Source organism: Stegostoma tigrinum, chromosome 3, assembly GCF_030684315.1.
Source record: "Stegostoma tigrinum isolate sSteTig4 chromosome 3, sSteTig4.hap1, whole genome shotgun sequence".
NCBI lineage: Eukaryota > Metazoa > Chordata > Chondrichthyes > Orectolobiformes > Stegostomatidae > Stegostoma > Stegostoma tigrinum.
Genome location: NC_081356.1, coordinates 26,680,264 through 26,752,352, shown reverse-complemented (window position 1 = coordinate 26,752,352; position 72,089 = coordinate 26,680,264). Strand labels below are relative to the sequence as shown.

General features: G+C 41.1%; 1 protein-coding gene across 4 annotated transcripts; it reads left to right on the top strand.

Annotated features, from left to right (window-relative positions):
• Positions 1 to 27,351: 27,351 nt before the first annotated feature.
• On the top strand, positions 27,352 to 56,725 carry fktn (fukutin). Of its 4 annotated transcripts, XM_048528185.2 has the most exons (10): positions 27,352 to 27,457; positions 33,195 to 33,328; positions 36,529 to 36,588; positions 39,105 to 39,299; positions 42,851 to 43,128; positions 44,957 to 45,089; positions 47,200 to 47,329; positions 48,833 to 48,966; positions 49,794 to 49,918; positions 53,090 to 56,725. In XM_048528185.2, the coding sequence occupies exons 2-10, from the start codon at positions 33,224 to 33,226 to the stop codon at positions 53,301 to 53,303; spliced, it is 1,374 nt and encodes a 457-aa protein (XP_048384142.1). In that variant the 5' UTR covers positions 27,352 to 27,457; positions 33,195 to 33,223; the 3' UTR covers positions 53,304 to 56,725. The 4 variants fall into 4 exon arrangements, with proteins under 4 accessions (XP_048384142.1, XP_048384143.1, XP_048384144.1 ...); XM_048528186.2 differs by lacking the exon at positions 36,529 to 36,588; XM_048528187.2 differs by lacking the exon at positions 27,352 to 27,457 and having other exon boundaries at positions 33,281 to 33,328; positions 39,109 to 39,299.
• The last annotated feature ends 15,364 nt before the right edge of the window (positions 56,726 to 72,089 follow it).

The window sequence follows — 72,089 nt, the reverse complement described above, 5'->3', positions numbered from 1 at the left end:
CAATATTAGAAGAACTTGCATCAATCTAAAGAGTATTTAATAATGACTTTTGAGATCTTTGTAATCAAAAACAAGCTAAATGTTCATCACAAACTAAACCGTTTGAAGATCTGAGCTGGGCCATTTACTTTCAATTATCTCCCTATTTTCCAAAATTTCCTGCTGAGTAACTAGTGATTACAGAGTTTTGATCACCACCAAATGAATTGGAGACTTGGTTGAGAACGTTTTTGCACAAATTATCTGATATCTATCACATTATTACTTTCAGGATTTTGCTATATGCAAATAAATTGCTGTGTTTCCTATTGCATAGCACATAAAGTACTTTAAATTTCTTTGGTAGTACGACACTTTGTGTTATACAAATAGAAGTTTCCAAAGACGGGAAATTAAATACTTTCCTACTCATTGCATCAGTATGCAATCATTTCTATGTTGTTGTGATCTACTTAGTGCATCCAAGTCTTTTGTACTTGAATCTTTCTACCTCCATGCCTGCATGGGAATTGAGGCTACAGTGTTCAATCATTTTGTGCAACTTTTTATTACGGGAGAGGAGAGATTTCCAGATAGGCATTCAACCAAGTGGTGTAAACAGCAATAGGGGAGGTAATCCCCAACATTTGATTTGTCACAATCTAAATATTAGGGCATCTGTTTAGCTGTTCCAGTAAGCAGATTAAGTAACACTCACAAATGTAATCTGTAGTATTTTTTTAAAATGACTGCAGGATGAACAAAGAAATTACAGATGGATTTGAACTGTATATTCAAAACTCTTGTAACATGAACACCATGTCACCCAGGCTAAGTTGTAATGTACTGCAAAATTTTTCTCCTGACTTAATAGTTTGTAGTAGAGTCCAGGATAATAAGAACATTACATTAATGCTCTGATTATGAATCAAACACGAATGAAATCAATCCATTTCATTCAACATGCCACTTCACGTGTGGGTGACGCACTGTAGAATAACTCATGGACAGGAAGCCAGGGACAATATCCTGCAAGAACACCTGTTGGGTGTATTTTGGACTTTTGCTCAAAGCAGGCTTACAATTCATTTGTATTGTGTGGTTTGGAACACTGATTAAACTTACTTTATTCAGAAAAGTAAACCACCCACCATGAGACTGAAAAATGTGCAGTGCTGACTTAACTCCTTAATTGAAAGTTGCCCATTTTCTCCCAATTCATCATTATCTCTAGCTCCACCATGAATGTCATTCTGAATATTACAGGTACCCTTAGAATCATATTAAAGTTAGAGGCAGAGAAAATGTAAGAAATGATGTGCACTTTGATTCTGAGGAATGGCATCCTCAAGCCAGTGAGAAGATTTATTTAGGTGACGTTTGTTATTATTTAGGTGAAGAGTCGTTGTCCAATATTTTTGTGAGTTAGCAATCATCTTGATAATATGTATGAACTATTATGACAACAGCAAAGAAAACAAACAAGAGATTTGTATTTCTTTAGTGCCTTTCAAAGCCTCAGGTCATCTCAAAAAATCTTGGCAGCCAATATGTACTCTGGAGCAGAAGCACTATTGTATTGTGGGAAACATGGAAGCCATGTTGTAGGCAAATACAATCCCAACAGTATGGAAACCGACCCATTCGGCCCATCAAGTCCACATCATCCCTCCAAAGAGCATCCCACCCAGACCCATACCCCATAACTTGGCATTTCCCATGGCCAATTCACCTAACCTGCACATCTTTGGACGGTGGGAGGAAACCAGAGCACCCAGAGGAAACCCATGCAGACACGGGGAGAACATGCAAGCTCCTAACAGACAGTCCCCCAAGGATGGAATCAAACCTGGGTCCCAGGTGCTGTGAGACAGCAGGGCTAACCACTGCGATACCATGCTGCCACATGTAAACGATGGAAATTAAAGATGGAACATAAATGCTGGCCTTGTCAGCCCTGTTCAGATTCCAACAAAAAAAACAATAAAAATGTAGGAAGCAGGAGCCAGAAGGAAATTGAAAACTAGACCACAGATAAGGCACAGAAAGGGACCATCTGGCCCATTGTGCCTGCAATAGCTCTTCAGATGAGCATCATTACCAAGTGCAAATCTACTGCTTCTTTCCCCATACCCTTGCACACCAATTCTATCCAAATAATCAATACTCTCTTGAATGTCTCATTTGAGCCTGCCTTCACTACTTTTTCAGCAATGCATTCCATACCCTAACTACTCAAGTGAAAACTTTTTTTTCTCATAACACTCTTGTCTGGTTTGTACATCAGCCAAAGTTTATGGCCTCTTGTTCAGTTTACAAGCAGGAACAATTTCTCCTCAACTACTCTGTTCAACCAAATCTCAATTTTAAAAAAAACCTCTTTCAAATTTTCTCTTAGCTGCCTTCTCTCCAATGAGAACAGTCCCAACGTTTTCAATCCATCTTTATAACTGTACTTTCTCATTCCTGGAACGATTCTGGTAAATAGGTCTGTATTTTTTCCAATATATTCATTTTTTTTACTATGTGACACCCACAACTGTACACAATACTGCAACTGAGGTAATAAATGTCTTATACAATTTCACGTCACCTCTCTATGCTTTTACTCTATGTCCCTATTAATAAAGCCAAGTACACTGTGCTTTATTAACTTCTCTCTCTGCAGGTTCTTCCATTTTTGATATTTTATTAAATTTGCTCATGGGACCCAAGTGTCACTGGCTGACCAGCATTTATTGCCCGTCCCTAGTTACCCTTAAGTAGGTTATGGTGAGCTACCTCCTTGAACCAATGTCAGTCCATGTGCTGTAGATAAACCCATAATACCATGAGGGAGGGAATTCCAGAATTTTGACCTCGTGACAGTGAAGGAATGGCAATATTTTTCCAATCCACTTAAAATGAGGACCAACATTTCATTAGCCATCCTGATTACCTGCTGCACCGGTGTGCTAGCTTTCTGTGTTTCATGCACAAGAATGCCCAGGTCCTTTTGTGCTGCAGCTTTGTGCAGTTTGTTCCCATTTAATCATAATGTTCATTTGTTCTCCGTTCCAAAATGAACTTCACATTTTTCATTTCAGGAATTATATCTCAAGTGTAGAGAAACGATCTGCTCTTAGAAGTTAGTCCATTGTTCGGTTACTGTTTTTCCTGCCAACTTCTTCTTGCATTTAACTCTGCCCAAGCCTGCTCTTGCCCCATTAAAATTAACTCTCTGCCAGTCTACTTTTCTTGCTCAGGATTGTTGTATGTCATTCGCCACTACCATACTGTGTCTCACGATACAATGATCACTGTCTCTTAATTGGTTCCCCCACTAACACTGGATCTACTTGGCGTGCCTCATTCCCAAGGACAAGTGCAGCAATGCATCCTTTCTCGCTGGACTGGATACTTTCCTTAACATAATCCAGAAACACTTGCCCCTTGCTACCCTTTACGCTATAAGTATCCCATTGTATATTTGGGTAAATCAAAGCACTCTCATAACTACTTTATAATGTTGGCTTTTTAAAAATAATTTCCCAGCAAGTTTGCTCCTTTATGTTCTTTCCACTAGTTGGTGATCAATAGACCGCACTGACCAATGTCACTGTACCTTTTTTTCATTCCTTAGCTCTCGTCAAATTGAATCTGTCCTTGAACATGGACATCCTTTTTCTCCAGCACTACAATGTCCTCCTTGAACAATATTGCCACACTATTCTTTTCCTATCTCTCCTGAACAACTTATATGTACATTTAACATTAATTTAATATTTAGTACCCAGTCCTGCCCTTCTTTGAGCCAGGTTTTTGTTATTGCCACATCATCATATTTCCACATGGCAAAATATATTTGTAAAATTCCCCAAACTTACTTATCATTCTCTGTGCAATTACATGCATGCACATTAACTCTGATTCAGACTTGATTTTTTTCTCCCCCACTCAGATGTTACTTATCAATCTGCTATTGTCTATGCAACTGCCAAATATAACCCCAAGTATTTTGCAAACTCTGCAATTGTCTCTTGATTCTCACAACACTGCCTAGTTAATTTAAAGCCCTCCCAATAATACTACCAAATTATCTGCCAAAAGTGTCTCTCCAAAAAGAGATATTTGGCAGTAGTTCTGACTCAACTGGTTTGGCTGTGGACTCTGGAGTTCGTTAGATGATTAGAGTTTTGTGTGGAAGATGTATGTAGTGATGGCTCATAATCTGTTACCTGCAGCTACAGTCTATTTCTTTGGAAAATAAATAAAAGGGAATTTTTGCTAAGCACAGAAACCTGGGTTGAAGGTCCAGATTTCTCATTTACTACTGTAGGACATGCCCAGAGCCCGGGCCGACCCTTGATGTGTTAAGAAGTTTGTGCCAACAAAGTAGGGTAATACCACCAGGCCTTCCACCTTCCCTCAAAGTTAGGGGATCAAGTTCAAATTTGGGTTCCAGGATTTAGGTAAATAATTATAAACCATCAGCATATAATTCCACCAGTTAAAACCCACACAGACAAGAAAAACACACGGGTGTTACAAACAAAGGGTAAACTGGGAAAGATGTTCCGTGAGAGGTAGTAGGAAATGCTGATGCTGGAGTCTGAGGTAACAAGGTGTAGAGCTGGATGAACACAGCAGGCCAGGCAGCATCAGAGGAGCAGGAAGGCTGAAGTTTTGGGTCTGGGCCCTTCTTCAGAAATGGGGGAGGGGAAGAGGACTCTGAAATAAATAGAAAGAGGGGGAGGCAATGATGGAAGGTGAACAGAGGAGCAGATAGGTGGAGAGAAGATGGACAGGTCAAGGGGGTGGGGATGGAGCCAGTAAAGGTGAGTGTAGGTAGGGAGTTGGGATGGGGTTTGGTCAGTTTGGCGGAAGGGGCAAGTAGGTGGGAGGGAAGATGGACAGGCCAAGAAGGCAGGAATGAGGCTAGTAGGTAGGAAGTGGTGGGTGGGGTTTGGTCAGTGAGGTGGGAGAAAAGACAGACAGATCAAGGAGGTGTGGACGAGCTGGGCAGGTCTTGGGATGAGGTCGGGGTTGGGGAGATTTTGAAGCTTGTGAAGTCCATATTGAGACCATTGGGCTGCAGGGTTCCCAAGTGAGATATGAGGTGCTCCAGCATTCGAGTGGCATCATTGTGGCAATGCAGGAGGCCCAGGAATGGACATGTCATCCAAGGAGTGGGAGGGGGAGTTGAAATGGTTTGTGACTGGAAGGAGTAGTTGTTTAGTGCGAACTGAGCGTAGGTGTTCTGCAAAGTGGTACCCAAGCCTCTGCTTGGTTTCCCCGACGTAGAGGAGGCCACAATGGGAACAGCGGATACAGTATATCATATTAACAGATGTGCAGGTGAACATCTGCTTGATGTGGAAGGTCTTCCCAGGGCCTGGGGTCAGGGTGAGGGAGGGGGTGAGGGAGGAGGTGAAGGGATAGGTGCAGCACTCGCTTCGGTTGCAGGGAAAAGTGCCTGGGGTGGTGGGGCTGGAGGAGAGTGTGGAGTGGACAAGGGAGTGATGGAAAGAGTGGTCCCTCTGGAATGCAGATAAGGATGGGGAGAGAAAAATATCCTTGGTAGTGGGGTCAGATTGCAGACGGCGGAAATGTTGGAGGATGATGCGTTGGATTCAGAGGTTGGTGGGGTGGTATGTGAGGATAAGGGGGATTCTGTTATGGTTGCTATTGCAGGTAGGGGATGTAAGGGATGAGTTGCGGGAAATGCGGGAGACATGATCGAGAGCATTTTCGATCACTGTGGAGGGGAAGTTGCAGTCCTTGAGAAAAGGACATCTGGGATTTCTGGGAGGGGAATGCCTCATCTGGGGAGCAGATGTGGCGGAGGCGAAGGGATTGGGAATAGGGGATGGCCTTTTTGCAGGAAGGTGGGTGACAGGAGGTGTATTCTAGGTAGCTGTGAGAGTCGGTAGGCTTGAAATAGATATCAGTTTCCATGTGTGCCAGAGATGGAAACAGAGAGGTCCAGAAAGGAGAGAGAGGTATCGGAGATGGTCCAAGTGAACTTAAGGTTGGGGTGGAAGGTGTTAGTAAAATGAATGAACTGTTCAAGCTCCTCGTGGGAGAATGAGGTGGCGCTGATACAGTCATCAATGTAATGGAGGAAGAGGTGGGGAATGGGGCCAGTGTAGCTTTGAAAGAGCGATTGTTCCACGTATCCTACAAAGAGGCAGGCATAGCTTGGGCCCATCCAGGTACCCATGGCCACTGCTTTCGTCTGTAGGAAGTGGGGGGAATTGAAGGAGAAATTGTTAAGGGTAAGGACGATTTTGGCTAAGTGGATAAGAGTGTCAGTGGAGGCGGTCTGGTCAGGCCGGCGGGACAGGAAGAAGTGGAGGGCTTTTAGGTCATTTGCATGGGGGATGCAAGTGTATAGGGACTGGACATCCAAGGTGAAGATAAGGTGTTGAGGCCCAGGGAATCGGAAGATTTGGAGGAGGTGGATGGCATGGGTGGTGTCACGGATGTAGGTGGGGGGGTTCCTGGACCAGGGGAGGGAAAATGGAGTTGAGATAAATGGAGATAAGTTCGGTGGGGAAGGAGCAGGCAGAGACAATGGGTCAACCAGGGCAGTTGGGCTTGTGGATTTTGGGAAGGAGATAGAAAGGGGCGGTGCGGGGTTGGGGAATAATGAGGTTGGAGGCTGTGGGTGGGAGGTTACCTAAGGTGATACCGTTGTGGATAATCCGGGAGATGGTTCAGTGATTCCTGCTCACAGGATCTACTGAGATATTTCTTTAGATGATCACAATGCAGCTTGTCAGTGCTTCTTCTCTTGATGTTTTCACTGATAATGCAGGAAGCATACAGAGTTTCACACTTATAAAAGGTTTCTGACTTGTAAGTCACAACCTACAGCAACTGCTGAAAGAAATGAAAACTGGTTTTGTTCAGGTTTTTAGTACAGAGAACAGGGAGATCTTCTGTTCTGAAGAACAGACTCAAAACTAGACTGAAAATGTTAACTCCAGAGATCACATGAAACCAGGTTATGGTCCAATGGGTTTATTTGAAATCATGAGCTTTCCCTCATTCAGGATGAGGGCATCACTGAGCATGCAGCATTTATTGCTCATCCCTAATTGCCTAGAGGGCAGTTCAGAGTCAACCACATTGCCGGAATCACATGTAGGCCAGACTAGATACGGATGGCAGTTTCCTTCCCTAAAGGACATTAGTAAACCAGATGGGTTTTTCACCCAGCAATCGACAATGAATTCATGTTCAACATTAGATTCTTAATTGCAGATACTTATTGAATTCAAATTACACCATCTGTGGAGGCGGGATTTGAACTCAGGTCCTCAGATAGTTGTCTGGGTCTCTGGACTAACAATCCAGTGATAATTCCACTAGGCCATTGACTCCCTGTCACCTGTTGAAGGAGCAGCAGTACAAAAGCTTGTGATTGCAAATAAACCTGTTGGACTATAACCTAACCGGTTCTTCCTCTCACCCATCCCTTCCTCCCACCCCAAGCCGCACCCCCAGCTACCTACTAACCTCATCCCACCTCCTTGACCTGTCCGTCTCCCCTGGACTGACCTATCCCCTCCCTACCTCCCCACCTACACTCTCTCCACCTATCTTCTTTACTCTCCATCTTCGGTCCGCCTCCCCCTCTCTCCCTATTTATTCCAGTTCCCTCTCCCCATCCCCCTCTCTGATGAAGGGTCTAGGCCCGAAACGTCAGCTTTTGTGCTCCTGAGATGCTGCTTGGCCTGCTGTGTTCATCCAGCCTCACATTTTATTATCTTGGAATCTCCAGCATCTGCAGTTCCCATTATCTCTGGGACTACAACCTAGTGTCGTGTTACTTCTGACCTTGTCCAACACTGGCATCTCCACATCATAACTCCAGAGACGATGCAGAGCTACTGAGTTTCTTAACATTCTCAATGTTTCTTTGTTTTAGGGGGATCTCCTGAGCTGGAGGAGATTTGACAGCTTTTCCCTATCCAGTTCACAGTCCCATGTTGTTCAGCTACCTGAGAATTAATTACATACTTATTGGCAGGCAAAAAGCCTTTGTAATCAATAGTTAGCAGATTGATAGTCACAGACCAATCAACTACTAGTTGTCAATTAAAGCTCCATTTACACATAGCCCTTTGGCTTCAGCTCATTTGCAATTTACACTTCAACTACTGCTGTAATGAGGAGCTGTGTAAACGGTGCTTATAATGAGTGGCAACTTACTTGCTTTCAAAATATGAAGCAATTTTCCAGTAACATTAGTTTTAAAACTGTTCTTTTCTCATTCTATGCATTCTATGCAAACCTTCCCCCACGCATACTCATAGAACCTGATCATCATAACATTCTATTCCCTTTACCTTATATGCTCATCTAAACTTACCTTAAATGTATCTAAATTATTTGCCCCTCCTGGCCTCCACTGTAGTAGTGAGTTCCACATTCTTGCCGCTCACTGAGTAAAAATGTTTCTTCAGAATTCCCTATTGAATTTATTGATAACTATCTTATTGACGGTCTCTATTTTTGCTCTTCTCCACAGTAAAAGACATGATGGGTCAGTGGTCAGCACTGCTGCCTCACAAAGCCAGAGGCCAAAGTTTGATTCCAGCTTCTGTGTGGAGATTGTACATTCTCCCCGTGTCTGTGGGGGTTTCCTCCCAAAGTACAAAGATATACAGGCTTAGTGGATTAGCCATGCGAAATGCAGGGTTATAGGGTTAGGGAGGTGGTTCTGGGTGGAATTCCATTTGGAGGGCCAGTGTGGACCAGATGGGTTGAATGGCCTGCTTCCACACTGTGTGGATTCTATGTAATTACTGTAGATTGTCATAAAGATTCATTTGGTTCACTAATGCCCTTTATTGAAGGGAATCGCTCGTCATGACCCACTCTGGCTGACACATGACTCCAGAACAGCAGCAACAGAGTTTAGCTTTTGCTGTGTTTTGGACAAATGTGCGATAACTATTGGCCTAAACAGTAATGTCCGCATTCCACAAACAAAAAACAAAAATCAAGAAGTCAAATAGTTATTCACTCAAAAAGGTCAACGGGGGTAATACAGCTACAATCAGAGGAAAGCCTAAAGTGTTCTGAGGAGAATTATATAATCCAGAACTAACCTTTTGGCAAAAGGAATTTATATCAATCTCAGTATGGGCATCTAAGCAATTTCGAGCTTGATACTGAGTCTATATCATTGGGTAGTGAACAATGATGGACAACAGACCTGTCTATAGCCTAAAACATTGCAACTACTGTTCCAGGAGGTATACCACTTAAGATTAAAGGTATGCTACAAGCAATTCTCCAAAACAAGAAATATCAAATAGTCAACTTCTTCATACTCCACAATCAAGAATTTCCCCTTATGTACGATTACAGGTCTTAACCTCAATCTTCTCCAAACAACAGAAGAAGTTAAACTAGTCAAACGCAAGAAACAACTAGTCCAGGAACAAGGGGTCAAAGAACATCTGATTAAAGAACAGCTAGTCATAGAAAATGTGCCCAAAGAATATAAGAAAAAAGATTTCATGGGGCTGCCTAGATTCATGGAAGAATCAAAGAAGACAGCCATCAAGCAATAATCAGGATTTAACAAAGCACGACAGGAGCAGAACAGAGGCCAAGAATTTCTTGCCTTTCTCTAGCTATTATGTTGAAGCTTGGCCAGATCAAAGGTCCAGAGAGTTGCCTATAGAAAAAAATTTTGAACAAGGGCAGCAATACGCAATTGGGAGGATGGAAACTGGTTTTGGGGGAGGGGAGAAGCATCTGCCCCTGTAATGATGTCATACAGACTTATTGGGAGAACAGCTTACGACTTCTGAGAAGCAGCATCAATTATCCAGGTCCTCCTTATAATTTCTGTAACAAGATCTGTCAGATCAGTGTAATTTGTACCGATTGGCAATATGCAATAAATTACTTTTTGTTTCACACAAGAGTGTTAGACTAACAAGTGGTTTTCCTCAATCAAACCAGACCATTGCACCTTGGTGTTCACTATCCTAAAGAGGATGGTGACAGCAAACCTACCCCATGGTGAGCAATAGTGCAGAATGCCTCATACAATACATTGATCAAGAATGGAATTATTTGTAATTGATGGCTGAAACTGTTTCATTGAATGAGTGTGTAGGGTAATCACTGACAAGCAAAGTAAATGGTACCCTATCTACGAAAAAATTTCTAACGGAGGAAATATTTGGAAAGAGGAAGTTACATGTATGTGCATAAAAGGGGAACTAGTGATGTACTGTAATTAGATTTCTAGAAGAATTTGAGACTGGCCACATCAAATTATTTGCAGAAAAGAAAATCTCACAGTGTAGTGAGTAATATGTTGGCATTGGTGGAAGATTGCTTCTTGTCAACTAGCCAGGGTATTGGCATAAGTGTGTCATTTTCTGGTTGCCAAGATACAATGAATAAGGAGCCACAAGAATCAGTGATGCACCTCAACTTTTTACAATTCATATAATGGCTCGGATGATTGGACCAAAGGTTTGATTGCTAAATTTGCTAATGACACAAGGATAGGCAGGAAAGTAAGTTTTGAAAACAACATAAGGAGACTACAAAATGACAATATATGGGTCAAGTGAGTGAGCAAAGATGCAGAATAATGTGGAAAATGTGAAAATGTTTAATTTGACAGGAGGAATAAAAAATTATCTAAATTTATCTCACTTACATCATTATGGGTCTATGTAGCACTTGGACTGCAGCAGTTCAAGAAGGTAGCTCACCAACATCTTCTCAAGGCATCTAGAGATGGGCAATAAATGGCCCAGCCAGGAACATCCACATCCCATGAACGAATAAAGTAGTCTAATTGGTGAAGGATTGCAGAACCCTGAGATGCAGAGAGAGCTGTGTGCCCTAATGTAATATTCACAAATGATTAATGTACAGATACAGCAAGTATTTAAAAAAACTAATAGAACCCTACAATTTATTGAGAGCAGAATTGTATATGAAAGCAAGGTGGCTATGCATCGGTTAGAAAGGGTATTAGTTAGACCACATTTGGAGTACTGGGTACAGTATTGAAGCCCTCACTTACAAAAGGATGTATATTCATTGGAAGCTGTTCAGAGAAGGTTACAAGATTCATATCTGGAATGGGTGGGCTGTCTTATGAGAAAATGTTGTACAGGTGAGCTTTGTATCCACTGGAGTTTGAAAGAATAAAAAGTGACATTTTTGAAATATGACTTCCTGAGGGGCTTGACAACATGCCTGTGGGAGAATCTAGAGTGAGGGGTCAAAATCTGAAAATAAGGCTTTGTCCATTTAAAGCAGAGATCAGGAAAAGGTTTTTTTTTTCCTCATATAGGTTTGTGAATCTTTGGAAATCTCTTCCTCAAGAGGCAATATAAGGAGGTTCTATGAAAAGTTTTATGCCTGAGGTGATAAATTCTTTATAAGCAAGGGGTTTTTTTTGTCTCCGGGATAACCAGGGAAGTGGATTGGGTGATGCCAAGGTTGGAAATTAAAAGTCAGAAGAAGAAATACAAGTCCAAAATTTCTAATACCTGTAACTGCTAGAATCATAATTTCAACAATGAGAATATGATGAGGTGGATCAGTATATGGGACAGCATATTTGCAGTTTCAAACAGAACAGAAAATTCAGGGAAACTGTGAACATGGTAGCAGCCTAACATAGAAAAATTGATTGCAACAGTGAGAAATTGAATATGTACCAAGATAAACTATCAGGCAGCAATTTCTTTCATCATTTTCAGGCAAATATAGGACCTTGCATTGAAGTTCAGAATTATTTTTCTCAGCCTTTTGTCCGAGAGCAGCCTCATTAAGTATGGAATGAAGCAACTGTTCTATGAGGAATGAGTTTATTGGGGCTAAACTCTGAGTTTTGACAAATAAGAGGTCATATCATTGAAATATATAAAATTATTAAGGACCCTGACATGGTGGATGCTTGGAAAATGCTTCCCCAAATACAGGGTCAGAGTGCTAGGATACAGGGTCAGACATTAAGAACCGTGATGAACAAAATTTCTTGACTCAAGCAGTTAAAGTCTTTGTAAACATCTATCCAAGAGATCTGCGAATGGTCAGATATTTAATGTATTTAAGACAATAGTCGGTAGATTTTTGGGTACCGAGCAAATTAAGGGATTTGAGATAATACAAGAAAGTGAAGTTGAGGTAGAAGATAAGTCAGTGTTTTTGAATGAACGTGCAGAGCTCAATGTCCCTCCAGACCTCTTATGTTTTGTTATTCCTTGTTGAAATTCTCAACTCACCAATGCAGCAGTGTGAACGACAGGGACCAACCCATTAGAAAATGGCCCAACAAATTGAATTTGGCTGGTGAAAGAAGAGCCATGTCCCACCAGTAAGAAGCTATACACATCAAAGTAGGGTAGGGATGGGGTATGGGTGAATTTCAGAACGGAGTGCAACTCCCATATTTGTATCAAACTTGAAATGCTTTTCACATCACTTCCCAACATATTTTTTTGAGAATTTACAATGGGGACAGACTGTAAACTATGTTTCCATCATACTTAACCTGGAGAAATTTAATATTGGCAGAGATCAAACCTGAAGAAGAGTTCTCTAGCTGAGGAGCATCTGGAGGCCTTCTTTTCATAAGGACAAAAACGGTCTACAATGCCATGTCTCATCCATCAAGGGTTCGGCCGACAACTATCTGAATTCTATGGTATTTAACAGCGTTAAATTATTTTGCTTCTGGCATAATTCTCCAACAAGACTAATGTATGGAAAATCATGTTTTATACAGATGCAAATTAACTATTTAAAAGCAATGTTTAACCCAACATAAACTTACAAATTTTCATTGTGCTATACAACCTCTCATTAAAAGCTTTAAATTCCTCCATTCTTAAGTACATTTTCATGAATATTTTGCATTTATGTGTACACACATTATACATACATTCACCTTCCTGATGGCTAATTGCATCCTTGAGGAGTAGGATTCAGAATCTCTCCTCTTAATTTGCCGTTGAAAAATTAAAATGTTAGTCAACTTTCCTGCCAATATTTCACAGCTGTGATGGCAAATGAGAGGAGAAAATTGATTATAGGCCCATCATCTTTGACACAGCTTGTGATAACAACAAGTCCCTGGGCGGAGGGTAAAAGTCACATTTCCAAGGTAAAGAAAAATACAAAGAATATTTTTGCTGTGTCACAGTGTTAAAAAAGAGATAATTGGAAAAGAATGACTTACTTGTTACGACATGCAAAGCATAAACACTGGGGAGCCAAGGTACATGAAAGACTCAAAACAAGCTTTCCATGATCTTGTCTTTCCTCAATAGTCTACAGAAAAGACACTCTGCCAGAACCACACAGTCACGTAGACCGGAAGGTTCCATTTGATTCTCCATCTGTATCTAAAGAACGAAAGAACTAAATTTGAAGCTGCAACCACGGGCCACATTGTTTTGAAATTACAACGCATAAAATCTTGAATGAAGGCAAAATACTGCAGATGGTGCAAATCTGAAACAAACATAGGGAATACCAAAGTAACTCAAAAAGTCTGGCAGTATCTGTGGAAAGAGAAACAGAGTTAACATTTAAAGTCCATTAAAACAAAGTGTGGGGTTGGATGAGCACAGCAGGCCAAGCTTTGCTCCTGAGATGCTGCTTGGCCTGCTGTGTACATCCAGCCCCACACTTTGTTATCTTGGATTCTCCAGCATCTGCAGTTCCCATTATCTCTGATCATAAAGTCCATTATAACCCTTCTTCGCCAAAGAATAAAATTTTACTGGGGATTTTGGTTACTGTTGCTTGAAGGCTGATGCAGAGAAATGTGTACAACCTTTGGATATTAACTGGATTGGGCTTTGCTGAAATGCTGTTTCTGGTCAAATGGCATTTTTCTATTCACCCTCTAAGCTCAGAGCCTATTCCTAATTGGACAAAGAACTAAGCAAATACTGACAGGAGTTGACACATGCAGAATTGGCAGAGAACATTATGTTTTTATCAGATCTTGTGCCATCAACATTTCCTAGCTTAAGTCACGTGTCTTGAAAGGCCATTATGAAGATGTTCCAAATAAATTGTCATCTATATGACTAAAACCCAGCAAAGGAAAATGAGAAGCCCCACATAGTTCAGTTCTATTGTGTGAGCAACAAAGCCCTGTGTGATACGTATAAACACACATATAATTCTAACATTCTTTGCCTTTTCAAATTCAAGTTGGAGCTTTCAGCACTCTTCATGTGTGCTAAATTATCCATCTTTCAGTCTGCATTACCAATGATAATTGAGGATGATAAATGAAGTAGGTCAGAAGTGTTCAATTTACAGATGGCAATTGAAGGAATAATCTATTAGACATGTGGTAAATGCATTTTAATTCACCATTCTATTCTTCAGAAATGAATGACTCACAAAAACCTCACAAGATCTGAAGTTTAGGCAGTTATGACAAATAGAGTACAAATTAGCAAATGTGTTTTTACTTGTCTTTACCACACAACTGTTGGGTGCAATCGCCATGCTGAAAAATCAGATTTGATTTATTTCCCTTTATAAAAGATTTGCAACCAAAAATATTATGCACAGTAACTGCATTTTTCAGTGGGCAGACTGGTGCAAAACACACAATCTGAGAAGATCTTAGCACTTGAAGTATTGTACACAAACGTACAAATAAACCGAACACAGCACCATATAATTTGACCACTATATTCTCTAACTGCAGTTGAGTGTTTTGACCAATATTTATTCTTCAACCAATATCATGAGAACAGTTTATCGGGTGATAACTGCATTGTTGTTTGAGGGAACTTGCTGTGTGGAAATTTGCTGCCTCATTCCATACAACAATGACTGCAAAATTGTTTAATTGTCTGTAAACTATGTTGCACATCCAATGGTTGTGAATAGCACTATATAAATGAAGGCCTAATTTAACATTCTATGGATTTATTGATTGTTCAGACTCATCGGCTAAATCTTGTAACAAGAAGAGAAAATGCTGTAAACACTGTGCATGGGAGGCAGAATTATGGACACTTTTTTTTAAACACTTTAGGTGAATGGCCTTTCACCTGAACTGGAAAAGTTAAGAATGTTGCTGGAGTTAGAGAGTTTGAGCTATAGGAAGAGGTTGAACACGCTGGGGCTACTTTTCCTGGAGCCTTTGAGGCTGAAGGATGACCTTATAGAGGTTCATAAAATCATGAGGGGCACAAATAAGATAAATAGACAAGGTCTTTTTCTCTTGGTGGGGCAAGTCCAAAACTAGATGGCATAGTTTTAAGGAGACAGGGGAAAGATTTAAAAGGGACCTAATGGGCAACTTTTTCATGCAGAGGGTGGAGCGCATATGGAAGTGGTGGAGGCTGGTACAATTGCAACATTAAAAAGGCTGTAAAGTGCTTTGAGACGCTTGGTGGTACAAAAGCAAACCTGCATTTTTCTTCTCTTGAACAAGAAGTTCATGCAATAGAATGTGTGTGCACCTGAATTTCGAAGAAGCATTTTTTTTTGGAAATGAATCTCTTCATGAGGAGTCAGAGATAATGGGAACTGCAGATGCTGGAGAATTCCAGATAATAAAATGTGAGGCTGGATGAACACAGCAGGCCAAGCAGCATCTCAGGAGCACAAAAGCTGACGTTTCGGGCCTAGACCCTTCATCAGAGAGGGGGATGGGGAGAGGGAACTGGAATAAATAGGGAGAGAGGGGGAGGCGGACCGAAGATGGAGAGTAAAGAAGATAGGTGGAGAGAGTATAGGTGGGGAGGTAGGGAGGGGATAGGTAAGTCCAGGGAAGACGGACAGGTCAAGGAGGTGGGATGAGGTTAGTAGGTAGATGGGGGTGCGGCTTGGGGTGGGAGGAAGGGATGGGTGAGAGGAAGAACCGGTTAGGGAGGCAGAGACAGGTTGGACTGGTTTTGGGATGCAGTGGGTGGGGGGGAAGAGCTGGGCTGGTTGTGTGGTGCAGTGGGGGGAGGGGATGAACTGGGCTGGTTTAGGCAGTATACCACTGTACCCGGTGCGGCTTCCTCTACATTGGGGAAACCAAGCGGAGGCTTGGGGACCGCTTTGCAGAACACCTCCGCTCGGTTCGCAACAAACAACTGCACCTCCCAGTCGCAAACCATTTCCACTCCCCCTCCCATTCTCTAGATGACATGTCCATCATGGGCCTCCTGCACTGCCACAATGATGCCACCCGAAGGTTGCAGGAACAGCAACTCATATTCCGCCTGGGAACCCTGCAGCCATATGGTATCAATATGGACTTCACCAGTTTCAAAATCTCCCCTTCCCCCACCGCATCCCTAAACCAGCCCAGTTCATCCCCTCCCCCCACTGCACCACACAACCAGCCCAGCTCTTCCCCCCCACCCACTGCATCCCAAAACCAGTCCAACCTGTCTCTGCCTCCCTAACCGGTTCTTCCTCTCACCCATCCCTTCCTCCCACCCCAAGCCGCACCCCCATCTACCTACTAACCTCATCCCACCTCCTTGACCTGTCCTTCTTCCCTGGACTGACCTATCCCCTCCCTACCTCCCCACCTATACTCTCTCCACCTATCTTCTTTACTCTCCATCTTCGGTCCGCCTCCCCCTCTCTCCCTATTTATTCCAGTTCCCTCCCCCCATCCCCCTCTCTGATGAAGGGTCTAGGCCCGAAACGTCAGCTTTTGTGCTCCTGAGATGCTGCTTGGCCTGCTGTGTTCATCCAGCCTCACATTTTATTATCTCTTCATGAGGAGCGTTGCGTTGTAAGATCTGTCCTGCGTGTGTTCAATAATTCAATATTAGGTCGTCTCTAATGTAATCCAATGTGCCCCCGTGTGGTGATGTTTAGTATATACAGGGAAGTCGAAAGTAGAACATATGCCTAGCCAGTATTCATTTTTGTCATGCCATATTAACAAGTAATATGTAGTCTCTGCTGATTTTGTACAACATCTATTTACATTTGGGAACAATAGTTATATCTAAGAGATACCTTTTCCTGTGTTACTTGCAGTAAGGAAAGACCAAGGAAGAATTTAAAACCCTTCAGGCTGCATCATAGCAGTATTGACCCTAAAAGAGTGCTGAACCTCTGTTTCATCAACCACTTCACTACCAAAGTGCAAATATAGGTACTGCAATATTTTCCTGAACTTTTCAGGGGAACAATGTGCAAAGATACAAAATTCTGGAAATTTCAGAAAGTTACACAACATCAGTAAAAAGAAAATGAGAGGGGTGAATTTTACAGGGCAATGTATCTGCTTCTATGGCCCTGAGCTAAAAGTCAGTTGGCACCTTGCCAATGTAAATCTCGCTGACCAGTAAGCCAGATTTATTTGGCGGGGGGGGGGGGGGAACTTCTGACCCTCAGGAACAGGACATCCAGCCCTACTACAGTTGCCACTCCATCTGATTGATCAGTAGCTCTACAGTCTTAACTCTGCTCAGAGAGAGTAGTGACCACTTCTGAGACTACAAGCAGTTCCAAGGAGGAAGTAAAGATGACTCTGGAACGGCAGATAAATCCAAACAGTTTGGGTTCAGAGATCCCAGGCAGGAGAGGGGTATTGAATCTGAGAAGCAACTTAAACATTCACTCCTTCCACGACTAACACAGCGTGAACCATCTAAAAGATACAATGCAAAAATTCATCAAGGCTCCTACGACAGCACCTGGCAAAGTTGATGCATAGGAATACCTCCATCACCACCAGGTTGTCCTCTGACTCACACACCACCTGACTCAAAACCATAATGCCTTATCTTCATGGTCACTTGGTCAAAATCCTGGATCTCCCTTTCTGACAGCATTGTGTCTGTCCCTAGAATGCTAAGGACTGCAGCAATTTACAAAGATGGCAGCAAAAGAACTGTGGATGCTGTAAATCAGAAACGACAACAGAAATTGCTGGAAAAGCTCAGCAAAGTCTGGCAACATCTGTGGAGAGAAAGCAGAGTTAACATTTTGAGTCGAATGACCCTTCTGCAGAACCTCAGTACAGAACCTCTGTTATCTCAAGGGCAATTAGGAATGGGCAATTATTGCGAGCTGAGCCAGCTACACCCACATCAGAGGCATAGGGTCATAGAACTGTACAGCACGGAAACAGGCCCTCAGTCCAACTTGTCCATTCAGACCAGATATCCCAAATTAATCTAGTCCCATTTTTCCAGCATTTTGCCTATACGTCTCTAAACCTTTCCTAATCACATACCCATCCAGATGCCTTTTAAACATTGTAATTGTAACTGCATCCACCACTTACTCTGGCAGTTCATTCCACACAAGTACCACCCTCTGCTTGAAAAAGTTTCCCTTTAGATATCTGTTAAATCTTTCCCCTCTCACCTTAAGTCTATGCCCTTTAGTTTTGGAAAAGACCTTTACGATTCACCCTGTCCTTGCTCCTCATAGCCTTATAAACATCCATAATGTCACCCCTCAACTTCCAACATTCCAGGAAAAATAGCCCAGCCTCTCCCTTTAGGTCAAACCCCCAACCCTGACAACATTGTTTCATCTCTTTTCTGAGTACCCCAAAGTTTAACAACATCTTTCCTAAAGCAGGGAGACCAGAATTGAATGCAATTTTCCAAAAGTGGTCTATCCAATGTCCTGTATAGCCCCAACATGACCTCTCAGCTCCTATACGCAATGCACTGACCAGTTATGGCAAGCATATCAAATGGCCTCTTCATTACCCTGTCTGTGGGTGTAAATTTAACATATGATGCAGAATAATCCAGATTCTAAAATCTCACCAGATGTTACTATACATACGTTTGGCTCTAGCAAAACATTGCTATATGGCAGTGATATTTTTTATTTTGTTGGCAGTCAAAAATTGAAGCCAAATGGACATTGTGACAAAGAAATTAAATATATTCCCATTGAAAAGTCTGTTTATGAACTACATTTTCAATCAGTGTTTGGCTGATTTTTGTCATAAATTAATAATGCTTGTGATTGACAGGCTATCCCCTCACAATAATTGCTTTTCTATATATTCAGCAATTCTACTACTTGGTAATATTTAGTAGCGACCGAAATAGTCAATCAAAATTTCTTCATCTCAGTGAAATTGTGTTCAAAAAAGAGAAAATCACAGTTGGTGGTTTTGATGGGATGACAATTATCTGACTGGCTTTCTGGTATTTGGTCACAAAGCTATTATGATTTGAGATAAAAATAGAAAATGGTGGAGAAGCTCAGCACGTCTGGCAGGTAGAGAAACAGAGTTAATGTTTCAAGTTCATTTTGACTCTTTTTCGGAAATGAAGTAAAAACCTTGAAATTTGTTTCTCTCTCCACAGATGCTGCCAGAGTTGCTATTTCCTTCCAGCGCTTTTTATTTCTTTTTTTTCAGGTTTCAAGCATCTGTATGATTTTACTTTTATTATAATTTTGAGGTGCATGATATTACTTCACTGACCAGCTTGAGATAGTCAATTTGTAACATACTTTTAATATTTAATTTTGTACAAATTTAAGATCTACTGTATCCCAAAGCATTATTTAATAAGGTGTTCTAATGTAGATTGTTTTAATAAATGGTCAGCGTTTGGAATGAATTCTCAGGACATATGAAGCAATGAAGTTGTGAGCCATGTGGTTGTTACAAAAATTCACTTTTTGTATGATATCATAAGGACTAAAATAGCTCTAAATGTCAGAATCCAACAACAGGGAAGGCTGTTAGAATTGGATGCAGTAGAAACACAGAAAATAGGAATAGAATGGGGCGGCACGTTGGCTAACGCTGCTGCATTACAGCACAGAGACCTGGGATCGATTCCACCGTCAGATGACTGTCTGTGTGGAGTTTGCACATTCTCTCCATGTCTGCATGGGTTTCCTCTGGTGCTCTGGTTTCCTCACATAGTCCAAAGATGTGCAGGCTGTGTAGATTGGCCATGCTAAATTGCCCGTAGTGTCCAGGGATATGTAGGTTAGGTGGGTTATAGAAGGATGGATTTGGATGGGATTCTCTGAGGGTCGGTGTGGACTTGTTGGGCTGAATGACATGTTTCCACACTGTAGGGATTCTACGATTCAATCATTAATTACATGGGTGACTAATTGATCACTGGGATTGTCAGCATCTCCACAGATACTTTTGCAGGTTACAATGACATCATTTTACGACAGTCCTGTTTACCTCTATTGTTTGAAACAGAAAAAAAATTGGCTGGAAGGAAAGGCTGGAAAACAGGAAAATCAAAGTGCGTAGCCATGGCTCAGATAAAAGCACTTTTGTCTGAGTAAGAACATCATGAGGTCAAGTCCAATCCCAGTCAACTGAGTACATCATTGTAGGCTGACACTCCAATGCAGTGCTGAGGGAATGCTGTACTGTTGGAGGTTTGTCTTTTGGAAATACGTAAAGCCAAGAGCTTATTTGTCCTCCAAGGTGAATGTAAAAACATCCAATAATTTTAACTTGAAGAAGAGCAAGGGATTTCTCCCTTGAGTCTTGGCATTGGTTATCTCTCAGTCAAGACCACTCAAAAAGTGATTAGCACTTTATTCTTTAGAAAATGACTGCCATATTATTACAATTCAATGGCAACAATTGTTCCAAAAAGTTTCCGAGGTTCTTGGAGGATATCCTGAGGTTGCCACACAAATGTAAATCTTTCCTTATGCAGTAATTGGAATGAGTACCAGATGGATCTCATTGCCTATGTGAATCTTGATTGGGGTTGTTAACTTATGCCAATCAGGGAGCCCTGCCTGGCAGATAAAAACAGGAGATTCAGCAGGTGTCCTCATTCTGAAGACTGGCTTTGTGCTGGCTAGTCAGAGGTTGTGCACTCTGTGCATGTAAACAAAGGGTATCTTGGTGTTGGGATTTTGATCTCTGTGTGGATATCCCATGTTATATAATAATAGAAGGCCTATGAAATTCACCACAGCCTAATCCACTTGTTCATAATGATCTGCAGGAGCTATGTACATCTGTCAAACACTGCTGCAAAAAGAATTATGCTATGAACAGTCTTAAAAAATTCTGCATTTATCTTGGGTGAAGAATTGTGTATTTCCATTGGTTGTTATGTGTTCCATAATTTCTCTATGCAACAAAGAATTTCTGTGATAGTGAAGTAAATTTCATTGGTAATTTCTTGGAATTATCCTTTCTGCCTGCTTGCATGAACATGTCCTTCCCACATCGTCACTACTTTGTTGACAAATGCACAATCATCGATGTTTTGGGAACAGCTACGTGTATACCCAAACATATTACTTTTTTAGGGATAATGGGAACTGCAGATGCTGGAGAGTCCAAGGTAACAAAGTGTGGAGCTGGATGAACACAGCAGGCCCAGCAGCATCCTAGGAGCACAAAAGCTGACGTTTTGGGCCTAGACCCTTCATCAGAAAAGTTTTAGCATTTTTTTCGCTGATTACTGGCAATATCTAGGGCTTCCAAAGTCTTTCAACGTTGAATAACCGATTTATGGTTTTGTGAACGTGATTGGTTTGCCTGTTTGGTGCTTCCCACTCTAGCAAAGAGTATGTGAATAATTCAGTGTTCTTTCCACTTGCATGATAGGAGCACGAGGGGTGTCTGTTGAATCATTGCAGGAAGCTTTTGAGACTGAAAATGATCTTCGCAGCTTGGTCTTAAAGGAACTCAGCTGAATGCTGCAAAACTTTATAGCCACAAGACTATCAGAGAGCCATAGATATTAAAGTGTGGAGCCGGATGAACACAGCAGGCCAAACAGCATCTTAGGAGCACAGAAGCTGATGTTTCAGGCCTAAACCCTTCATTAGGAATAGGGCAGGGGGAGAGGGTTCTGAAATAAATAGGGAGAGAGAAAGAGGTTTATCAAAGATGGATAGAGGAGAAGATAGGTGGAAAGGAAACACACAAATTAAAGAGGCAGGGATGGAGCCAGTAGAGGTGGGTGTAGGTGGGGAGGTAGGGAGGGGATAGGTCAGTCCAGGGAGGACGGACAGGTCAAGGGGGCAGGATGAGGTTAGTCAGAAGGAAATGGTGGTGAGGCTTGAGGTGGGAGGAGAGGATAGGTAAGAGGAAGAACAGGTTAGGGAGGCGAGGACGAGCTGGGCTGGTTTCGGGATGCAGTGGGGGGAGGGGAGATTTTGAAGCTTGTGAAATCCACAATGATACCAGGGTTCCCAAGTGGAATGTGAGTTGCTGTTCCTGCAACCTTTGGGTCGCATCGTTGTGGCACCGCAGGAGACTCAGGATGGACATGTCATCTAAGGAATGGGAGGGGGAGTTGAAATGGTTCATGACTGGGAGGTGCAGTTGTTTATTGTGAACCAAGCGTAGGTGTTCTGCAAAGCGGTCCCCAAGCCTCTGCTTGGTTTCCCTGATGTAGAGGAGGCCACAACAGGAACAGCTGATGCAGTATACCACATTGGCAGATGCACAGGTGAACATCTGCTTGATGTGGAAAGTCTTCTTGAGACCTGGGATGGGGTTGAGGGAGGAGGTATGGGGACAGGTGTAGCACTTCCTGTGGTTGCAGTGGGAAGTGCCAGGTGTGGTGGGGTGGAAGGGATTGTGGAAAGACAAGGGAGTTACGGAGAAAGTGGTCCCTCCGGAAAGCAGACAAGGGTGGGGAGGGTAAAATATCTTTGGTGGTGGGGTTGGATTGCAGATGGCGGAAGTGTTGGAGGAAGTGTCGTAGGATCTGGAGGTTGGTGGGGTGGTAAGTGAGGATGAGGGGGATTGTCTTATGGTGGTTATTGCGGGGACGGGGTGTGAGGGATGAGTTGTGAGAAATGCGGGAGACACAGCCGAGGGTGTTCTCGACCATTGCGTGGGGGGGGGGGGTTGGGAATTGTGGTCCTTGAAAAGTGAGGACATCTGAGATGTACGGGAGTGGAATGTCTCATCCTGGGAGCAGATGCAGCGGAGGCAAAGGAATTGGGAATAGGGGATGGTATTTTTGCAGCAAGGTGGGTGGATGGAGGTGTATTCTAGGTAGCTGTGGGAGTCGGTAGGCTTGAAATGGATATTGGTTTCTGGGTGGTTGCCTGAGATGGAGACAGAGAGGTCCAGGAAGGTGAAGGAGGTGTCCAGATAGTCCAGATGAGCTTGAGGTTGGGGTGGAAGGTGTTGGTGAAGTGGATGAACTGTTTGAACCGATACAGTCATCAATGTAATGGAGGAAGAGGTGGGGTTTAGGGCCAGTGTAGATAAGGAAGAAGGATTGTTCCTCATCACCTACAAAGAGGCAGGCCCATGTGGGTACCCATCGCTACCCCCTCTATCTGCAGGAAGTGGGAGGAATCAAAAGAGAAGCTGTTGAGAGTAAGGACGAGTTCAGCTAGGTGGATAAGGGTGTCAGTGGAGCCGGTCTGGTTGGTCCTGTGGGACAGGAAGAAGGGGAGGGCCTTTAGGCCATCTGAATGGGGAATGCAGGTGTATAGGGACTGGACATGATGGGATAACAGAGATGTGCCCACATCTTGTGGGATACCAACATTGTTCATTGCCAATCCATACAAGCTCTAGCACTAAACATTGTCCAAATACATCCACTGGTTTGGGTAGTAACAAACAGCATTGGTTCAAATCTTCCAATGTGAAGCTCATTGTTCCAGTAGGATAGGCCGGAGTTATGCATCAAGACCCTGTGTAAATAACGATGCACAGAAATGTGGTGTAGATGTGCAAAGGATTTAAACTTCTGAGCTTACTTTTTAAACTGCTGAATTGGCTGCCTTGTGCACTCATTTATATAAGTACAGTAGCATGGACTTCACTGAATAGCCTCATGCTAACAAAATTATTTCCTTGGACTTTTTCATTATTAGTCTAAGAACAGTGAAAACTTTCATATGTTTGATAGATGTTCTAATTATCATCATCAACACTGGAGAATGCATAAAAAGTCCTAAGATTATATCTCTTCAACGTAATATTTATTTTTAGAACCTTTATCGGAAGTAATTTGATATGTGCAACAAGGAGTTTGTCAAAATTTTATAATTCATTATTGCAAAATTATTTGTGCAATTTGGCTTTTTAGAATGTTCTATAAAATGTGGAACATGTTATAAATGAAATATGCAAGCCACTTGTAAGCTCATTCCTCCCTTTTGAAATAAAAGCATGCGAACTGGCATTTTAAAACTAAACCAATTGCCTTATATCGCGTTGAAAATTTCGACATAGCTACTTGTGAAGATTTTAAAGTTCAGCTCTTCAAGTAAAAGGTTAGTATTAAATAAATAATAAAATATTTAAGATTTTTAAATCATTTTTCCATGATTACATGAAAAATATTTTTCATAAAACTACAAAGACTGCCCTATCTGCTTCTCAAGCATAAAAGGCAGTGAATACTTAAATAAATGAAGAATATTATGAATAGTTGGTAGCTCAAGTAAGCAACAAATCTGAAGTGGAGCAGTGTACATTTAAACAAAGGTAGAAAATAAATATTAATATAAATATCAACAAATAGAAAAAGGCAAATGTAACAGAAACTGTTGTGCAGTCAAATTAGATGTCAATATAAAAATTAAAAAAACACAAACTTAAATGACCGAAAAATTCCTGACGATAAAAAGTGGTGTGGAATGAGGTAGAGGAGATAGCACTTCTTCTGCATCTCACCATCCTCATATTGGGACTACTTGTGTGCTTGAGACATGTCCAGCAGCAGATGTCTCTGCACTGGGCTGCTGTTGGCCAGAACATGCAGGTGCAAGAATTTGAGCCAGAGTCTAACAAAGAATCTAACTGCTTATTTACAAATGCAGACTATGGGCCCCATTCTACTGTCAGAGAAAGATTTTGCTGATACTAGCTTTAAATTCATTATGTTAGCTTAGAATTGCATTGTTTCTTTGTGTGTTCTGGCTTAAATCTATAGTTAATTTAACCAAAGTTTGCTGAAGCAAGATAGAAGTGACCTGATTAACTCCCAAGACTTTATATCTTCTCCTGATACGAGTACTCAAGGAGCATTGCATCATCTTAATTAATGCTAGCATGAGCTCCACATTGTCCTTGTACTTGCGAAGAATGCAGGGCATTTCAGATATTAATCCAAATACTTCTCAAATGTTATAATGGTTCCAAACTCTACATCACGTTCAGACAGTGATTTCCAGATACTCACTATCATCTGATGAAAATATTTCTCCTCAAATGCCCTCTAAGCCACTAACCCTTTACTTTAAATCAATGCCCCTTTCTAATTGGCACCCCTACTACAGACTCTATCCATCCCCCATTTAAACTTGAAGACCTCAATTAGGTCTCAGTCGGCATTCTCTGCTCCAAGTAAAGTAACCCCAGCCTATATAGCCTCTATTCACTGCTGAAAAACTCCAGTCCAGGCAATGTCCTGGTGAATACCCTATCTAAATTCCTTCACACTTCTCAGATTAAATCTGTCCTGCTCATGTAATCAGTTTGTTTATATGTTCCTGTCACTTAAAAGTTTCAGACACAAGGTCATAAGTAATGAGTATTGCCTCTGACAATTCATACTCTGCAGATTGTTCTTCTAATAACTGGCATACACAATCATAGCTGTACCGATCAAAACACTGTAATATTAAGGTCCCAACATCTTTTGGCCGCAAGCTGATCAATTAACTTTTCAAATAAGGTAAAATAACCCTCAGCCTTAAACATTAGTAAATTTAGGAATGAAGCACAGATTCTTAGTTAAATCAAATTACTCATATGTATCAGAATCATCCTCTGAAGCATTTCTTTCTTCTTTATTACAAGTGTTGCTTTGACCAGTTCATACTTTTTACATTCCCCAACTTTTTGTAGTACAAGTTTTTATTAATTCCATCTCCCTCTGCTTTTCTTTTTCCTCCTTTACCTTTAAGTTTTCTTAACTCTGTGTGCATTTTGATTATCTTTCTTTTTTCTCCACCATCTGTTTTCCTTTTACTTCAATTTTCAACTCAGCTTTAGTCAAAGGTGTGAAATAATCCAAATATTATTTCCTCCACTTCTAGAAACCCTTTAGGTTTCTTCAAATTTTATGCAATAAATTTTGCTACAATGCAACAATTTTAAGATTCAGAACCACCACATATCCATTACGTCAAACAGGAAGACATAGATCCTTCTAAAATTCAATTCCAACAGTCACACTGAACCCTCCCCTCACTGACAGTCCATGACCCTCTCACTGAACAGTCAATTTGACATCAGCCCCAGCCTAAGCCACATTGACCTTGCCCCCTCCCTGATGTCACACTGACTTCATCTCTTCTCTGACAATTACCTTGATCCCACTCTCTTTGACATTCACGCTAACTCTGCCCCTTCTTGGACAGTAACACTGACCCACCATCTCCCTAACAGCCACACAGACCATGCCTGCCCTGACAGTCATACACAACCCGCCCTTTTACTGACAGTCACACTGACCCACCCCGTGACAGTCATACTCACCCTGCCAGTCACAGTGACCACCCCCAACAGTGACACTGACACCACAGCCGCTCTCTGATGCACACTCTGACTCTGACTCTGACCCCGACCCCGACCCCGACCCCGACCCCTCCCTGACGGTCGCGCTGACACTATGGCCCCTCCCTGACAGTCGCATTGACCCTGCTCCCCGCAACTCTGACAGTCACACTGACTCCAACTGCAAACTATTGCTGATACACTCTGACCCCGCCCCTCCCTGAACACACTCTGACCCCGCCCCTCCCTGAACACACTCTGACCCCGCCCCCTCTGACAGACACTCTGACCCCGCCCCCTCCCTGATAGACACTCTGACACCGCCTCCTCCCTGCCTCTCTCTCACGTACACATACCGACCATGGCTCCTCCCTGACTAACACGTACCTGACCCCGCCCCTCCCTGAACACACTCTGACCCCGCCCCCACCCTAAAAGACACTCTGACCCGGCCCCCTCTCTGACAGACACTCTGACATCGCCCCCTCCCTGACAGACATTCTGACACCGCCTCCTCCCTGCCTCTCTCTCACACACACGTACCGACCATGGCTCCTCCCTGACTAACACATACGTTGACCCCGTCCCCTCCCTCCGATCACACACTTGACCCTGCGGCCTCCGTGACAGAAACACGCACACTGACCCTCCCTGACAGACACTCTGGCACCACCACCGCCCCCTCTGACAGTGACACACTGACTCCGCCCCTCCCTGCCTCTCTCGCTCACACACACAGGCAAAGCCCCCTAACTGACGCCCACACACGCTGACCCCGCCCCCTCCCACCGATCTCACGCACACTGACACCGCCCCCTCTCTGCCTCACAGACGCTCCTCCTCATCCCCGCCGCATCGCACGCAAACACTGACCCCGCCCCCCCAAACTGTCACACAGGCCCCTCCCCACACGTGTTCCATACTGAACCCACCCCTCCCAAACAGACACACACTGGCCCCGCCCCCTACAAGATGCACACTGAGCGCGCACCACTGCCGCCATATTTGCGATATGGGCGGGTTTTGGCCGTTGTGAGTCGGGTGTAAATCTCGGCAAATTGGGTGAGTACTGGGATAATATCTGTCCTGTTTGTTTGGGGGTTATAGATCTGTAGCTTCATAAACAGAACCTGAGGGTTAGCATCTTCCGCCCGCACCTAACTCCCTCCTTGCTGTGCCAACACAGTCCAGACTCTATTTGCTGCCTCCCCCCACACCATTCCTAGTATTGGACAAATAACCCCAAATTACCTGACTAGTGATTTATAAAAATGTAGTAATGTTTTGCGTTTGTACTGCAAAGTCAAAAGCCACACGACACCAGGTTTTAGTTCAACAGGTTTATTTGGAATCACTCAAGCTTTCGGAGCACAGTTCCTTCGTCAGGTGCAGTGAAAGCAATGCACATAGGCAGAGTTTATAGGTAGAAGAGATCAAGGGCAAGGAGATCAAAAGATCATACAATTAGTGTGAGTGGAGTATCAGCTGATAACACTTTTGTTCACCTGTAGAATCTTAAGACAGTGTGTAAAGTGTTTATAAAGTCAATGATAGTGCTGTGCTGTCATGACAGTCTGGCTGAGCCATAGGAATGCAAAAAAGGGAATATCTCAGGTCAAACGCTGAATTGTTCAGTTGAGGATTTGTTCAGAATCTGTCTTACAGTTTTAACCTGGAAACAGGCCAGTTTTATGCCAATAGCTGGAATTTATAACATGCCACACTCATTGGCTGTGACTACAAATTATGTGTATTTTGAACAAATAGAATGTATCTGCAAATAAACAAGTGCCTTGGGCCAAATTATTCACCCATAGATTTTTTTGGGTGTGTAAGTAAGAGAGAGAGAGAGGAGTCAGAGATAGAGGGAGTGAATGTGTGCGTGTGCACGCGAGCGATAGAGGGAGTGAATGTGTGCGTGTGCACGCGAGCGATAGAGGGAGTGAATGTGTGCGTGTGCACGCGAGCGATAGAGGGAGTGAATGTGTGCGTGTGCACGCGAGCGATAGAGGGAGTGAATGTGTGCGTGTGCACGCGAGCGATAGAGGGAGTGAATGTGTGCGTGTGCACGCGAGCGATAGAGGGAGTGAATGTGTGCGTGTGCACGCGAGCGATAGAGGGAGTGAATGTGTGCGTGTGCACGCGAGCGATAGAGGGAGTGAATGTGTGCGTGTGCACGCGAGCGATAGAGGGAGTGAATGTGTGCGTGTGCACGCGAGCGATAGAGGGAGTGAATGTGTGCGTGTGCACGCGAGCGATAGAGGGAGTGAATGTGTGCGTGTGCACGCGAGCGATAGAGGGAGTGAATGTGTGCGTGTGCACGCGAGCGATAGAGGGAGTGAATGTGTGCGTGTGCACGCGAGCGATAGAGGGAGTGAATGTGTGCGTGTGCACGCGAGCGATAGAGGGAGTGAATGTGTGCGTGTGCACGCGAGCGATAGAGGGAGTGAATGTGTGCGTGTGCACGCGAGCGATAGAGGGAGTGAATGTGTGCGTGTGCACGCGAGCGATAGAGGGATATGGGAGTGGATGTGTGTGCGTGTGAGAGAGACAGACAACAGGTGCAGGAGTAGGCCATTTGGCCCTTGAAGCCAGGACCACTATTCATTATGATCATGGCTGATCATCCACAATCAGTATCCTGTCTGCCTTATCCCCATAACCCTTGCTTCCACTATCTTTAAGAGCTCTATCCATCTCTTTCTTGAAAGTATCCAGAGACTTGGCCTCTGCCTTCTGGGGCAGAGCATTCCATATATGAACCACTCTATGGGTGAAGAAGTTTTTCCTCAACTCTGTTCTAAATGGCCTACCCCTTATTTTTAAACTGTGTCCTCTGGTTCTGGACTCACCCATCAGCGGAAACATGCTTCCTGCTCCAGAGTGTCCAGTCCCTTAATAATCTTATACGTCTCAATCAGAACCCCTCTCATCCTTCTAAACTCAAGTGTATACAAGCCCAGTCGCCCCAATCTTTCAACATATGATAGTCCTGCCATTCTGGGACTTGACCTCGTGAACCTACGCTGCACTTCCTCAAATTTGGAGACCAAAACTGCACACAGTACTCCAGGTGCGGTCTCACCAGGCCCCTGTACAACTGCTGAAGGACCCCTTTGCTGCTATACTCAATTCCTCTTGTTGTGAAGGCCAACATGCCATTAGCTTTCTTCACTGCCTGCTGTACCTGCATACTTGCTTTCATTGACTGATGTACAAGAACACCTAGATCTCGTACTTACCCTTTACTTAACTTGATTGCATTTAGATAGTAATCTGCCTTCCTGTTCTTGCCACCAAAGTGGATAACCTCACATTTATCCACATTAAACTGCATCTGCCATGCATCCGCCCACTCAGCTAGCCTGTCCAAGTCACCCTGTATTCTCATAACATCCTTGTCACATTTCACCCAGCTTTGTGTCATCAGCAAATTTGCTAATATTACTTTTAATGCCTTCATCTATTTCATTAATGTATATTGTAAACAGCTGCAGTCCCAGCACTGAACCTTGCGGTACCCCACAGGGTACCGCCTGCCATTCCGAAAGGGACCCGTTTATCACTACTCTTTGCTTCCCGACAGCCAGCCAGTTTTCAATCCAAGTCAGTATTTTGCCCCCATTACCATGTGCCCTAATTTTGCTCACTAATCCCCTTTATGGGATTTTATCAAAGGTTTTCTGAAAGTCCAGGTACACTACATCCACTGGCTGTCCCTCGTCCATCTTCATAGTTATATCCTCAAAAAATTCCAGAAGATTAGTCAAACACGATTTCCCCTTCATAAATCCATGCTGACTCTGGCCTATTACTGCTTTCCAAATGAGTCGTAATTTCATCTTTTATAATTGACTCCAGCATCTTTCCCAACACTGACGTCAGGCTAGCCGGTCTATCATTCCCTCTTTTCTCTCTCCCTCCTTTCTTGAAAAGTGGGACAACATTAGCCACCCTCCAATCCGCAGGAACTGATCCTGAATCTATAGAACATTGGAAAATGATTACCAATGCGTCCACGATTTCTTGAGCCACCTCCTTAAGTACCCTGGGATGCATACCATCAGGTCCCGGGGACTTATCAGCCATCAGACCTAACAGCCTATCCAACACCATTTCCTGCCTACTATAAATTCCCTTCAGTTCATCCATTACCCTAGGTCCTTCAGCCACTATTATATCTTGGAGATGGCTTGTGTCTTCCTTAGTGAAGACAGATCCAAAGTACCTATTCAACTCTTCTGCCATTTCCTTGTTCCCCATAATAAATTCACCTGTTTCTGTCTTCAAGGGCCCAATTTTAGTCTTACCCATTTTTTTTCTTTTCACATACCTAAAAAAGCTATCACTATCCTCCTTTGTATTTTTGGCCAATTTGTCTTCGTACCTTATTTTTCCTCCACATATTGTCTTTTTAGTTATCTTCTGTTGCTGTTTAAAAGTTTCGCAGTCCTCCGGCTTCCCGCTCTTCTTTGCTATGTTATACTTCTTCTCTTTTATCTTTATACAGTCCTTAACTTCCCTAGTCAGCCACGGCCGCCCCTGCCTCCCCTTAGGATCTTTCTTCCTCTTTGGAATGAACTGATCCTGCACCTTCTGCATTATATCCAGAAATACCTGCCATTGTTGTTCCACTGCCATCGTTGTTAGGGTATTGTACCATTGAACTTTGGCCGGCTGCCCCCTCATAGCTCTATAATTCCCTTTATTCAACTGCAATACTGACACTTCTGATTCTTCCTTCTCCCTCTCAAATTGCAGAGTAAAACTGATCATATTATGGTCACTACCTCCTAATGGCTCCTTTACTTTGAGGTCCCTGATCAAATCCGCTTCGTTGCACAACACCAGATCCAGAATTGCCTTCACCCTGGCAGGCTCCAGTACAAGCTGTTCTAAGAATCCATCTCGGAGGCATACCACAAACTCCCTTTCTTGGGGTCCAGTACCATCCTGATTGTCCCAGTCTACCTGCATGTTTAAATCCCCCATAACAATTGTAGTGATACCTTTGTGACAGGCCAATTTCAACTCCTGATTCAGCTTACACCCTACATCCAGACTACTGTTTGGGGGCCTGTAGATAACTCCCATTAGGATCTTTCTACTCTTAGGGGGTAGATGTGTTGGGGGAGTGGATGTGTGCGTGCGTGAGAGACATAGAGGGAGTGGACGTGCGCACGAGAGAGAGGTAGAGGGAGTGGACGTGCGCACGAGAGAGAGGTAGAGGGAGTGGACGTGCGCGCGAGAGAGAGGTAGAGGGAGTGGACGTGCGCACGAGAGAGAGGTAGAGGGAGTGGACGTGCGCGCGAGAGAGAGGTAGAGGGAGTGGACGTGCGCGCACGTGTGATAGAGGGAGTGGACGTGCGCGCCGCTAGAGGGAGTGGACGTGTGCACGCACGCGTGTGATAGAGGGAGTAGATGTGTTGCGCACACGTGAGTGATAGTGTAAGCAAATGTGTATGCGTGTGCGAGAGGTAGAGGGAGTGATGTATGCGTGAGAGGTAGAGGCGGTGGATGCGTGAGTGGGAGGTACAGGGGGTGAATGTGTGTGCGCGGGACATAGAGGGGGTAGGATGCGTGTGCGTGCAGGAGATAGAGGAAGTGGAAGAATGTGTGTGAGAGAGGGAGTGAAATTCCATGCACATGTGTGCATAGTTTTACCTCTCTCTCTTGCACTCGAGCCCATTCCTCATTATGAAGAAGGGTCTGGGCCCGAAACTTTGACTGCCCTGCTCTTCTGATGCTGCCTAATCTGCTGTGTTCCTCCAGTTCGACGCTGTGTCAACATTGACATTGATTTAATTTAGGTTCTATGTGAGTCATATTTTAGTTTGTCCCACCAGAGTTTTGAAAACGTAGCTCTTAGCAATTTGATGTCTCATTTGCACTGGGATGATGTTCTGACCATACATCAACATTCGTACCAAGACAGACTGTTTCCACTTGCATAACATTGCTTAGTTCCATCTGGTCTCAGCTGATTTGATGCTCAACCACCCTTTTGTTTATACCTTGATTCAAACTATTTCAATGCACATTCAACTACCTTCTCACATTCTATCCTCGATTAATTGAAGTCACCCAAAAAACTATGCTGCCTGTAGCCTAAATCACATCACATCTGATTCATCTATTGGGATGGCACTTGAGCAGAAGCTTAATTTTTAAATTCTCATTCTTTGTTTTCAAACTTCTCCATGCCTGTGTCACGCTCTATCTTGTTAACTTCCTCCGGCCCTACAACCCTCATGGATATCTGTTCTCCTCTAATTATGGCCTCTTGAGCATCCCCATATTTCAATTTTTTAACCATTGCTGGTTATGCCATTTTGCTGTCCAGAACTCTAGAATTCCCTCCTTAAATGTCTGTTGCCTTCCTTTGGTGTTAGATTTGTTTTATTATGTCCCTATGAACATATTTCATTATCTTAGGTAAAGGTAAAGTTGCCATAGCCCTACTGGACATTAGGACTCCTGTCTCATTTAAGAGAGAGAACTGGTGGTAATTTAACCTGAGAGTCATTACACCGCAGGTGAGGAGAGAGGTTGGGAAGAATTGTCCTTCGTGGTAACCTCAGCCAGTACAGGAATTGAACTTGTGCTGTTGGTGTTACTGTGCATTGCAAACCAGTTGCCCGGCAAACTGACCTACTCAGCCCCCTTTTTTATGTTAAAGGTTATATACATATTTAAGTTATAGTAAAATGGTGTTCCATGTCTTGTGTAGCAGCAATGGACTGATCTGATTCAATTCAAGAGGCTTGTATCACTTCTGAAGAGTTTTATTCTTTTCCAGCTATTGGAACACTGGATAATCGATGACCAATGCCTCGAATCAATAAGACCATCATTTTGACCCTGCTAACTGTGATAAGTTTCATATTCCTGTTGTTTCAGCTCTATTATTATAATGAGTACTTTTCATCAAAAGTAAGTATTGTATTGAGCATTTTAGTTATTATGACAATATTTATTAAAATAATAGGAAAAACACAAACACCAGATTTTTTACACAGGAGGAGTTTTGTAATATTTAGTAATTCAAGGGAATTTGGTGCCCTTGCTCGGGTCAAAAATGATTACCTATCTCTTCTTGCTGGTCAAAATGCAATGGTGAGTTGCTTTACAATCAATGTGGTGTTAGGGCAGTTGTTCCAGGATTTTGACCCAATAGCAATATATTTTCAACTCAACAACGTGTAAGACTTGAAGGGGAACCTGGAGGCAGTAGTATTTTCATGTGTGTGTTACCCTTGTTCGTCTAGATGTTAGAAGTTTGGGTGGTGATGTTGAAGTAAATAGGCAGGAGCCTCAGAACAAGTGTAGCATTTCTTTCCTAGAATATGTTTTAAATTTAGATTTTGTTACTTTATAAAGCTGTTTATAATTTGAAGTTTTGTTTCACTAAATTTTCATTTGTTAGTGAACTGTAATCTCAGTAAGCATCTACATGTATAATACCAATACCTGTTGTACAGCAGCCAGCATCTACAGATGTAGACTGTTGTCCGTAAGATACTAGACTAATCATAACAACCCACTGCTGCCTAGCTGAGTTTAACTGCCTAGACAGTGATTAGGCATTGGTGTGAAATGGTCAAACTGTACCACACTTCCAAAAATTTAAGTTAGGTTTTAAAAATAAAATTTATTTTTCCAAATTTAAATTCCATGTCTTCCTGAGAATATTGTTTCTTAAAAGTCATATTTTTAATCCTTCAGTACTATGGCAGATAGAATTGAATTGACTAGTCCTAATCCCATTGTAAAGTCAATATTTTGCACCTGCCTACCAAGAAAGTAGTCACTACTTGGACCATTATATCAGAGAAGGAAACTATCACTCAAAGGATTCAAAATTGATGAGCAAATGTTGCTTAGGCTACTGTGGATACTTAAAATTTACAATCTATCAGGACTGGATGAGATTGAATGAAGTTGGAGTGGAAATCGCAGGGGCACTGGCCATAATCTTCCCAATTTACCCACACTCAGGAGGTGTCAGAGAGTTGGAGAATTGCAAACGTTGTGTCGATGTTAAGAAACATTTGTAAGGTCAATCACAGCAATTACAGATCAATCAGTTTAACTTCACTGATGGGGAAGCTACTAGAAACAATAAATCAGGATAGAATTATTAGTCACTTTAGAAAAAGTTAAGTAGATGAGGAAAGGCCAGGCAGGATTTCTAAAGGGGGACTTACATTTAATTGACTCGCTGGGATTTTTGAAGAGATAACAAGATTGATGAGGATAATACTGTTGATGTGGTATACATGGATTTTCAAAGGCATTTGACACAGTGCCCAATAAAACAAACTTAAGAAAAGTTGTAGCTCATGGACCAAATGGTACAGTAGCAATGTGGATGCAAATATGGCAGAGTAATAGGAATCAGAGTAGTGGTCAGCCCATATCTTTTGGGCAGGGGTCAATTTGAACACTTGCGTTTTCTGATATATGTATTTTTGGAAGAAGAACATGAGCCAACAATATCAAATAGAGGGTACAATAATTAAGTGAATTCAGGAGCAGAGGAACTTAGGTGTATAATGCATAAATCACCAAAGGTGGCAGGATAGTTAGAGCAGTTAGTAAAGAATATGGTATCCTGGGCTTTATTAATAGGGGCATAAATAAAAGAGCAAGGAGGTTATGCTGAACTTGTGCAAGAAACTTGTTATGCCTCACCTGAAGTATAGTGTATAATTCTGGGCACCACACTACAGCAAGGATGTGAACACAATGGAGACAGTGCAGAAGAGATTTACAAAATAGTTCCAGTGATGAGAAGTTTCAGCTAAGAGAATGGATTGGAGAGGTTGGGACTGGTCTCCATGGAGAGAAGAAGGCTAAACAGATATTTGGGATGGGTTTTGGAAGTCATAAGTAGTGAGGAAAGAGTAGATTGGGATAAACTGTTCATAAAAGGATTGAGGACAAGCGGGCATGGATTTAAAGTGATTTGCAAATGGAGCAAATGTGATGTGAAAAAATACTTTCTCGTGTAAAGAGTTATTCAGGTCAGAATTACATTGTCTGGATGTTTAGTGGAGACAGGCTCAATTGATGCATTCAAGGTAACATTAGATGAATATATGAATTGAAAACGTGTGGGTTTGGGGATAAAGGCAGGAGAATGGCGCAAAAGTCTTAATTCCTATAGGATAGCCGGTCCAGATGCAGTATGCTGAATGACCTCTGCTCTAACACTTCCTGTGGTTCTGTCAAAATTCATTGTTTGATAATTAGGAATGAATTACAGACAGGCTAACTATAAGTTGGCACACAGGATATGGTAATTGGGGAGTTCTGTTTTACATCTTTTTAAAATAAATACCACGTCTCTTATTTTGAATAATGGAGTAACACAATGTATACAGTGTTTCTCTAAATGCCTACCTTATGAATTAAAAGAAAGTCTTTTACACTTGACAACATATTGATTTCAACCTATTTCTCTCTAACTGCTTTGTAATGTTGGGTTCTGCTGTGCAATCATCATCTTGCCTTTGTGTGAAGGGCTATCACTGAGAAGATTACGTGAAAGTCTCTCACCCTTGCTTTCAGATCCCTGCCTGCTTCAGGCTGGACAGTCACCCACCTTTTAGAATTGTAAGATTCTTGAAGAGGCACTTCAAGAATAGCAGAATTAAGCAATATGCATTTTGCGATTAATGTTGTGTCCAATAAATAAGTGTCTTTTTGCTGTTAGTTTGTGTGCAACATACATGACCTTTTAAGCTCTGATTATTTATCAGATTCTGCTGACCATCATAAACAGCATGCCTGTTATGGCAGTTCTGAGAGAAAAATCTCACCTGACTTGCAGTACTGGAAGCAAAAACTGTGCTCCTCTGCAAAGATTGATAGAGAAGTAAAGTGAGTTGCTGCAGCTCCTTCTGCCACTAGGGGCTGCTTTTACATTCATGTGATTTCACAGGAAAGTCAAATGTGCAATTCTTGAAAGTGCCTATTTATATTTCAGAACTTCTGTCCTCAGACCTCTCGATGAGAAAACTTTTAGCATTTTACTCAATTCCGTGTTTTTATGGGCTGTATTTCAGTATTATGTACATAGAATAGGATTTACAAGGAATCTTTTTTAAAAAAAAATTTGTTTGTTTTAGAATGAGTCTTACATTTCTGATTCCAAAGAAAGTTATTCCATCGAAGACAGTGTGCATTGGGTATGTATGTCATTTGCATTTCATTGCTGTTCTGTTCTGACAAGGGAAATGTGGGAAGAGCTTGCTATTATATGTGTCCAACTCAGGTATTCCAACACATTTCACATCCAGTGAATGGTTTTAAGGTGTAGCTACTGTTATGTATGAATGAAGAACTAGCATTTTGGCACAGCATGATCTGATAAACAGTAAGTAAATGAATAACCAGTTAGTTTGTTTAATGAGTTAAGAATATTGGTTGGACCCAGGGAGAAATAACCCAATTTTCTTCAGACAGTGTCAAAGCATTTTCAAATTTATCTGATTTAACAATTTGTCTTAGCAGTAATGCCTCTGTTTGTACTGATGCATCAGTTTAGTTATTTATATTCTAAGTAGGGTGTTTGATAATGAGGAAATGCAGTGTAAGTCGGTGAGAAGGACTAAGGAGAATGTTGAGGAAAAGGGACATGCTGGTTGCAATGCCACATGGATGTTGTCTAGGAATTCAGACCTCATGAACACTGCTGATGAAACGTGACTTATGGCTGAGCAGGATCATCAAGGGAATGGTGAGGCATTCGTTTGGGTAGTTGCAGGGAGGGCTTCTGTAATTTTTAAAATCAAAGAACTGTGGATGCTGTAAATCAGGAACAAAAACAGAAGTTGCTGGAAAAGCTGAGCAGGTCTGGCAGCATTTATGAAAAAAAAATCAGAGTTAACGTTCTGATTTTTTTCTTCATAGATGCTGCCAGAAATGCTCAGCTTTTCCAGCAACTTCTGTTTTTACTTCTGTAATTTTTGTCTGCTGAGAATCATTCCACCATCTGCAAGGTCTGTACCAGGTCACAAACATCTTGATTTGAAATTGTTTTGCCATTCCTTCACTGTTGCTGGGCCAAAGTCTTGGAACGACCCCATAACGGCACAGCAACTGCCTCTACACCCCAAGGACAGTAGCAGTTCACTGAGGCAGGGCCCACCATCACCTTAAGGACAATTAGGGATAGGCAATAAATTCTGGCCTAGCAAGTGATACTCACATCCCTTGAACATGTAATAATAAAAAAAAGTCTCCAGCTCAAGGACACAAAGACATTTTAACTAGCACAACCAGCAACAGTTCATTTAGTTGAGGGAGGTAATCTAACCTGAGACGTCTGATTCCAAATAAAGTTATTCCATGGAAGACAGTGTGCATTGGGTACGTATGTCATTCACACTTTGTTGCTGTTCTGTGGTTTAGTGAATGCAGTTTGCAGTGTTTCTCTTAATGTCAATAAGATTTCACTCTCCAAAAGGATTCATTTCACAAACCATTTTTGTGCACACATCATTGCCTAGCTCCTGAGATGTGAGTTGGCCTATGTTCCCTAGCGCGTAAAAGAATGAGTGATGATCACATTGAAATATAAAATTCTGAAAGCTGATAAAGGGCAGTTTCTTGTGGCCAGACAATTGTGATCAAGGTGACAGTCTCAAATGAGGGTTTAGCCATTTACAACTGAGATGAGGACAACTTTGAGTGTTTCTAAAATTCCCTCCTTTAGAAGGCTGTGAACATTCAGTTGTGGAATTTACTCAAAATTGAAGTTGATAAAGTTTATAATATTAGAAAATATAAAGGAAATGGGGGTTAGGGTGAAAAAACTGGAATTGATGCAGAGGGTCAGCCGTGATTTTCTTGATAGTGGAGCAGGTTAGAGGGACTGTATGTTCCTGGCCCTCATTCTTAAATTCTTCAAAAGAAGTGGCAGCCTATTCTATTATTGAGTTTTTTAGTATAAAGATAACATATCTTTTGAATCTCTTCTGTCTCCATCTCAAGGATTTTTGTTTTCCCCTTCTCCCTCTCTCCTTTGTCTGCAAAACTCCCCACCACAAAAATACTTCTGTGACAAGTTACTGTAATGAATTCCAACCCAGCTGAAACATGCAAAACAATGTATTTAGTCTTTAGAATCTCCATGGAGTGGTGGTCACGTATTCTACTGGAGTGGGATTGGAATTTCTGTGAAATTTGCTAGATGGCCTGGTCTCCACATTCTTGTTAAGTGGATTATTGTCACAGCAAAATGGAGATAAGTGATCTCTCTATGGTCCAGGAGAGCAGACTGGATTGTACTACACTTGTTCTATGTAGTTTCATTTTCCATATCTGCAACATAATTGAAGTGATTTATTGTTCCACTGAGTGAACAAAGGTAGGAAAGGTTCCTAATATAAACTAAAGCATAAACATTTGCATGTTTTCACTATCCTTGATCTCTGTGCCCATTAGACATCTACAGTACCCATTTAAAACTAAACCTGGCATCTACATGTACAGTCTTCTGTGTTCACTTTCAGTCTTTGTTTCAACCTGAATGCTTTCAACTACCCACTAACCTATGTCCAGTCTACATAATGACTCATGCGCATTCATTTGATTAAATCAATAACAATGTTGCCATATTGTATAAAGGATTGTGTATTCTTGTTAACTGGTTGATGCTTTGTTGTAATTTTGTGAATGCTGCTTGTATATTTTTTCCTAGAAAGTGGTCAAAAAGTTTCTGGGTTTAGCATCAATCCACAACATTCCGTTATATCTCATTGATCCACTGGTTTTGGGACGGATGAATGAGAATATTCAGAGTGAAAATACGGACAGTAGGTTGAACTGCAAGTACCTGTGTACACCCAGAGAGTTCACCACATTTGCACTATTGGACAAATTTTGGAAAAATGAAGTAAGTGCCATTACAATGTTATGAATGATGTAGTGCTAAATGGAAGAGGGTAAAGTCCTTTGCTTTGTCTATTGTTTATGATGTGACTATACATGTGATGGACATTTTACATGCTTAAGGTATTATACAACTGCGTATTTGTAAATAAAATGTTAACGTGACAGAGCTGTCAAAGCATACAAAGGCAGTAGGAAAGAACCCAAACAAGTAATTTGAGGGCTAAAAGGGACCATGAAATGTTTTTGGTAAATAAGATTAAGGAAAATCCCAAGGTATTTTTTATATATATATAAGGAGCAAGACAGTAGCGAGGAAAATTGTAGGTCCACTCAAGGACAAAGGATGGAATTGAGTGGAGCTGGAAGAAGTGGGTGAGGCCCTTAACGAATACTTTGCATTAGTGTTCACAAAGGAAAAGGACGTGGTGGATGGTGAGTCTAGAAACGGGTATGTTGATATGCTGGGTCATGTCAGTGTCAAAAAAGAGAGGATGTGTCGCATCTTTTAAAAAACCTTAAGTGTCCAGGACCTGATGGGATCTATCCCAGAAAGCTGAGGGGGCAAGTAAGGAAATTGCTGGGGCCTTGTATGAAATTTTTGTGGCCTCTTTAGTCACAGGAGAGGTCCTAAAGGACTGGAGAATAGCTAGTGTTGTTCCTTTGTTTAAGAAGGGCAAAAGGCATAATCTGGGAGTGAGAATTATCAGAAAAGATTCTTAGGAATAGAATTTACTCATATTTAGAAGAACTTGGACTTATTAGCAATAGGTAGGATAGCTTTGTGCGAGGGAGATTATGTCTAACAAACTTGATTTGAGTTTTTTGAGAAGTGATAAAGATGTTTGATGAGGACAAGATGGTAGATATTGCGTAAATAGACTTTAGCAAGGCCAATGACAAGGTCCCTCATGGCAGGCTGACACAAAAAACGAAGTCATCTGGGATCCGTGGTGAGCTGGTGCAGATGAATACAGAACTGGCTTTATCATAGAAGACTGAGAGTAGCCCTGGAAGGGTGTTTATTTGACTGTAGATGTGTGATCATTCACATTCTGCAGAGATCAGTGCTGGGAGCCCTGTTGTTTGTAATATACAAATGGTTAATGATTGCAGATGACACAAAGATTGGGGAAACTGCAGATAGTGAGGAGGATTGCTAGAGGATACGAGAGGATTCAGATAGTTAAAGACTTGGGTAGAGAAGTGATATGTGGAGTTTAATCCAGACAAATGTGATGCCCCTTGGGAGATCTAATGCAGGAGGGAAGTAAATGGCAAAACCCGTTGTAATGTCACTATTTAGAGGGATCTAAGCATACAGGTCCATAGTTCCCTAAAAGTTGCAACTCAATTGAATAAAATGGTCAAGAAGGAATATGGCTTGCTTGTCTTCATTAGTCGGGACATAGAACTTAAAAATTGGCATGACATGTTGTAACTGTATAGAACTTTAGTGAGTCCACTTCTGTAATATTGTGTAAATTTCTAGTCACCACACTACTAGAAGGATGTGGAGTCTTTGGAGAGGGCACAGAAATGGTTAGTCAGAATGCTGCCTGGTTTGGAGGGTATTAGCTATGAGGAGAGATTGGACAAACTTGGTTTGTTTTCACTTCAACATTAAGGATGAGGGGGCAACCTGATAGAATTTCATAAAATGATTATGGGCCTGGATAGAATGGATAGTCTGTGTCTTTTTTCCCAGGGTTGAAATATCAGTTACTCAGGAACATAGGTTTAAGGCGAAAGGGGACACGTTTAAAGGAGATGTGACAGGTAAGTTTTTTTACACAGATGGTGGTTAGTGCCTGGCAGAGGAGATGATGGAGGTGAATACAACAGCAACATTTCAGAAGCATCTTGACAGATATATGAATAGAGGGATATGGATCACATAGAAACAAAAGATTTTTAGTTTAGAAAGGCATCATGTGTCTGCTCAGTCTTGGTGGGCCAAAGGGCCTGTTTCTGTGCTACACTGTTCTTTGTTCTTTATGACCTGTGCCTTTGAATTTTTAAAACCAATTTTGCTTAATTATTTCCATTGGGAAGTCTTTTTTATGGAATGAAATGAAGATAAATATGAGGTGCGGCATTTTGGAAAGGCACATCAGGGCAGGACTTAAACACTTAATGATAAGGTCCTGGGGAGTGTTGCTGAACAAAGAGACTTTGGATTGCAAGTTCATAGTTCCTTGAAAGTAGAGTCACAGGTAGATGGGATATTGAAGAAGGCATTTAGTATGCTTTCCTTCATTGGTCAGTGCATTGAGTAGAGAAGTTGGGAGGTCATGTTGCAGCTATACAGGATATTGGTTAGGCCACTTTTGGAATACTGCGTATAATTCTGGACTGTCCACTATAGGAAGTATATTGTGAAACTTGAAAGGATTCAGAAAAGATTTGCGTGGGTGTTGCCAGGGTTGTAGTATGTGAGCTATAGGGAGAGGCTGAATAGGCTGGGGCTATTTTCCCTGGAGGCCGAGGAGTGATCTCATAGAAGTTTATAAAATAATGAGGGACCTGGAAAAAGTGAATAGCCAAGGTCTTTTCCCTGGGTTAAGGAAGTCCAAACCTAGAGGGCATAGGTTTAAGGTGAGAGGAGAAAGATTTAAAAGTAACCTAAAGTGAAGCTTTTTCATGCAGAGGGTGGTGCGTGGAAGGAAAAAGCTGTCAGAGAAAGTGGTGAAGGCTGGTGTAATCACAACATTTAAAAGGCATCTGGATGGGTATATGAATAGGAAGGATTTAGAGTAATATGGGCCAAATGCTGGCAAATGGGACTAGATTAATTTAGGATATATGGTTGGCATGGATGTGTTGGACTGATGGGTTTGTTCCCATGCTGTGCAGCTGTATGATGCTACAGAACTTCTGGTTTGAAACCTAAGTAATTATTGGAGCTAAAACAAATCAAATCAATGTTTCCTTTATTGTCAAAAATGGTGCAGAATTTTTAAAATTTTAATTCTTAATTAGTGTTATAGAATTCAACATCTGTTTATGCTTAAGGTTTTAGCAGAGATAGATTTAATCTTTTAAAATTTAGAAATGTTTAATTTTTAACTGAAGATTTTGAGCATTTATGAAGTAAACTTGACGGTAATACCTATTTGCTCTGAACTGAGCCAGTTGTCTAGTCTACAGACAGCTGTCTGGCACCTAAAAATGTTAATTTTGAGAGGCTGCACTTTGGGATTCTGAAACATGTTTTCTTCATTTTGCAATGTGTTGAAATGATTTCAACGGTTAATTTCAGAGGGAAAGAAAAGTTGAAATAATTATATGTGTTCATTATGACCTGTTTTAGGTCTTTTCTATTTGCTTCTGTTTAACCTTGTTCACGATAAGTTAGGCTTAAGCCATCTACAAAGCCATTTGGTTAACACTAATCCTAATGCAAGATGCCCAGTTGCTTCAAAAGATGAAGAGAAACCTGTTGCACCGATTTTGGCCATGTCAAATCAAATGATGTTTAAATACTGATTGGAGGCCAATTTCAGATTTTATATGCTTTCGCTTCCCAAAAATTTTTTTTTTGATTCACCTAAGGTGTTTCTGAAGAAAGAAGCTGAAGAGGAGGGTTTTCAATGGATGGAATTGAGTGGTAAAGATCCGCGATTGGCTGGAATGGATGGTCTCTCGGGTACAGAAATTCCATTGCACTGCATCTTTAAGCTGCAGGATCATGCCATCCACTTGGTGGTATTTTATGAAAGGAGTGGCAATTTCCTCTGGCATGGGCAGCTTCGGCTCAAGCAAAATGCAGACAAAAATTTTGTCCATTTCCGCAAGCTGCATTTTGGGCGTTATCCAGGAGCCTATAACAAGTAAGGACAATCAAAGTGGTCCGAGACCTGATAGAGGGGTGCTGCTGGTTGAAGGCAAGATATGTTGATAACATTCAGCTTGACGTCTGGAGTTATGCTCTTTTTTGTTTGTTCCAAGGGAAAGATCTTCTGCTTGTACAGTGAATTTCAGAACATCAGGATATCCCAAAATGGTTCTCAGCCAATGAAGTACATTCTAAAATGTCATGTGAGAAGTCTAGCTGATCCACTATGTGTAGCTAAATCAAAGCCCCAAAAGTTAGTAATTTGGCAATAGGTTATGGAACAAAGATAAAGTGGTAAACACGTGTGAACGTAGTTTTGACTCCTAGCAACCTAATGTGTTATTCTATCTTTATTTGGACTATATATTTAAATAAATGCACATTGTTTGTTGTGCAGATGATAACGCCAATGATTTTTTAAACTGTGTGATGATGTGTTCTTTCTTGGAAATTGTTCATGCGTCATCTCTAGCAAGATTAAAATTTATGGCGATTAAATTAATCAAGTTTTATATTTGTCATGTGGGATCCTTGAATTTTTAAGCTGGTATTGTGGAAATTGCATAGGTATTTTCAAGCATTATCTCAATAAGTGCTGTTACCCACTGTCCTTGATTGGAGATTCTCTGATATGCAAGATTCTGAGAGGGCTTGACAAAGGAAATATTGCAATGCTATTTCCTCTGAGAAATTTCTTCACTCAGTGTGAATCTTTTGTATTTTCTACTGTGGAAATGTAAAGTTGCTCAGTTCTGAAATACATTCAAGGTTGAGATCAATAGAGCACAGTGGCTCAATGGTTAGCACTGCTGCCTCACAGCGGCAGAGACCCGGGTTCAGTTCTGCCCTAGGGCAGTTGTCTGTGTGGAGTTTGCACGTTCACCCCGTGTCTGTGTGGGTTTCTGCTGTTTTCCTCCCACAATCCAAAGATGTGTAAGTTGGGTGAATTGGCTGTATGAGATTGCCTATCGTGAGTAGGGATGTGTAGGTTAGGTACATTAGCCTTGGAAAATGTAGGTTTACAGGAAAAGGTAGGGGAATGGGTCAGTGTGGACCTGTTGGGCTGAATGGCCTGTTTCCATACTGTAGGGTTTATATGTATTTCTATGAACTGTTGAGGGAATAAAAATATAGGGATCAGACAAGAAAGTGGAATTGAGTTTGAGGATTAGCTCTGATTTCATCAAATAGAAACGGACAGTCGTGGAGCTGCTCTTATGCCTTGAGTTCTAACGTACAGTATTAAACGCTTGATTAGTCTTTAACATTGCCAATAATTTTTATTTATTTTAAATTTATTAGATTGGAAACTCCAGCATTTACGTACTTGTGGACTGAATTACATTTTAGGATTAACCGGTGTGTAGCAACTCTTAACGGTTATTAGTCAGCAGTGGGATACCTATTAAAGCTGTTTTACTGGCATGTGTTGTACAAGGTAAATTAAGCAGTTCTGCAAGAGTTACTAATTATCATCAGTTGTTTTCCAGGCTTGGAGAGTCCATGGAGAAATTGCACATTACCTCAAAAATACTTCAAAAATTTGCATTTGCAGATGTCCTAAATAACTTCACTTTTTTAGTGCAAACGTAGAATTAGTGATACAGGATGCTGTCAGCCAAGGAGATCCCACAATCAAGCATGTTTATACCTTGTCATTGCCTGAAGATGTAAATGTGTAATGTGTTCTTAACTGATAAAGAGACTGTTGCTTGATGCTTTCTCTTGCCTTATTTAGGCTGTAATGCGATTCTGAAACAGAGCCGTGAATAGGGGAGAGAAGGGTCCAATTATGAATTTAATTTGCAAACATTTTATTACAGACCTAAACTACATCTGACTTCAGTTGATGGATTAGAAATCCAAGTTCCTAAGCAGATAGCAAACTTCCTAGAAGAGGTTTCACAATCCAGGTTTGTTGAATGCAGATACAAAGAAGCAAGGATGTTTTATCAGGTTTGTTTGTGTGCCACTTAATTCTTGATGGTTTGGCCAAGTCTTGTTGTCACAAAAAGCCATAGCAAATAGAGTATTGAAAAACTTTCAGGTTCAGCATCGAGTAACTAACTTTCTGCTGTAGGTCAAAATATTCGGCACGGGGTGGCATGGTGGCTCATTGGTTAGCACTGCAGCCTCACAGCACCAGGGACCCAGGCTCAATTCCAGCCTCGGGCGACTGTCTGTGTGGAGTTTGCATGTTCTCCCCGTGTCTGCGTGGGTTTCCTCCGGGTCCTCCGGTTTCCTCCCACGGTCCAAAGATGTGCAGGCTAGGTGGATTGGCCACGCTAAATTGCCCATAGTGTTCAGGGGTGACTGGGTTATAGGGGGATGGGTCTGGGTGGGATTCTTCAAGGGGCAGTGTGGACTTGTTGGGCCGAAGGGCCTGTTTCCACACTGTAGGGAATCGAATCTAATCTAATTCCCTAGTTTTGATGAAATGGATTCACAATTTGTGGAGCAGTTGAAAAAGGGTGGGCTAGAGAAGAGAATGGAATTGAACCTAACGCACCTTGTTAATTTTTAGGCAGAATTTTTCACTGTTGAGTTCAATATGTAGCAAAATAGAAGGGAGGAGAAGAAAAAAAGTAATTTGTGTCCATCAAACTGGAAAATAAAATCTCAACATTAACCTACATGAATTGAAGAAAAATCAGTGGTGAATAGTGCTTGGACTACAGTAACTAAAATACGGATCTATATATATATTTCAGTTTTGTTGAAAAAAAACATAGTATTAAAGCTTCTGGTATTATACTCATCAAAACATTTGGTAGATTACCAGTGTAAAAAGGAATAGTATTTTGTACTAAAGAGAGTACTGATTAATTGGCAAGTGGATTTTGGTGAAGACATTGACATTGAGAATGCACTGGTTAGATGTTGACAGTTAACTGCCAAGCTTTGTTTAAATCAAACAAGACACAATGACTCTAATTGGTCAAGGTTTCATCTTGAGGAATTAATCAGTGAATGGTTCTTGCCAATTTTGTGAAGTTGAAAAAGGTGTGATGTGTGAAATGTTATTTCTGTCTGCAGTTTAGACCAATTTGACGTTCATCTGGCTCACAGTTTGGTGCACCTGTGCATACTACAAGCTACATATGAATATACAGAATATATTCACAATCTGTTTCATATAACAGAATAGGTGAGTCATTCTCTGGTTCATTTTTCAGGGCAATCATCAGTTAACTTTCTTTCTTTAAATTTTAAGAGAGCTTGACACTTAACTGTCAGCCATTATCTAACTGATGCATTCTGAGTGCATTCACCAATTAAAGTCAACTTACTAACCAATCAGCACTTCTCTCTTTATGGTATAAAATGTTATTCCTCTTTACATTGGTATCTTTGCAAATGTCCTGATGAGTGCAAGACAGAAGGCTTCAATAAAATGTGTCGGCAGAATGCTCTAGTTTTTCTGTTAGTTTACTAAGGTTTTTGTTCAATATATTCAGAATTTAGAATGGTAAAACAGAGTTACTTCTACGGTATATTTATTGAACTCTTATAAGATTTATTGGGAACTTTTAAGGGAAAGTAATGATTGATTATTTTGAGATTAAACGACTTTAAAGCACAAAAGCTGTCCATAACTTGGAAAGGAGTTTTAAAGAGTCAAACGTACAGATTACACAAATTATTACAGAAAAAAACCCATTAAAATGTCTTCATGGAATTCTGTCCAACAGTTGTCATAAACCAAACAATATCGTCATCTCCTAATTGTAAGCTTAATTTGTATGTTTTTGCATAACTACACATACAGTATATACTTGATGTTTCCCTTGGTGGTACATCTTGTCCAAGTGTATGTAGTTTTGGATTTATTCTTTATTTATTAACTCGGTTACAACTTTAATTATATGTTACCGGTTCACGCATCACATAATTTTGCCTTATCTATGTCTTGGTTGGATTGGAAAGATATCAGTTAATATGAACATACTGTATCAAGGCTTTTTTAAAAAAATCTGGCTATATTCATAGGGTGTATCTATTTTTAAAAGAAAGTGATTCAGTGTTCTCTATTTTATGTCCCATGTGTGCGTCTGTTTTACTATAGGTATACCCTGAGGACACATCACAAGATGCTATGGAATTTAGAAAAAAGGCAAAGGATGTGCTTCATCTGGCTGCAAAGATATTGAATGGACAGAAGGTGCCATTCTGGCTCAGCAGTGGAACATGCCTAGGTAAAGTACCATTTCTATATAGCTTTTTGAAAATGTACTAAGATTTGTATTGGGAAGCATTCAATAACAAATGGTATGACTAATGAAACAGGGTGAAAATGTCAGAAAAGGTGTGGGAGTATTAAAATTCCTACAAATCCTTGAAGATAAGCAGTCCCTTGCAGTTTATGGAACGGAAGGATTAAAGTGATGTACCATAATTAAATAAATTACTTTGGGTGGAAATTGCCACTATAAGGGAGAAATGGATGTCAGATTAAAGACTCCAAAAAGACCCTCAAGTCAGTGGAATCGAGAAGTCTCAAGAATGACCATTAAACCATGAGCTAAATAGAAGTGTGTTCAGTTAGAAAATTGCGTACATCAGTAACTAGTTGTTCTAAGGATTAGTTATTAATCTTGGATTTCTGTCAATTCAAAACAAGAATCACATTTGGTAAAAGAATGGCAGCAGAGAGAGGCTATAAAGTTGCAAGGCACATGTGATGTGAATATAAGTAGGGTATTTGATTAAAATTTCAGGGACAAACGAAGGATGCAAATTTAAAAATAACCAGCACCAAAAAATGTTCTTCCAACATTTAAAAAATACCCTACTCTCAGACATACATGTAACCCCTACCAATTCACTTCCTTTGCTGAGCTCTGACTATAAATGGTAGACTCACTGTAAGAATGGTTATGGTCAAGTTGATATTGAGTTCTTTTTGGAGGAGGTGGTACTAGGTCAGAAATAAGACAGGCAGTTCCAGAGCACTGCTGCTTTTTGAGTTTGGGGAAGGAAGTAGAGTTGAACGGGAGAGATGTAAGAGAAAGGATAAATATATTATCTAAGCTTTGACGATTTATGCAAAGATTAAGTGGTTGAGTCAATATAGTTTATTGAAAAAAGCATGGATAAGTTGAATACTTCTAATTTTGTGGGGTTTTTTTTTCCAGATAGAACGTTGCATGTCTATAGACCCTTTCATGACAGGACATCTGAAAGCACTTTGCAGCCAATTCTATACTTTTTGAAGTTAGTTACTGTTTTAATATAGGGAAGTGTAGAAAACATGATTTAGCAGATAAAATCTTTAAGATAGGATGGAAAATTGATTGGACTCCAAAAGGAAATATTGATAAGCAGCAGACTGAAAGACACAGTAGAAAAGGACTGTTTAACAGAATGGAAAGATGTTAGAAAAGAGAACATCCTGGTACTGATTTCCAGTCTGTACTTCGAGTGGAACGAGAGATTTATTTATTTCTTTTTTAACATAGTATGGTTAGTGAAATTATGAGCTGGTTATAATTTTTTCCACTTTCAAAAACACACTGTCTGGCTGCAATTTTATCAAACTTTGTAAAATGATGCAGCATATCTCGGCAATGGCAGATGAACTGCTGACATGTCTGAATTCATGGATTTTTGCCTTTGTTTATTGCAAGTATTTTAGAGTTTAGTGGAACAAGCTTTCTAAAATCAATGTTGCCCTAAATTCTCATGTCTGATTTTTCTAGGATGGTTCAGACAATGCAATATCATTCCATACAGTAAGGATGTGGACTTGGGAATATTCATAAAGGATTATAAAGTTGATATTATCTCAGCTTTCCAGAGGGCTGGATTGCCACTGAAACACAAGTTTGGTAAAGTGAGTCAACTGCATAATTTCCCATTATCATTAATCATTTTATCTTTTAGATCATCGAGCGCCCTTTGTAATAATTAAATGCACAATATTTATTGGAATCAGTTCCTTTCACAATGAAGAGTTTGAAGATTAAAAACTACATATTTGTTTCAAATCGCAAGTAAACTTAGTTCTGAAATACAGCCTCAAAACCTGTTATGTGAGCGATGGCAATTAGGTCAATTCCTCCAATCGTTATCAGCTTCGATAAAGCAATTTGATTACCTATATAGCAACAAATGTACAAACCAACAAATGACAACTACTGTATAATGAGGCAGTTCTTCAATTATCCATGATGTTTCCTCCTACATGAATAAATATTAATAATAATATAATTTGAGGAAAAAGTGAATGTACTTTTTAGAAGTGCTTCCAAGAAGTTTGTCCAGTGTATACCTGCTTTTGTAAATTCTGATGCTTGAGTTCTGCTGTGAACCCAATTTTTAAATTATTTCACAAGGGTCTTAAACTTTTTTTTTAACCTATTACCATGCTGTATGTTTGACTGAGCTTGAGAATGAGAGATGCATCCATTTTCTGGAATATGCTGCTTCAACCCTAAAAGCCCAATAACAATAACAGCAGGATTAGCAACAAAAAAATCTATTTTAATGATGTTAATAGTTAGTAGAATTATTGATGGCTTGTTTTCAAAGATATTTGAGACAAAGTTTAATTTTGTACCAATGTGAGGATGCTCTTGCCTTTAATCCCAGATTCATGAAACTATTATGAGGTGTAAAATTAATTCAGACTGACCTTTTGTTTTATTTTCTCTTTTCCAGGAAGATGACAGTCTTGAGCTTTCCTTTCAGGCAGCAAATGTGAAATTGGATATATTCTTTTTTTATGAAGAGGATGATTACATGTGGAATGGAGGAACCCAGGCCAAAACTGGCAAAAAATTCAAGTATGTTATGAACAGCTTTTCTTGCCTTCAACTTGTGGTGAACATCTCCTTTTTATTTTCCATTTTTGTGTGGATTGAATTTTCATTCTGTGCACCAATATCAAAAGTAATGTGCAGATGGTGGAGTAGATTCGAGTGACTTAATGGATACCCCTGTTCCTAATTTGTGTGCCCTTCGTTAGTGAAAACAAAAATCTATACGTGATAGTTAAAGAAAGCATGGAAGAAGAATGCATATCAATCCCAGTCCTCAAATTACTCTGCAGATGTGCTGAGTTCAATTTTAAACCTACCATGATGGCATTCAACTGTCCCCAAAATGATTTTGCTAACTCTTAATTCTTCCAACTGAGCTCAGTCTTGCTACCTCACCAGATCCTCCTATGTTCCGCTTCCTTCACACTTCCCCTGCACAGATATATTGTGAAATAATGTCTACTAACTATTGTTCCTGATTTCACAGTTCATGAAAGTAAGGACCGAAAAGCACACATTGCATCTGTAATGGTAGCATGTATGTAATATACAGATACCACTGAGGCTGTGCATGCACATCTCATCCTGATTTCTGTAGTCTGTACAATTTTGATTTTTTGTTTCCAAAGGGGATCAGGGTAATTTTTTGACTGTTTTCCTTACAATGCAGTGTATGTGGGTCTCTCATTCATTCTGATTTGGGTGTGGAGCAAGAACAGCAGTGCCCTAATATTGATACTGAAGGAATCAGTCAAAGATTATGTTTATTGCTGGAGAACCTCGACAGGTGCGACAGCATTTGTCGAGAAAGCGTTAATGTTTTGAGCCTGGTTTGACATTTCTTCAGAACTGGAGTGAGGTTCTCCAGCACATTGTTTGTATCTCAGATTTCCAACACATGTGGTATCTTGCTTTTAGACTCTGACTGACTCAGGTCAGAAACGAGGGCATCCATTTAGAAGAGTAAAATCAGAACTGCTCAGTGTGCATAATGTTCAATAGTTTTCTTTTATTCAGTGTTGATAGGGGTGGCTAAGTGGTTGTCACACCAATAATAAACATCAGTTCATCCATTATTTTCAGTTTTAAAAAACTACCCAAAGATTAAGCAGTAGTTTGTTTGTGTGACTCATAAACAGTGATTTGAATTCAAAACACCTTTTTAGTTTAACAATAAATTTTTAAAACCTGGCTTTCAAGCAAATAATAATTGTTTTCCAATTTACTCCCCTTTTTGTTTTTATATTAAAACCTTTAAACAAGATGTTTCAGTCAAAACTGACTTCAAGAATCACTAATATTACAACAGTAACTATTTCTTTTCCCTATTTTGTGTATTCCTTGTTTGTAAAAACATCTGCAGATCGTATGAATATTTTGGTATCCACACTATTTTGCCTGTATTGAATAGAAAAAAAATCTCTGCACGCTCAGCTATTCAGTTGCATATTTATGGAACTGTAGCAGTTTCCCTCCTTATGAAATAGTGCGTGAGATGATTAGAAAATAAATTATTTTACTGCTTGACGTAAACTAAAATTGCTTTCAACCTAAAATTAATCACATTTTGAACCATTCCTATGAACTCCAAAATTTTTAGTGATGCATTGCAAAAAACCAAGCATTACCAAAGTTTTTTTTCTCCAAAAGTGTTGATTTCCATTGACATTCTTCCTCATTTCTTATTTTACTGTTCAAGTTGCAAGCACTTAACCAAATGTTTATCTTAATGTTTAAAGCACAAGTGCCAGTCACCTGGCTAAATATTCAGTCCTGGCCATTCCTGTTTGGATAAACTCAGCATGAGCAGCAATTCTTTCCAGATTTCTTGGGATTGAGACCAGGTTCACTGCTGGTTGAACTATTTTTCTGGGAGCAAATTACTGCAGATGCTGGAATCTGTACTGAAAAAAAAACTGCTGGAAATCACGGTAATTCAGGCAGTGTCCGTGGAGAGAGAGCAAACTAATGTTTTGAGTCCAGATGACTCTTCATCCGAATTGGGAGAAAACATTCAAAATGTTCCATTAGAAGCATGGAGTTCACATCAGTTATAAGACCTTAAATTTTGTTTTGCTTCACAGGAGAGTTATAATACACATTTTGACACTCAGGTGCATAAGCAGAAATTAGGACAGGTGACCATAAACTTGTTCAAAGTTCCTAGGAGTATCTCGAAGACAGAGGTGATGCAGTTATTGGAAGGAATGCCAGTGCTTAAAGCCCTGGCATCTGAAGGCAAGACCACCAAAAAGTGAAACAAAACAAATGAAGGGATACAGGAGACATGAATTTAAGGAACATTGGGTTCTCAGAGAGGGTGGTGAACACAAGAAATAGCTGGAGTAGGCATTTATACCCTTCAGTTTGTATGACTGGAGAATGTTGCAAAATATATGGTTAGTGTGCAGACCTGTCAAAATGGTTGATTCACAGAAACCAGTGAATTATAGCATATAGTAACTTATGGTTAATGAGAAAATTGTTTTAAAAAATTAAGGTAGCTAAATGATAATTTTCATCAAATTGTCTAGGATACTGCCAAAGCTACAAAGCACCCAACGCTGGACATATTCAGGGTCTGGCAGCTTCTGTTCATGGAGAAACAGATCTAATGTTTAGATCTATGACATTTCTTTAGTTAGTGGTGTGTTGGGTTTGAGAATGTAGAAGGGGCAAGTGTAGGAAAAAAAACAGAAGGGATTTGGTCGATAAAAGGAGAGATTGAGTGACAAAAGGAAAGACCAAAGAGAATGGTAATAGGACAAATAAAGAAACAAAAGATGTGGCCACAAGAGCCGTAAGTATTAGGATCCTGAACAGCTGCACTCTAAAAGAATTAAGAGAAACAGACCAAAAGAAGGAGAATGAAACAAAGTGAGAACAGAGATTCTGACTAAACTTCTTAAATTCAATATTGAGTCTAAAAAGTGTTAAAGGTGCCTGGTCCAAGGAGGTGTTGTCCCTCAAGCTTGCGTTGAGCTTCATTAGAATGCTGCAGGAGGCCAGAAATGGGCCGTAGTGAAAACTATGTGGAGAATTAAAATGTCAGGCGACTCACAGTTTGAGATCAGTCTTGTGTACTGAATGATGGTATTCCGCAAAGCAGCCAGCAGTTTGTATATCTGCTGATTTTGTACAAAATATGTTACTGGTATTGTTTGTTTACTTTGTTTTTATCAAACTGTTTTGCAGATATGTTTTTCCTAAATTTACCCTGTGCTGGACTGAATTTCTGGAACTGAAAGTGCGAGTCCCCTGTAAAACACTCCCATATGTGGAGGCAAACTATGGCAAGAACTGGGCAATTCCTATAAGCAATTGGGATTGGAAAAATTCACCAGCTAATGTGCAAGAAAATGGAATTTGGCCGATCCAGGACTGGGATGAAGTCATCCAGATACATTGAGCATGGCTTAAAACTAAATGGATTGATAGAGGAGGATTGATCTTAAATCGACAACTATAAGGAAAAGGGTAGTCCAATGATAATTCCCTTTGTTGGAACAGTTGCTAAATGCTTGTCATACTACCAGAAACTGAGCACATTAATGCTGTTCACTGTTATTATTGGTATTCGAAGATTTCCCTTTTGATATGTAAACTATGTCCTCTTTCATAATATGGAAAGACAGTTTGAAGATTAAAATTAACTAAGATTTAGTGTTCACAAATGGAATAACATTCTAGCAGTAAAAGCAGTAGTTTAGAATCATCTTGTGAATATTGTGCTAAAGAATGTTAACTTATTGTATTTTAAATTATTTATTTCATGCATGGAATTCTGTATTTAAATTAATGTTTTGGAAAGAACGCATTCAGCTACTGGGTACAGATGCCCTATATTATAAGGTTGCTGGAAAGCCTTATGCAAAGGTACATGGTGCTGTAGTGTTTACTATGCCAGAAAAGAGTTGGTCCAACACTTTCCACATCAAGCAGATGCTCACCTGCACATCCGCCAATGTGGTATACTGCATCCGCTGTACCTGGTGTGGCTCCCTCTACACTGGGGAAAGCAAGCGGAGGCTTGGGGACCACTTTGCAGAACAACTACGCTTGGTTCGCAATAAACAACTGCACCTCCCAGTCACGAACCATTTCAACGACCCCTCCCATTCCTTAGACGACACGTCCATCCTGGGCCTCCTGCAGTGCCGTAATGATGCCACCCGTAGGGTGTAAGAACAGCAACTTATATTCCGCCTGAGTATCCTGCAGCCCAATGGTATCATTGTGGATTTCACAAACTTCAAAATCTCCCCTTCCCCCACTGCATCCCAAAACCAGCCCAGCTCGTCCCTGCCTCCCTAACCTGTTCTTCCTCTCACCTATCCCCTCCTCCCACCTCAAGCCGCACCTCCATTTCCTACCTACTAACCTCATCCCGCCCCCTTGACCTGTCCGTCCTCCCCAGACTGACCTATCCCCTCCCTACCTCCCCACCTGTACTCTCCTCTCCACCTCTTTTCTCCTCTATCCATCTGCTGTCCGCCTCCCCCTCTCTCCCTATTTATTTCAGAACCTTCTCCCCATCCCCCTTTTCTGATGAAGGGTCTAGTCCCGAAACGTCAGCTTTTGTGCTCCTAAGATGCTACTTGGCCTGCTGTGTTCATCCAGCTCCACACTTTGTTATCTCGGATCCAACCAAGAAAATTTCTTTTCAAAATAAATGCACCTTTCCCTTTTTCATTAATACAATCCTTTTTGCTGCCTCCTGATTTATGTAGTGTCTTGATTACAGAGCAAATGTCTCCATGGAACAGTCATTCCAATGTAAATTAATATGTAAATCTAAATGCAGCTAAGTACAAACTGTGATTTCGACTGAGGGTAGAAAAGCCTATGGGTACAGGGATGATGGGGACCTGATAGAATGCTACTTTGGCCTCTGACTCCTTTTTACTCTTTCCCTTTTTGTTTTGAAGGAGATGTTCTTAAATCATGACAGTTCTTCTATTAGTAAGAGTATTGGTTGTCTAGTACAAGTGTGCTGTATAGAATGTTGTATTATGGGCTTGAATTTATATTACTGTTCAATATAACTGCTGTATATAAAACTTGATGCAAGCTTTGTGAGACATTTTTTAAGATGCAACTCTTTGATATCAACCCAACCAGCCTGATTCTGTATTGACTCCAAGCACTCCAGCCACGTGCATTGGTTCCACCTTGTGCACGGCTGTAGCAAAAACCTGATTTTCCTGAACCAGTGCTGAGTGACATTGCACAGTGAAGTTACAATAAACATTAAATTGAAGTCTAAGATTAAAATCAGTCACATCACCCATTTGTCTTCAATGCATCAGCACCAAAATGGTGAATGTTCATTTCTTAAACTGTGCTCCAAAAAGTTGTTCCAATGAGTAGTTGCGCTGTGTAACATAATCAGTCCCAGCGGTAGGTTGATTTCAGTTCTGCTGAGTTAACTGTCCTCAGCCTGCAACACAGTAAAAAGTAGGTGCAATTAACATGTGTATCCTGTCAGGTAAATTTACTAGAAACCTTTTACAGTGAATTGACATTTTGCGAAGGACTATATGGATTAAGTAACTGGGACATCAGTCTGTGTTTGAGGTGCTATTCCATTTGCAGGGGAACACTATTAAATATGTAAAGGGTGAGTGATAGGGAATAATATTTGTTTTGCAGTGAAGGCTGCAGATCACTTTGACCAGTTGAAAGTTTTGCTGTGAAATTTGTACTTTGTTTACCCATTGAAGATGTATTTTGCTACTTTTACTGAAGTTTTGGAATAATAGTACTTTGGTTTCACCAAACACTAACATAATATATTTGGAATTTACTGTTGTTCGAATGAAAGAATAACAAAAGCTTAGATAAACAATAATGCATTTTGATTTGATATGCACTGTGAGTGACAAGTGTGGGTTCTCTGATTTTAAAAAAAAATCTTTGCCAAACTGTAAGGGTTTTTATTTTAAAAATTTATACATTTAAGATTCAGATGGGAAAGAAAACAGGGAAATAGCCACCCATCATTCCATAAATTCAAAGGGCTTTTACTCCACCAGCACAAATGTGCACTTTGTGCCACTTATAAATTTGCTTGTGGAATGTTACAATCTAAGTTGACATGAAATTAATAGTTTAATAACTTAGTTTGAGTGGAAGTTGTTATAATGGCATGCTTTTGCATCTTATTGTTACCTTCATAGACTTAATATGTAATGAATAATGTTGCTACCTGTCAGTAGATTGCAATCTATTTTATACAATATTTGTATGAATAGATTTGAAATGTTTATCCAGTCATTTGGAGATATAATTTAAAGTGAGGTGCAAAAAGCAGGATTGTACTGAATATATGTACCTTGATCATGTTTTTTTTAAAAATGGGAGTACAGTCAGAACTTGTAAGTGTTAAACTCCTGTTGTTTTCAGTACAGTATCACCTGTGTATATATTCTGTATTAAATCAACTAAAATGCAAGAAGAGTATCTTGTTCATTTTTATGTATGCAATTAAATCTCTTAATCATTGGGTCTTGTAATTGGCCCATTTTATCAAAAAATGCTATTTCTCTTTCAGCACCCTGGAACAATGGCAACATCTGGTAATATCCCTATTGGGAAGCTCATTTTGCCATTAGTGCAAGATTCTGCATAATTCTGTTGCTCTGCAATACCAATGATGTTTGCGTAGCAGTGACTAAAATCTTAGGAAAAGTGTTTAAAAAGCACCTTTTTTTTAGCGCTTACGGTATTGTATTTATTGTGCTGTATTGTAAATCTATGATAAAATAGTGCTGCACTGATGAAATTTCAACTTTTAGCATGTTTAGTATGTTTGTCTAACATATTGCATATTTCAAAATGTACGTTTCAAAAATAAATTGTAACTTGTTATCTTTGTCCTTTTTATTAATCAAGCATTGGCTATTCCCAATGTGGGTAACTAAATAATGCAATATATTGACTTTCTTGGTCCACTTTGGTTTTTATCCAATGGTGAAGTGGGAGCAAGTATTTTTAGGCATAAAATAGTCATCTTCAGTGCAGCCCTATGAGGGTGAATTAAGAATAAAATCAAAGTTGCTGGAAAAGCTCAGCAGGTCTGGCAGCATCTGTGAAGGAAAAAACAGAGTTAATGTTTCGGAATCTGCTGACCCTTCCTCAGAACTCTTCCTCAGGGTGAATTAAGCTTGCTTGCCAAAGCAGCAACCATGGAGGAAAATGTATACAATATTTTATTTTGTTTGCAGTTTGCTTATTACAATGTACATTACTTTTACTTTTGCATGATAATGCAAATATATTATCCTAAACAGACATTTCATGATCAGCTGTATAATACTTTCTAGATTGCTGTACTTCAGTGCACGTGCACCTTGGAGAGACCATTGAGTATACAGTGGTTTATAATATGGTCATCAGGATCCAAAACATGAAACTGTTATAAAACTGAACCAGAGATAGGAAGTTGGGTTGCTGGGAGAGCACCAGGGTTGGAGTTGGGTCGGGGCCAGGTCAGAGAAAGAGGTCTGGAGCCATGAAATCTCCACTGTTAAGCAAAATTGTGGTTTACAAGCCTGCGTTACATCAGAATTCCACTGTACAACAGTACTTTTTAAAAAAATGATGGGCAAGTTAATTCATTAAATAATTTTAAAGGATGTTGGACAAGCACTTAAAAGTGAGAAATTTATAAGATTACAGACCAATAGTGGAGATACTGAATTCAAATCAACTTTCAGAAAGCCAGCACAGAGACGTTTATCTGATTCCATAAACCTTGGTTTGCCAGTATTTTTGGTTAGAGACAAACCGTTGTTTCTGAGCAATCAATCATGTTGAGTCCTTTACAATCTATGATTCTATGATTTATATGACAGAAACTGTAGAAAGGAAGCAATCAGAGGAAATGTAAGACTGAAGTCTTTCCTTGATGTATACAAAAATTGGAGAAAAGTGATTGAATCTCCTTCATATACTTGGTGTTGCTTTGTTTGAAGTAATGTTTTGTACAGCTGTTTGTAGATAATTATCTTTGTTCCAAGACAAGGAGATTGTTATGCAATTCTTTTTAAAAGGCAATATAGAAAATTTGCAATGCAGAAGGTGCCAAAATCTTGGAGTGCAATAGTGCCTTAATTTCAATTAGATAATGTGACATCTACTCCAGGTGAATGCTCATCAATGCATCATGATATTAATCTTAAGAATAAAGGGGATTTGTAAAAAGTAGTGAGATGCTCAAACCTGTAACTACCCTTCCTGGAAATCCACCTTGACTTGTTTTAAAATAATTACTTTAAATTTTAATTAAGCTATATGAAAACCACTGTTGAAGGACTAAAAGCTGTCATTAGATCTGAAATATTATGCAAGAGCTGATCTAAATTCAAAACTGACAGAGTCAAATCGTCAGTGATCTTGTAACAACGTATTAAGAAAACATTTTGATTCCTTCATGCAATCTGTTTAATTGCTCTACAGCTATTATCTGGCAATAGACAGTATTTTCCAAAGTGCCTCTTTACGTCTTGTCTAACTACTGAAGCTGTCACTGATTGCAAGTTTTGTGCAAAGAATATGCATGAACTCACAATTATTGTAGTATGGTATCGAGCCATCATTCATCTATGACCAGTGTGTTCCTGAAGTTTTTTACTATCTCGATTCAAGCTTGTTTCTAAGGCTTATGAGTAGTCTAAGGGCACAAATCTCTGGTGCATACTGGTTTGTTTATCTGCAGCAACCATTTACAGCAGTTATGGTAACCGCCACATGAATGTATATGCCAAAGCACTTCATAGTCAATTAAATACTTTGAGTGCAGTCACTTTTTAATGCAAAAAACAGCAGCCAATGTACATGTAGTAAATGCCAACAAACTGCAATGTGATATTAGACTAATCTGTTTTAAATAATGTTGATTGATGGGTAGATGAGAGCCAGGACTGCAGGGGGCCACTCATCTTTCTGTTGATCTCCCATATCCACAAAAATATCCGAAAGAGAGGAATTCTGACAGTGAAGCCCTCCCTCAGTGCTGCGCTTTAATTTTGTGTTCAAATCTTTGGAGTGGGCTATGAACCCACGTGAAGGGCTGTTCTTCAGACTGGAGGCCAATGACCAGCAGTGTGTTGCAAAGATGGGTGCAGGGTCCACTGCTTTTTGTCACTTATGTAAATGATTTGGGTGTAAATATAGGTGGTAAGTTTGCAGATGACACCAAAGTTGATGGTCTAGTGGACAGTGAAGAAGGTTACCTTAGAGTACAATGGGACCTTGATCAGATGGCCAATGGGCCAAAGAGTCGCAGATGAAGTTTAATCTAGATAAATATGAAGTGCTACATTTTGATAGGGAAAATCAGGGCAGTACGTATCCACTTAATGGTAAGGTTCTGGGAAGTGTTGCTGAACCAGGAGACCTTGGGGTGCAGATTCATAGTTCCTTGAAAGTGAAGTTGTAGATAGACAAGACGGTGAAGAAGGCATTTGGTATGTTTACCTTTATTGGTCAGTGCAATGAGTGTAGGATTATGTCATGGCTGTACAGGGTATTGGTTAGGCCGCTTTTGGAATACTGTTTTCAATTCTGGCCTCCTTGCTTTGGAAATGTGTTGTTAAACTAGAAAGGGTTCAAAAAAGATTTACAAAGGATGTTGCTAGGGTTGGAGGGTTTGAGCTATATGGAAAGCCTGAATAGATGGGGGTTATTTTCCCAGGAGTGAAGGCTAAATACTGACCTTAGAGATTTATAAAATCATGAGGGGCATGGATAGCGTGAATAGACAAGGTCTTTTCCCTAGGGTGGGGGAGTTGAAAATGAGTGGGCACAGGTTTAAGGTGTGAGGGGAAAGATTTAAAAGGGAGCCAAAGGGCAGCTTTTTCCACAGAGGGTGGTGCGTGTGTGGAATGAGCTGACAGAGGAAGTGGTGGAGACTGGTACAATTACAACATTAAAAAGGTATCTGGTTGTGTTTATGAATAGGAAGGGCTTAGAGAGATATGGGCCAAATGCTGGCAAATGGAACTAGACTAATTTTAAAATATCTGGTTGGCATGGACGAGTTGGGCTGATGGTTTTGCTTCCTTGCCGTGTATCTCTATTCCTCTGAATATAACTGTCTGATCAGAACTAAGCACACAATCAAATGAATCATGGTTAACACTAGCAATTCAGAATTTGTTAAGAAAAAGTGTATTTTCGTCAGCCTAGGTAACCTATTCGTCTCCATACATTTCCTATCCGTATACTATTGTGATTTCTTTGTGGTTATTCAAGTGTGGTCTTGGGTATTGTTGCTCTTTATGTTATAAAGAAAAGTTTTGGATGAATTTAGTTGGAGGGTCTGCATGGGGCAAGCCAAGAGAATATTGGAATGATAAGTCTAGCAACACAACTAATAGTTTTTGTGGCCTGGGGAAGATGCTGTTTCATGTGCTAAGTGTCTCTGTTTGCAAACATTTTGTTTTTTTGACAGGAATGCTCCTTTATTTTGATTGCACTTCAGTCCCAAGTTTTTGATCTGCAGGCACCCTTGATTTGGGAAGGGGAAGACAAGACAGAAGTCCTTCTCATGGCTTTGCTTCTGGGTCTGGCCAAAGTGGCTATCAATGGGTCCAGGCAGCAGCCTGTGGAGGGACTTGTTATTCCTGACTGACTGCCCTTCTTTTGCAGCTACTTCCATGCTCAGGTGTCCCTGGAAAGCGAGCATGCAGTGTTTACTGGCACAGTGGAGGCCTTTAGAGACTGTTGGGTACCGCAGGGTCTGGGCTGCATCATCACCCAGACAACGTTATTTTAATTTAGTAAGTTTCTATTTTGTTCTATAAGTTTCCATTTGACTTTTAATTTGTGTTTGATTTGATACAGTGCCCCAGCAGGGGTTGTTTCATTTGCAACTCCTTGTGTTAACGAAAGAACCGAGAAGGCTCTAGTCTGTATTGAACCATGTAATGTCCCTGTCCTGGAAGTGTTTGATGGGGGCAGTATCAAGGTGGGCTTTATTTTCAGTTTACTTTCAAATTAAAAGAGACAAACACAACTGAAAATATGGACAAGAGTTTCAGCAGTAGATAGGTTGAGTCAGGACTGGAAATGGGCAATATTACGCAGATAGTAGATGTTATGTAGGTAGAAGATTGGATTGGACATGTGTGGAAGGATGGTAGATATTTTTCAAGCAGTTACAATTGTACTGAAAATGAACAATCAATCCATCAATATTCAACTTCTATCATTGACTTCAATAGCTAAGACTTTGATGAACTAAAATTAGTGAATAAAAAGGATGTTGCTTGTCTGTAATGGTTGCTGTGATTGCTAAACAAGCCCAAAAAACTCTCATACATAGCCAATGTCTGCCGACAACCACAACTGCATGAGCTAGTCTCAGCAAACACAGCCACAAATAAAAAGTAAGGAAAAATTACAACTGCAGTTTCCAACTTTAGAGTGCGGTCTGACTCACAAGGGCTGTGAATTTTCTACTCCCAACTGCTGTGGGGATGAAAAAATACGGTGAGGCAGATTTGGATTTTTCCCCCACTTTCAGTGGCAAGACTATTATTATTTTTTAAAAACAACTCAGTGACTAAGATAACAAAGTGTGGAGCTGGATGAACACAGCAGGCCAAGCATCTCTCAGAAGCACAAAAGCTGACGTTTCGGGCCGAGACCCTTCATCAGAGGGGGAGATGGGGTGAGGGTTCTGGAATAAATAGGGAGAGAGGGGGAGGCGGACGGAAGATGGAGAGAAAAGAAGATAGGTAGAGAGGAGAGTATAGGTGAGGAGGTAGGGAGGGGACAGGTCAGTCCAGGGAAGACGGACAGGTCAAGGAGGCGGGATGAGGTGGTCGGTAGGAAATGGAGGTACGGCTTGAGGTGGGAGGAAGGGATGGGTGAGAGGAAGAACAGGTTAGGGAAGCGGAGACAGGCTGGGCTGGTTTTGTGATGCAGTGGGGGGAGGGGAAGAACTGGGCTGGTTTTGGGATGTGGTGGGGGAAGGGGAGATTTTGAAGCTGGTGAAGTCAACATTGATACCATTGGGCTGCAGGGTTCCCGAGCGGAATATGAGTTGCTGTTCTTGCAACCTTCGGGTGGCATCATTGTGGCACTGCAGGAGGCCCATGATGGACATGTCGTCTAAGGAATGGGAGGGTGAGTTAAAATGGTTTGCGACTGGGAGGTGCAGTTGTTTGTTGTGAACTGAGCGGAGGTGTTCTGCAAAGCGGTCCCCAAGCCTCCGCTTGGTTTCCCCAATGTAGAGGAGGCCGCACCGGGTACAGTGGATGCAGTATACCACATTGGCAGATGTGCAGGTGAACCTCTGCTTAATGTGGAATGTCATCTTGGGGCCTGGGATGGGGGTGAGGGAGGAGGTATGGGGACAAGTGTAGCATTTCCAGCGGTTACAGGGGAAGGTGCCGGGTGTGGTGAGGTTGGAGGGCAGTGTGGAGCGAACAAGGGAGTCACGGAGAGAGTGGTCTCTCCGGAAAGCAGACAGGGGAGGGGATGGAAAAATGTCTTGGGTGGTGGGGTCGGATTGTAAATGGCGGAAGTGTCGGAGGATAATGCGTTGTATCCGGAGGTTGGTAGGGTGGTGTGTGAGAACGAGGGGGATCCTCTTGGGGCGGTTGTGGCGGGGGCGGGGTGTGAGGGATGTGTCGCGGGAAATGCGGGAGACGTGGTCAAGGGCGAACTGCACCTCCCAGTCGCAAACCATTTCCACTCCCCCTCCCATTCTCTTGATGACATGTCCATCATGGGCCTCCTGCACTGCCACAATGATGCCACCCGAAGGTTGCAGGAACAGCAACTCATATTCCGCCTGGGAACCCTGCAGCCATATGGTATCAATGTGGACTTCACCAGTTTCAAAATCTCCCCTTCCCCTACTGCATCCCTAAACCAGCCCAGTTCATCCCCTCCCCCCACTGCACCACACAACCAGCCCAGCTCTTCCCCCCCCACCCACTGCATCCCAAAACCAGTCCAACCTGTCTCTGCCTCCCTAACCGGTTCTTCCTCTCACCCATCCCTTCCTCCCACCCCAAGCCGCACCCCCAGCTACCTACTAACCTCATCCCACCTCCTTGACCTGTCCGTCTTCCCTGGACTGACCTATCCCCTCCCTACCTCCCCACCTACACTCTCTCCACCTATCTTCTTTACTCTCCATCTTCGGTCCGCCTCCCCCTCTCTCCCTATCTATTCCAGTTCCCTCCCCCATCCCCCTCTCTGATGAATGGTCTAGGCCCAAAACGTCAGCTTTTGTGCTCCTGAGATGCTGCTTGGCCTGCTGTGTTCATCCAGCCTCACATTTTATTATCTTGGAATCTCCAGCATCTGCAGTTCCCATTATCTCTGAAACTACTCCCACATACTGGATTCACAGCATGGTAGCAGCGAGAAAAGGCTGGAAACCCGAGAGTCGTCATAGATCCAAATGATCTGACCAAAGCTTTGAAGTGATTTCACTGCCCCTGCTAATTATTGAGAGAGAAAAAATTACTCATCTCTGTCAACATAAAATCAGCAATCTTTTATTTTTAAATCTATGACCCCGTTTCTTGTCCCTCAACGATAGGGAACGTAGTTCCAGCATTCACCCTATCAAGTCATCCCAGAACCCTATATCTATAAATAATACCACCACTTATTCTCCTAAACTCCAATGAATATAGTCCCAACCCTTCCCCAATCTGTCATCATAAGATATTCCCCTATCCCAGGAATCAGTTGAGTGAACTGTCTTTAAACAGCTTCAAACACATACATATCCCTTATTAACTAAGGAGACCAAAACTGAACACAGTAGCGAGTTTTGAGAAGATTTGTAGCTCAGGTTGAGGTTCTGGATGTGAGTTTGCTCACTGAGCTGGAATCTCAACCTGAGCTACAAATCTTCTCAAAACTCGCTCACACCTATGGGCGCAATACGCTAAAACTGGCCCAAAGATGGGAAACCAGTGCCATCCGACAGAGTGCCACCCGCGAACAGCTGTACTCCCTGCATGAGTGCCTAAGGAAACAGGTACTACCTAAATGTCTCAAATACAAACCTCCCCTTAACACCCCACTAGCCAAAAGAATAGCTGAGCAAAACGGTCGCAGAATGCTTAGAGAAATGATCAATGATGCCCACAACAGACTCCGTAAATTCAACCGGGAGATTTCGCGCCAAAAAACATGACTCACCAACGCGACAGACCATGAGTGGACAGACAGAGTACAACAAGCCATAGACATCAGACAGCGGCAAACACAGAAAACGAGAAAACTATACCTGCAGAAAAAAACTAGACAAACTCACACAAAATAACAACACAGACAACACAGAAGCATGGATAAAAAACTTATCTGACCGACCATTAACAGACACTGAAAAAGCCGTCTTAGTTCGAGGATTAAATTACAACTCCCGGGATGCAGGCAAGAAAGATTTCTCAACAGCGTTAGAAACAACACTGAAAGACAACAAACTCACAGAAGAAACCCAGAAAACCATGAGACAGACAGTCGCACCAACATTAAGCGGAAAAAGGAAGAAAACACACTCAAGACACGAGAAAGGAAAGCCCTAAAAGGACTCAAAAAAGATAAAAACATCGTTATCCTACCTGCAGACAAAGGACGCTTGACAGTCATTCTGAACCGAACAGACTACATTGAGAAAGCGAACGCACTGCTTGCAGATACCGACACTTACCAACAGGTGGCGATAGACCCGCCCCCACAACTGGAGAACCGAATCACAGCCTTACTCAAAAAACTTCAAAAATCTGGAGAATTAAACCAGAGACACTTCCAAAAAATGAAATCAGATGGATCCAACACACCACGCTTCTACGGACTACCAAAAATTCACAAACCAGGAGCCCCCCTCAGACCCATAGCGTCGCTACCTGGAACACCAACCTACAGATTAGCCAAGGAACTACACCAAAGACTAAAACACCTAGTAGAAGACTCCCACCACTCCATTCGCTCCACCCAAGAATTCCTGAACACCATCAAAGACATCAAGAAAGAAGAGGATGAAATAATGGTCTCTTTTGACGTAACAGCCCTGTTCACATCCATCAACATCAACCTGGCCAAAGAAACACTGACTACACTATTAGAAGAACCAAAGACACATACACCAGACACCACCAACCTCATCAGCAAGGACAACATCATCAAGCGAGTGGACCTATGCCTTACCTCCCACTTCACTTTCAATAACAAAACCTACAGACAAACCAACGGTACACTCCGATATCAGGGTTCTTAGCAGAGGCAGTAATGCAGAGACTCGAACAAACAGCTCCGCCAATCATCCAACCCAAACTTTGGATCCGCTACGTGGATGACACCTTTGTCATCACTAAACAAAACAAATTAGAGGAAACCTCTGAAAACTAACCTTCCAGCTCAGCGAGCAAACTCACATCCAGAACTGAACACAGTCTTCCATCTCTCCATCAGCACTGCCTCACGCTATCTCAGCCCCCCAGTTCCACTTCATTCTCTGGCTCCTTTCTCCCACAGTATTCCAGTTGTGATCTTACCAGCATCCTGTACAACCATAGCAATACTTGTCTACTTATATATACTATTCCCCTTGCAACGAATAACAACATTCAATTCACATTCTTAATCATTTCTTGTATCTACAGACTAACCTTTTGTGATTGATGGACCAGGATGCCCACATCCCTTTGGAACTCAAAAGTCCGAATCTCACTCCATTTAAATAATATGCTGAAAAGCTCAATTTTTCTACTCCCATCTGTCAAATTTTTGCCCTCATACTTAACTTTACGATAGACCTTTGCAGTCTCATTATGTTGTCTTCAAAGCTTACTCTTGTACATATCATTGTACATATCATTTAACAATCATCCATTTGGTCCCTTCTTACAGGTAATTGAGATAAATTGGAAGTAATTGAGACACTTTACATATTTCGTCAACCTGAAAACGACCAGTTTATGCAAACAACTCTGTTTCCTGCTTGCCAGTATAAGTTGCATCCAGCACTGTGAGCCCTTATTATACCTTAGTAACTCTTAGCAATCTTTTGTGAAGCACCTTGTCAAATTCCGTTGGGATATATATGGTCTATATATCCCCTTTATATAGTTTACCTGTTACTATCTCAAAGAATTCCAGTGAATTAGTCAACATGATTTCCTATTCGATAAAACCAGGTTGACTCTGCCTGGTTGTATTGAGATTTAATAAGATTCCTGGTATAATCTCCTTAATAACAAATTCCAACATTTTCCCGATGACAGATGCTAAACCAACTCTCCCAACTTTCTCGAATAGAGGACTTACATTCACTATTTTCCAATCTGATGGAATTTCCAGAATATAGGGAACTTATAAAAATCCAAAACAATCCAATCAAAAACAACTTCTTTTAAGATGCTAAGGTAAAAACTTCAGGAACGGCAAATTACTTAAATTTTAGTTCTAATAATTTTATCATTACCCTTCACCTTAAAATTATAACGGTTCTAAGTTCCTCCCTTTCACAAATCACAAGATTCACAAGTAATTCTGAGCACAAGAGCAAAAAGTAAGGATGAAGCTTTGGCAACAATCTTCAGCCAGACGTGCAGATTGGCTGGTCTGTATTGGCCTTCTGTAGTAGTCACCAGCATCACAGATGCCAGTCTTCAGGTAATTCAACTCAGTCCACATTATATGAAGAAATGGTTGGAGGTACTGGATTGTGCAAAGGCTATGGCCCCTGACAACATTCCAGCAATTGTACTGAAGACACGTTCACAACTAGCTGCATCACTAGCCAAGCTCTTCCAGGATAGCCTCAACACTAGCATCTACCAAATGGTGTGGAAAATTTCCCAGATACGGCCTGTACACAAAAAGCTGGACAAATCCAACTGTGCCAATTACAGCACCATTAGTTTACTCTCACTCATCAGTAAAGTGATGGAAGGTGTCATCAACAGTGCTATCAAGCAGTATCTGCTCAGTGGCGCTCAGTTTGTGTTCCGCCAGGACCACTCAGCTCCTGACCTCGTTATAGCCTTGGTTCAAACATGGACAAAAGAGCTGAATTCCAGAGGTGAAAGGAGAGTGACTGTTCTTAACATCAAGGCTGTATTTGACCAAGTGTGGCATTGAGGACCCCTAGCAAAATTGGAATCTATGGGTATCAGTAGGCACATTCTGGTGGTTGAAGTCATAGCTAGTACATAGGAAGACAGTCATGATTGTTGGAGGTCAGTCATGTCAGCTCCAGGACATCTCTGCTGGATTTCCTCAGGGTCGTGTCCTAGGGCCAACCAACATCAGGCACTTCATCAGTAGTCTTTCCTCCATCAGAAGGTTAGATGTGGGGAAGTTTGCAATGACAGCACAATATGCAGTGCCATTTGAAACTCCTCAAGTACTGAAGCAGTCTATGTCCAAATGCAACAAGATCGGGACTATATCCAGTCTCGGGCTGACAAGTGGCAAGTGACATTCTCACCACATAAATGCCAAGTATGACCATCTCCAATAAGAGACTATCTAACCACCACCATTCAATATTCACTGGTTTACCATCACTGAAACCCCCACTTACATTGTCCTGAGGGTTACCATTGACTAGAAACTCAAATCAACTTGCCACCTAAACACAATGGATAGAGGTGAGGAATACTGCAGTGAGTAAGTCAATTCCTGGCTCCCCAAAGCCTATCCATTGTCTATCAGGCACAAGTCAGGAGTGTGATGGAATACTCCCTAGTTGCCTGGCTGGGTGTAGCTTCAACAATAGTCAAGAATCTTGACACCATCCAGGACAAAGCAGCCCACCTGATTAGTGCCACGTTCACAGACATCCACTCCCTCGATTACTGATGCTCAGTACTTGCAGTGTGAATTATAAGATGTACTGCAGAAATTCAAAGAAACTTCGACAACACGTTCAAAACCTACAACCACTTCCTTTGAGACAAAGGCAAAGATATATAGGAATACCACCACCTGCAAGTTCCTCTCCAACCCATTCACCATCCTGACTTATAATGTCTTTTCTTCACTGTATCTGGGTCAAAATCCTGGAAATCCCTGGCATTGTCAGTCAACCTATAGCATGTGGACTGCAATTGCTCAAGAAGGCAGCTCACCAGCTGCTTCTGAAGGGCAGCTAGGGGCGTGAAATAAATGCTAGCCAGCCAGGCTATAAGACCATAAGACGTAGGAGCAGAATTAGGCTGGTCGAGTCTGCTCCACATTAGTACATGGCTGATGTTTCTCAACCCCCTTCTTCAACCTTCTCCCTGTAACCCTTGATTCCCTTTCTAATCAAGAATCTCTGTCTCAAATACTTGGCCTCCACAGTCGTCTGTGGCAATGAGTTCCACAGATTCACCACTATCTGGCTGAAGATATTCCTCCTCATCTCAGTTCCAACAGGTCTTCCCTGCACTCTGACGAGAATGAGTATGCTGAGTCTGCTGGCACAGTATAGGGCTTCTGTGAGGTGGATCCCATAATGGCTGGGGTGTATCTTCAACAGCTGATAACAATGTTTTAGTTTAATCTTGACAACAACTTGAGTGAATGTAATTACAAGACCTGAATGTTCTAGAAATAATGGATGAAGTGCATGTGCAGAAACTAATGAACGTGAGGCTGACTAGAATTTACACACTGCTTCTTAATGGAGGAGAATTTTATACTGTATACTAGATAACTTGTAAATAGTAGTGCATACAATTCTGTTTATGAAAAGAGGGAGGTTTGGACAATACACTTGTACGTTGCATATTAGCTAGCTTGTCATGTGACCACTATCTCAGCGGTGACTTGCTTTCACTTTAGTCTGTGGCATCCGTTAAACATATTGTTTGCAGAACTGACAATATTAGAAATTTTGTTCCTGTAAAGGGAGTTAGGTTTATTACAAGTTTAATTAACACAAAGGATTGTGAATTGATATCAGTACAAGGTTTGCATGAAGATTGATCAACACTTTAGATCCAGCTCAAAATGCAAGTGGTTGTTATCTTCTGGCTGAAGTAATTGGAGAAGAGTTTGTACTGTAATTTAGTAGACAGGAAAGTGACTTAATGGGAATTTGATAATTGTATAAAAGCAAGGAGCAAGAGTAGACTATTCAGTTCTTTAAGCTACTCCAAAAAGTCAATAAGGTATGGCTGATCCAGTTACAACCTCAAACCCACATTCTAGCCTTGCCCCCCGCCACCTCCCATTACCTTTCACCACTTGATTAACAAGAATGTATTCAGCTCAGAATTTAAAAATATTCAAGTACTCTGCTTCCACTGCCCTTTCAGGAAGAGGGTTCCCAAAGATTCATAACACTCTGATGAAAATAATTTGATGTCATCTTTGTTTCAAGTGGATGGCTTCTGATTGTTAAACGGGGACCTCTTGATTCTCTTATAAACAGAAACATCCTCTCCACATCCAACCTTATATGAATCTTATATGTTTTACTCAAGTCATCTCATACTATTCTAAATTCCAGTAGATACAGCTCTAATCTATTCAAACTTTCCACAGAAGACAACCCACCCATTCCAGGTAGTAGTCTGGTAAACCTTCTCTAAACTACCTCCAATATTTCCTTATATTAAGTAATCAACTCTGTGCATTAGTACTCCAGATGCAGTCTCTCCAGTACCCTGTATGACTGAGGCAGGTTTTCAGTCAATTTAAGTCCCTCATCTTAATTTATTTCAAGTCTGCTTTTGGTACATGTTAAGCTTCTCTTCAACAAACTAGGGTTGGTTTTTAAGGTCCTTTATTTAGATCCATTTCTGAAAAAGGGTCTAGACCGGAAACGTCAGCTTTCCTGCTCCTCTGATGCTGCTTGGCCTGCTGTGTTCATCCAGCTCTACACCTTGTTATCTCAGATTCTCCAGCATCAGCAGCTCCTACTATCTCTGGTTATGAAGGAGCTATGAACTTAACTCACAACCGCCATCACCTGACCAATGAATATATAGCAGCTTTACAAAGATAAAGTTTTAAATTATTTGTAGATAAATCCAAAATCAGTATGAAGACAATTTTGTCAAAGACCTTAAAAACTTTGAAAACCTGAACCTACTTCACAGGTGAAATTTAATTCTTCTTTTCTCGAGATTTGTGGGGGCAAAGCAGAAAAAGACCATTGTGTCTGTGTGTCAGTACCATCCAGTTAGTCTCAGAGAGGAAGATTGGGATTAGGGTGATCGGTTGCAAGGACAGGACAGAGAAATCTGAGCAGATTCACAAGATGCCAGCCTCGTGCAGTTTTTATGGCCTGGAGGAAACAGTTTCTTTCACGTTTCTTTTGCATGTTTCCTTTGCAGCACCCGTTTATTTAACGGGGCCCATTTTTGTAACTGTGTTTGCACATCAATCCACATACTACTCATCTATGGACATCCAGTGCAGTGGTGTTAGTAGATTGGATGGCCACCTCATAAGTGTATCTCTAGGCTTGGCCGTAGTGGCCATCAACAAGTCCAGGCAGCAGGTTGTGGAGGATGTTGAAATACCTAACAGTCCCTCTTTTGTGATTACATCTGCACTTATGTGTCTTTGGAAAGGGAGCATGCTGAGTCTGCTGGCACAGAATAGGCCTTCTGTGAGGTGGACCCCATAATGGCTCGGGTTTATCATCAACAACTGATAACAATGTTTTAATTTAACCTTGACACGTTCCCATTGTTCTTTGTAAGTTTCCATTAACACTTTTGCTTCTGTTCCTGGGCGTTGATTTGTACCAGGGCAATAGTTAGAATAGGAGAGAACAAAGGTTCACTTATGACCAAGGGCATGAAAGATGGATATAGGGAATTGCTCAGCAGATTGACAATTGTGAAAATATCATGGGAAATGAAGATTCAAATATTGGGTGAAATAAAGTACTGTGGACCCTGAAGATCTGAAATAAGAACAGAGAATGCTGGAGAGACTCTGCAGGTTTCGCAACATCTGTGGAGAGAGAAACAGAGTTAATAACTTGAGTCCATCGTATGACTTTTGTTTGGAGGATTGAACAGATGGCAATTTGAAAGTGTAGGTAGAAGTGATCAGTTTAGAGGTGGAAAAGAAATTAAGGATGGTGAACATGGATAGAAAGATGAATATGCTAAGCAAGAGGAAAGACTTATCAGAGATATTCTCATCTCTGGTAAAGGCCAGCTGAGTAAAAACACTGGGTTACAGCAAGGCCAAGTGGGTGCCTATGAATATGAGTTTACAAAGGGGAAGAGGTTTTCTGAAATCAGGAGGAAATGGAATTCAGAAGCCTAAAAAGGAGCTAAAAGGGAGATTGAGGAGTCAATTAAATGGCTGAAGGAGGGTCTCTCAAAATCAGGAATAAGCAAATGCTGGATGGTAGTAAGACAGGATGAAAATGGGTGGTCCTTGATGGGTAGAAGGTATGACATAAGTAGGGAAGAGAGAGAGAGAAAGATCTGACATGATGATAAAAGGGACATCAGTATTAAAGAGCAAGGCACAGAGGCTTTTGTAAGGGATATGTTCCCAGTAAAGTTTCCATGTTGTGAAATAAGTGTAATTGCCCAGAAATTTATGACCCATGACTTAAGGTAAATGTTAAAAGAGAAAGTGGAGATGAGAATTTTTTAGGATGTGGTCTGTATAGCTAATTTGATTACACTTTTGAAGGCATAGTGTAGGCACAGTGGGCTGAATAGCTTCTTTCTGAGTTGCTAAGATTTGATGAGACGGCCCTACTGTCTTTAAAAACACTGAAATCAATCTGAAGAGATTATCTTTTTACAGATGGTTATTGAAATTATTGTGCTTTAGGGTATCATGGAAACAGTGTTGAGCTAAAGACGAAGAGGAGAGTTCTTTAATTACTGACCCTCCTGCCAGAGGAAATCATTTCTTTTCCTTGTTCACACTATTGAAATCTTTCATAACTTCCTGATATCTCAATGGTCCTGCAAGATCAGTACAGCACAAAATTCAGAAGCACTTTTTTGGATCTACATTACTGACTTCCCTAAACAAGTAACAGGCTTTAAAAGTTTTATTTTGTTTCGTAAATGAGTTGATTGACTAATGACTATTTTCAGTGCATCAGCCAATTCATACAGTGCAGAAACAAAATGCATCTTTGAAGTTTGCCTTCTATTAGACTTTATTCAGCTCATTTAAACTGGTGGGCATAAAAGTACACAGAGAGACGAAGTAGGCAGAGAAGGGACTTCAGTCAGGGAGT

What these genes read in the sequence shown, in the direction of transcription:
- fktn (XM_048528185.2), top strand. Translation starts at nt 33,224, where the DNA reads ATGCCTCGAATCAATAAGACCATCATTTTGACCCTGCTAACTGTGATA. An exon ending in ATGAGTACTTTTCATCAAAA is followed by an intron (nt 33,329 to 36,528) that starts GTAAGTATTGTA and finishes TGTTTGTTTTAG; the next exon opens with AATGAGTCTTACATTTCTGA. An exon ending in ACAAATTTTGGAAAAATGAA is followed by an intron (nt 39,300 to 42,850) that starts GTAAGTGCCATT and finishes GATTCACCTAAG; the next exon opens with GTGTTTCTGAAGAAAGAAGC.